Here is a 72,089-nt window from a genome sequence, read left to right as displayed (position 1 = left end):
GAAGGGGAAGACATACAAACATAACACAGAGATAGAGATCTCTTATTTTTAAAATTTTGAAAAAAGCTATCTAATGTTCTACGGTTTGAGATCGATTGATCGATGGATCAATAGATCATTTACATTATCTCTTTTTTTAAAAATTATCTCTCATTTTTCTTCAACAGGGAGTTGAAGAAAAGGAGTGACTAGCACAGGCATCCAAATCTACACATTTTTTCCCCCAATCTGCACATTTATTTTGGATCTTTAATAGTGCAGCTTATGAGCATGCCTCCCCATTGTGTCACCAATAGGTTGGCATTTGGGGATGATCAGACCCACGCATGCTCTTCCTGAAACGGTGTTTAAAAGCACTTTTTGATCCCAAAATTGAATATGTTCTTCTCTTAGGGGTAAGACTTACAAAACTGCTGCATGTCACAGATAGCAGTGATACCTCTTCTAGGTCTCCAGTCACCTGGAGACACTCCAGGGATGGAAAGGGGAGTGACTTTTATCTTCTGGGTCTGTGAACCCTTATAACCTGGCTTGTAAATGGATGCTGTTTTGTCCACCAAAGGAATTTAACTCCTTAAATATATATTGCTAAGTCAAAGAAGATAGTCTCAAAGGCTAGTGTTATTAAAGGAAGGTGGCTTTGCCTGAAATAATCTTTCATTTATTTTGTTACTAACATGTCCCACTCTCTTTCTGATATAAATATTTTTATTTGTTTACTCTTCTATTAGTTAAACAGGATGCTTCCTAATTCATAAGTGATTTAGTAAAGCCAATAAGATTTTTAAATTTACTTGGTTGAAAATGGTTTTTAACACTACATACTGTTTGACTCCAACTAAATAAAATTCTGGTAAAGGGAAACAACAGACACTAAAATGATTAGTAGTTATCAGTGGAGTTTGGAGGTCAGGTGTTATGATGAATACATGGAGCACAAGATTTTTTGGAGGGTGTGGGGGTGAAACCATGGTATATGATCATAATGGTGGATACATAACAGGTATTTATCACCATCCATAGAAATATACAATCAAAAAGTGAACTTTAATGTAAACTATGAACTTTATTTAATAATAATGTATCGACTTTGGTTCTTTAATTCTTGTATATGTACCACACTAATGCTATATGTTAATAAATAGGGAAACTGTTTTGAGGAGAAGAGATATATTTGACCTCTCTGTATTATCTTTCAGTATTTTTGTAAACCCAAAGCAGTTCTAGATAATAGATTAATAAGTTTTTTTAAAATGTAGTCAGACTGATCCTTATTTTTTCACTATTAATATGGAAATCCTGTCAATTATAAAACATAGTAGGATGTTCTTTTGATTGTCAAAGGAGGTAAGCTTAATTCAAGAGCGCTAACATTTTGTAACTTCTGTACTCACTGCTAATGGAGAAGAAAGAAGGTTAAGATCACAATTTTTCCTGCTATTTTACTTCAATCAGTAAGTGAGTCCTTATCATTTAGAAGATTTTGTAAGGCTAACTGTGTTTTGACCTTTGTTAGTTGTCATCATCAAATAATTTAGAAGTGTTTGTAACATCCCTGCAAGCAATTGCTTGCAAGTGGAACTTAAGAGAGATGACAGAAGGCAAAACGTGTTAAGTTTACCTTCTACTATTTCCTGAGTTTTCAGATGAAAGGATATTTTTGGCAAACAATAAAAAAGCCTCACAGATTCTTGTTTAAAAATAATAAAAATATTTAGTGAAGCAAAGCAACAGGCTTAAAAGTACAATCCACAGAACATTTTGCATGATTTAAAAAATACATTTTATTTACTGAAATAGCTAAAAAATAAAACAGCTACATAAAACCAAATAATATAAACTCTAATTTTTAAGCCATGGTTACTCTTGCTCTATCTTCATTTTCTATCTTGAAAAGCTCCACTTCATGGAAACCACTTGTTCTTTACTGGATAGGGCTGGACATTAATGTCCTCTATAACTAGCAATGTTAAGGGAACTAATGTTCCCTTATTTCTTGTTTTTCTTGAAGACACTAGTTTCTTTCATTCAGTAAATGTGTACTTAATGCCTAGTCACTCAGAGAGATATTCAGTCTTGCAAGAGATAAGGAAGGACTTTCAACACAGTTGTAAACTAGTAAAAATTGCTAGAAATGATAACTAATCAAGTTTATAACTAACTGGGTTAGAGGTAGTAATGGGGAAGGAGGATTGGGTACAAGGGAGAATTTTCTTCATATATTAGGTGCAGAGACATGAAAAAATAAAAGGTGGAGGGTTCATCTCTCTACCAAACCTAGAGAGGTTTTTTTCTCATTGTTCTCTCTAAATTCCAATCAGTGTTTAACTTTATCAGGAAAGATCTCACAGTGCCATTAAACAAGTGATTAGCATCTGAGAGTGAGATTTCTAAACAATAATATAAAGGTGAGTGATGTTTATATTCTTTCCTTAGCTGTCATCTGTTTTTGATTTCTAGGACCGCTTAAGAGTTAAAGGCAAAAATTTGAAATGGAATGTTTTCCAATTGGCTTGTTAAAACACAAGGAGATACTACAAAGTCTGCTTTGACAAGATTCAGCAACTAACTGAGGTCTCTTGATTCAGAATCCTTGCTCCCTTCATGCTTCCTCCTTGTCATTTTCTTCTCTCCTCTCATTCCTCCAGCAAGTTTATTCTTTTGAATTTAAACCTCATCCATTTTATTATTCATCAATCAGTGAGTAAGGGACTCTCCCTTTCCAAGTTCTCTTGTGTTATACTCCAAACACTGCTCCTCATCTTCCTTTTCACTTGTTTTCCACCCCTTTCCCAAACCGATTACTACTAGCAAATATAGCAATTTAATTATGAGCCAAGAATGAAAAATAATACCACAGGGTCTCTAGATCTCTGTATGAACGATTGTGTAGCTAAATGCACTCACATGTATGTGTCTATCTCTGTATCACTTTATTGCATCATGGCTTTCAGAAAGCCAAGCCCCATGGATTAGTCTCCTCCTACTTCTAGCATTAAGAATAAAAGCTCCAAGAAACACTCCAAATGCAGATGTGGTTCTCATATTTTTTGCAGGTTAAAATCTGAGTGAAGATTTGAGGAAAACTATACTACATCACCCAATTTCTTTCACAGGATCAACTGCACAGGTAGTATTTTTATTATTATTATTAATATTAATATTTCAATTTCAGCTATTGGAAATAAATAATGCAAATTGCATATCACAAAACTGTTAAAAAAGGAAATATAGAGGATAAAGTATCATACTTTATTAACTTAATGTAAAGTATTTAAAGTTTTAAAATCATATGTCAACATCTTGCATTTATAGTGTTTTGCTATTTAAAGTGTTTCAACATAAAACTACAGTGTCATAATCACCCTGTAAGTCCTGCAAGGTGGACATGTGCTCTATTTTATTGATGAGGAAACAAAGCAAGAGGGTAGAAATAGCTAGAGTGGAAAATGACTTTTTTTCTTTTTTTTTAATTTTTTTTAAAGATTTATTTATTTATTCAAGCACTGGGTACAGTCAAAAGCGGGGAAGGTTGAGAGAATTCACCAGAGCCAGAGCGGGGAGCAGAACAGACAGACTGATGAAATACACTGCTGAGGGGAGCAGCAGGCGGCAGGAGAGGTCTGACATGCCATGTGGGACCCTCGCCTGGCAGCCGGGGATCAAACTGGCGCTGCAGAGGCTGCAGGCAGCTTCGCAGCGCAGTGCTCAACCTCTGTGCCACCGGGTGTTTACTACTGTGAAATAGGTCAGAAGTCTGTTACTACCAGGGGTCTTGCAAATATTGCTACTTTAAGTGAGAGACATCAGATACATACAACAGAAATCCATGTATCTGCTGTACCACTGACACGCAAATCATTAGCAGTATAATAGTTATTTAGTCTAGGAGTCCTTCATACAAGCTAGAGATACCAGAGAGATTTGTTCTAACAATTAAATTTACGGAATATCTTTGAGTACCTACCATGATGTAGTGTTGAGACTTGCAATAGAATGAGGTATAAAAGCAAGGTATTCCTTGCTATCAATCACTTTACCCAAATGCAGGCAAGTCTGAAATGACGAGGACTAAGTAAGCACCGTGCATTCATACTCATCATCCTAGCATTTAACACTGTTCCTGGGAAGGAGATAGGTACTCCCACAGTATTGCTGGATGAAAGGCAAATTTGGGGATATGAGAGAAGAGGATAGGAAAAGGGAAAAAGAAAAAAGAGGAAGGAAAGGTGAAACAAAAAAGAAAAAATAGTCTGGATTCAATTCAACAGATGAATCACAGTTTTAACTATTTTGTTGGTGTTTCTGGATAGCAGGAACCTAGTACTCAGTTATAATGAAACTGAAAAATTCCAATGGAAATATTTCTTTTGAAGAAAAGGAGAGCAACTACAGGGTGATTCCAAGTATTTTGATATGAAATAACTTGCCAAGAGAAGTTGAAAAACAAAGAAGCTTTATCATATTGCAATTAGTTTACTGAGACCAAAATTGACCATTGATAATGGAGGGACTTCCAGAAGCTTGCTAACTGTCTAATTGTAAATCAATTGTTCCCATATGACTGTCAGCAAGTTTTGGCAAGCTTGGCAGGACACCAAGAAAGTTGTTCAAATAAATAAGAAAATCAATAGGCTGAACAAGTAGTAACTTTCATGACATTTTTCTAGTGAGAGATCTATTATCTCAGAGTGAGCTGACGGTTTTGGGAGCAAACTGACTTCTTATCAAAATGTCATAATTTGGATAAGATTACATCTGCCATACCTGACAGGGAAATTTTGAAAGAACTGAGTTTGCCTTGAAGGACTGGGATTCTTTTCCTTTTAAATAATCCATAGTTAATACTGTTCTGTGGTTTCTAAAGCCCTTCTCTGGTTAAAAATAAATAAATAAAAGTAAAATTATTTCATTGTGCCTCTCTGTCAATGTGCAATCTGAGACCAAAACGAAATGAATGTCACACCGGTTGGGCTAGAGAACTTTAGTGATGCAAAAAATGGGGAAAAAAATCACACTAGACATTTTCAGATTATTAACTATAAGTTTCTCCAGATAATTATGTTTGTGAAATACATTCTAGGGGATTTTTGACAGAAAATATTTGTACTGCTTTGAACAGAGATATTTGCATGTAATGTATACTGTTACTATGATTGAAGAGTGTCCGATTTCTCTATATTATCATATGGACTTGGAATAAGAGTAATATAAAATCATACAAATTAAGTATTTATAATTGAATAGACTTTTTTTAAGATTTATTTTATTTATGCAAGAGCTGGGGTACAGGTCAGAGGCACCAGAGGGTGAGCGAATTCACCAGAGACAGAGCAGGGAGCAGAACAGGTAGACTGATTGAAGACACTGCTGAGGGGAGCAACGGGTGAGGCAGGAGAGGTCAGCTGTGCCATGTGGGTTTCTCCCTGGCCGGCCGGGAATTGAACCTGCGCTGCAGGGGCTGCAGACAGCTTCTCAGTGCAGCACTCTACCAGCTGTGCCACTGGGGAGGCCCTGAATAGACTTTTTAATGCTCAATAACTACTTTACTAATCAAATGAGTGAGAAAAGTACAGGTAACAACAGACATCACAGAGGAATCTTCTGTATCCTCAAGAACCTGTGGCTTAGATTTATCTATTCCAATGTCATTAATTTCATCTTTTAAATCTACTTACCAAGCATTTAAATTCATTGAATGAAACATATTCAGTAACTAAAGAAACTCTGACTTTGATATCTGGCAATAGGTAGCAAACATTGCTATTGACCTTTATAGTTATTTAATATATCATAAATAAGCAAACTGGTTATTTGCCAAAATACTATATTTCAAAACTTCCTAGTTTTTTTTGTATGCCTGATAAATTTTGACATAAAAATTGAAGACTTTGTTGTTTTCCTTCATCATGAAACTTATTATATATTAATATGGTAATATAAATGTTTTACACATTTTTGCAAAGTTTTGAACAATTTACTTTGTAGTTATTTATACTCTTATACTTTTATAGGTTAGATTTATCTCCTTAATAGGGTTAGAAACTCTTAGTGCATCACGATTTGTTATACACTTCTTTTCTATGATTTTATTCTATTTACATAACACCTAAGAGAAGCTCAATATACAGAGCTGTTATTAATGTTAAAACATTTTAAAGTACACACAAAGTGGAAAATATGTTTTTTTTCAGTGTGCCACTCTAATGGATTCTTCCAAGTTTGATTATGGTGAAAACTTTGGCAGAATTCAGGGAATTCTAATATATAAAGACTTTCTAAAATATTGGGATGATGTGGAGACATTCCAAGCAAGGCCAGATGACCTTGTCATTGCTACGTATCCCAAATCCGGTAAGTCTCCTTGTTAACTCAGAGCTGCTTTTCACCTAGAAATGACATACTCACTTTGAAGGTAAATATTAAACTGTTCACTTTTTCTATACTCTTTATCCATATTAAATAATGACTGATGTAGTAATTTTGATAAAGATATAGAAAAATGGGGTACTATACCTCTATTATGAGATTGTCATATGTACCTATAATTTAAATAGCATATTGACCCTGTGGACAATTTAAAAAATTATGTAGCATAGATAGATAAAGAAATACAACTAAAATTTAAAATGAATAACTGTGTTTACCTTACATCATTATTGTCTTTATTGTAAGTAAAAGCAATTTTCACAGATTTAACAACAATCTATTTTTTAGTTAACCAGATCTTCTATATTAATTTAATCACCAAACTCTAATTTTAAAGTAACCTCTTTCCCTGAGATGAGCTCAACTTATTAATCATAGTTATGAAGACTTACAATAATAGATATTTAGAAAGGTCTGATCCAGACTTGTCTATCTGGTTATTCCACTTAGCACTTAAATATGTAAAATACTAACTATATTTTTAAATACACTAACTCTAACACTGTTTTTCACCTTCTCTTCACTGTCTGGATGAATGTCAACATGATACCAGTCATATGAAGAAGAAACCAGAGAGCTTGTCGACATTCACTTCCTCTTGCTTCTTCATCTCCCATATCCAATCAATGAAAAGTTTGTCTCACAGTCAGTCTTCATGGGTCTCTTGATTTCCCTTCATATTGATCTCCCACTCCATTCTTTTCTTTCTGCTGTCACTGGAGGAATTCTTCCAAAACACAACTCTGATCATCTTAGTGTCTTGCTTAATATATGTAAATATATTCCCCCAAATTTTAATATTCTTTTTAGTGTACACTACAAGATATTTAATACACCCAAAATTTCATCCATAGTTTGTATCATCTACCCATTTTCTTTAGATAGACTTTTAATTTGGGCTTATGATAAATTTCTAGTTATTTTCTTCACTATACTATTAAATATGTGACCTTTGATAAAACAAAATTGACAGTTCCTCTGCCAGCTAGAACACTTTCATACCTTACACAACTAGTGAATATATGCTAATAATTTGTTAAGGTTAAGATTATTATCATGTCCTCTTGAAGGTTTTTTGTTATTGAAACATCACAGTAACAGCAGCACCTTAGTTAAATGTTCCCGTTTTACAATTCTTTATTATTATTATTTTTTAAAGATTTATTTATTTATACAAGAACCTGGGTACAGGCCAGATGTGGGGGAGGGTGAGAGGATTCACCAGAGACAGAGCGGGGAACAGAACAGGCAGACTGATGAAACACACTGCCGAGGAGAGCAGTGGGCAAGACAGGAGAGGTCTGCTGTGACATGTGGGTTGCTCCACAGCAGGCAGGGATTGAACTGCAGAGGCTGCGAACAGCCTCACAGCACTGTGCTCAACCACCTGCACCACCAGGGAGGTCTAATTCTTTAAATTCTTATGACTACTTATAACCTTAAGAAAAATAAATGTTATAATTATGTAACATTGTTTCTTATTAAGGGTCTTTGCCCATTGTAGGGGGAGGTCCAAATTTATTATTTTCTATGTCTTCTGAACTGGTACACAACTTGAGGTATAAGAAAGTTTTTAGTAAAGTTTGTGGTTGAAAGCATGCTTGAATGGATTATCAAGACTCCTTATTTTTTAGATGTAAGATCAACATTTATATTTATATATTAAATTTAAGTCCAATTTAGATCCAAAATTTTGTGAACCTGTAAAATGTCACAAATTTTAAAAATACATGAACATTTTAAATTAATTTCACTGAGATAACATGACTAATAATACTGTATATGATTTAGGGCAATAGGCTCAAACCTATTCAGATCTGTGTTACCATGCCACCAAAATATCCAGAGTCCTCCATTGGGTCCCATAATCATGGAAAAATTTGGATTCTAATCATAGTTGTGTCATACTACAATTACTATCTTTATTTACTTAGTATATTTTAGGGTACTATGAGATTAAAAACTAGAAGACATATTACTTGAGTTCAGTGGCTATTTTGAAGCCTTTCAAATAATACTACATTAGTACCCTCCCACACTCCTGTGATCAGCCCTGCATGGTCAGTGGGAGACTTGGCTTTGTTTAATTTTTACAGGTACAACTTGGATTAGTGAAATTGTAGACATGATCTATAAAGAGGGTGATGTGGAAAAGTGCAAAGATGCCATTTTTAATCGAGTACCTTACCTGGAATGCAGAAAAGATGATATGCTAAATGGTAACGTTAAAGTTGATTTTTAAAACTATATACATATATTTTAAGTTGTAGATATAGATGGTGCAGGAAAAAAGGATTGTAAGCAAGGGTAGTATGGATATTATGTCATCTACATAGAAAGCATGTAAATGGAAATTTAAGCTTGTCAGAATTGATGCTATAGCAGGGATCTGTAATAGGGTCATTAGGGATAACTGATGAGTCTCCAGCATAGCTAGGAATATGTGAGCATTTATCTTTCTGTTGACTGAATGTGATAATATTTTAATCATTAGGTAAATATTCATAAATTTTTCAAGGATATGTGCAAAAATATACAAATACTTCTGATGTTATGAAAAATTAGAAACAGCATGTTAGTCAACAAAATATTAAGTGACATTAACACTGTGAAATCAATAAAAATTTTAGAAAGCCATTTGTTTCTTGATATTGCAGTTTCAATATGCTATATTTAGAAAAAAGGTAATTATGAGATAATAAAAATCACATCTGTGTATGGATGACTGAGTTTAAACATATAGATATATTTATATGAAAGGTTACTTAACAAAATGTTAGCAGTGATTTTTCCAAAGTGGTGAAATTTATTTTTATCTCATTTTGCTCTATAATTTCAGCTATCTAAACTTCTTTTGAGCATTTATTATTACAGTACAATTTAAAATCTTAAAGTTATTTCTGTTTTAAAATATCTATAAAATCCAAATAAACATTTATTGTTTTGAAATTGTCTAACCTTTAATTTTTTAAAAATCAGGAGTAAAACAATTAAATCAGATGGCATCTCCTAGGATAGTGAAGACTCATTTGTTACCTGAACTTCTTCCAGTATCATTTTGGGAAAAGAACTGTAAGGTAATAAAACTCAGCTATTCTTAGAAATTCATCTAACTCAAAGATTTTAGAATGATCAAGTCAGTAACATCTGTCCAGCAACATTTACTCCGTCTCAGGTCCTTCTGATTCTGTTTAGATTCTTCAGTAATAAATTAGGGATAATAAACTATTGGTCAATTTATATCAATGGAACTTGTGATACTACAATAAGATGTTGTATGTGAAAATGACATAAAAATGAAAAGTGAAAAATAGCATTACAATGAACAACACTAAAAAAGATGCTGCTCCTTCAGATTATTAAAGGAGTTTTCTTATAATTTTACATATTTTTTTGCAATGTTATGCATTATGGTTATATTTGAAAACATACAGGCTTTATTTTTAAATTTTGATGAGATTGTGTTTGAAAAAATTCTGCCATTTAATATATGATTTTGTCCTGTTAGATGATCTATATTTGCCGGAATGCCAAGGATGTGGCTGTCTCTTATTATTACTTCTTTCTAATGGTACCCGTTCATCCAAATCCTGGAACTTTTTCAGAATTTGTGGAGAAATTTATGGAAGGCCATGGTAAGAAGAGCTTCTTTACTTTGAAATCTTGAGGTAAATAATACAAAACAAATGGCATCTCTGAGCAAAATTTTCTGTTCGGTTATCTTCCTTGATCCTTAGTTAAGCACAGGAGTTAGAGAAGCCTTTGAATTAGACAGCAAGCATACAGCAGGGTTCCAGATGTAGACACAAAAGGACAGCATCTGGACATTGCAGTTCAATGCCTCAAAACAAGCAGAAGAGTGTTGGAGGACTGGAGATCACATGTTTTGTTTTCTCTCTCTCTCTAAGACTGAGATTCGGTGTCCAATTCTCTTTCTTGTATCTTTTTGTTTGAAAACTATTTCACAGAATATCATTACAGCTCCTTGAATTAAGCAAAATGGAATAGAAAAGAGAGAATACCTATTTGTTTCCAAAGGAAATTTTGGGTCAGAATTCACAAAGACATTCAAATATCTACAAAATTCTTACTCATTCTAACTACTACACAGTTTGACTGTTTGAAATAAATTTATCATAGCCATAGAAGATAGTGAGCAGAAATTTGGGGAAGTTTTGCCTTTTTATTTAACTCCAGAATAAAACTGAGTAAATAGATTTGAGGGAGAAAGTATTTGGGAAAGACGCATATCAAGCAAAGAAGGCCATTATGACCCTATAATAATAATTGTAAAGATAAATGATTGACTCAACAAAAGTAGGCCACATGTGCTGCTTGTTCCACACTTTGAAAACAATTTTGCTAAAACATGGCCTACAACATAAGCCTCAAGTTGACTAAGACCCTCATTATAAGGCAGTGAAAGATAATGTTGTACCACTACAAAAGGATTAATTAAGATCACTATATAACATTATATATAACTCATTATATAATTATATAGCATTCTCTATAAAGAAAAATGCCAGATAGAGTTGAAGCCAGAAAATGTATGTAGTGACTTAATACAAAGCAGAATATTTTAACTCATCATTACTTTATTCTGTCAGCTTTTTATTGGGTGAAACACATGTATATGTATGAAAGAAGATAAAGAAAGATAAAGGAAAGACAACATTTGTTTATATCACATCAGTCCCCAAATCTCAAAGTGTTGTAGAATGAGAATAACAACAAAGGTTTCTAAGAAATCACCACTTATCATCTAAACTGCAAGTAAAATTATACAAATTACATAAAGTTATATATATATATAAATTATATACATGAAATTGTATTTTAAAAGTATATAATTACTAGCTTCAGTTGGCAAATCTAGTTTATAAATAGTAAATTTGAGACCTGTACTGAATTCTGATTATTAAGAATGTTGATAGTTCCACTATCTTACTTCCTTTTACTGGACACACACACACACATACACAGACACAAACCAGTTTAAAAAATTCTCTCATAAGTTCTGAATCAAATTTATGGGAGGGATACTTCAGTATTCTCTGTATCATAAACCATGTCCTACCATTAAAATTGAGAATATTTCTTTATGTAGATTATTCAACATAGTTTGCCTTTCTTGCTGCAGAGAAATTTGCATAAGAAGTGCAGCTGAACTCTAATTTTTATTCCACAATCATTTGTTTGTATTTATATGTTGCTACTATTGTTTGAACACTTATTTTCAAGTTGTATAAAGATGATACTATGTCCTTATATTGTTTTTATCTCTAATTTTAGTTCCTTATGGTTCCTGGTATAAACATACACAATCTTGGTGGGAAAAGAGAAATAATTCACAATTGCTTTTTCTCTTCTATGAAGACATGAAAGAGGTGAGAAACTGGAAACGTATGTCAACTTATTCCATTATAAAATGTTAGCATTTGAGAGTTCTTTAATATAAAAATTTGCCTCCAAAAGCTACAACAATCAGCACAGATTTTAAAAATGATCTAAAAAATGAAAATCTTCTCTAAATCAATACATTAAAACCCAAATCTCAAATAATTAGTAAAGGTAAAACTTGAAAGAATATGAGTTCATATCACAAAACAAAACAACACATCCACACATATACAAGAAGGATCAACTGGCCTCCAAATATATAAATATTGAAATAATTGACAAGGACTAAATATTAATGATACTTAATTTTTTAAAGAACTAATGGAAGACATTAGTTATTTCACAAAATTATTAGAGGTTGTTAAAACTAACAAGCCAGAGATGAAAAAAAGCAAAAATAAATTATTATTTCTAAAATAATAAAAATTAGAAAGTTAAGACATTTTAAATTATAGCTACAACATGATTAAATAGTGAAATAGTGAAGTAGAAGATAGAGCAGAGGGAATTACATTAAATGTACAACTGTGAGATAAATAGAATACTTGCAAAATACTCTATCCTTGTAAGATAGAGTGATCAGTTCCTACAATTCAACTCAAATGTCCAGAAGAAAAAAAAGAGTAAAGAGAATAGTGGAACAGTAATATGCAAATGTATGGTGACTTTGAAATAGCCTCAGAATTTATTTTTTTCTCTAACTTCTTTAGTAAACAGTGTAATTCAAAACAGAAATCAGGGCTTCCCTGGTGGCATAGGGGTTAAATGCAGCACTATCAAGCTATTACCAGTCTCTACAGCAAGTTTGATCCCAACCCTGGCAGGGAGCAACCCACATGGCCCAGCAGACCTCTCCTGCCTCGCAAGCTGCTCCTCTCAGCAGTTTTTCAGTAGATCTGCCTGTTCTGCTCCTCAATCTCTGGTGAATCCTCTCACCCCTCACACCTCTGGCTTATACCCCAGTTCTTATATGCATAAATAAATAAATCTTAAAAACAAAACAAAACAAAAATCACTATGAGATGCCATTCCACACCCACTTGACTAACAACAATTAAAAAGTCTTACATTGGGCCTCCCCGGTGGCGCAGCGGTTGAGCGCTGGGTTGCGAAGCTGCCCGCGGCCTCTGAGGCGCCAGTTCGATCCCCGGCTGCTCCCCGGCCACCGGAGGAGGGTCCCACATGGCGCGCAGACCTCTCCTGCCGCCCGCTGCTCCCCTCAGCAGTGTGCTTCGGTCCCTCTGCCTGCTCTGCTCCCCGCTCTGGCTCTGGTGAATTCTCTCACCCTCCCGCGCTTCTGACTGTACCCAGTACATGTATAAAAAGAAAGAAAGAAAGAAAGAAAGAAAGAAAGAAAGAAAGAAAGAAAGAAAGAAAGAAGAAAGAAAGAAAGAAAGAAAGAAAGATAAAGAAAGAAAGAAAGAAAGAAAGAAAGAAAGAAAGAAAGAAAGAAAGAAAGAAAGAAAGAAAGAAAGAAAGAAAGAAAGAAAGAAAGAAAGAAAGAAAGAAAGAAAGAAAGAAAGAAAGAAAGAAAGAAAGAAAGAAAGAAAGAAAGAAAGAAAGAAAGAAAGAAAGAAAGAAAGAAAGAAAGAAAGAAAGAAAGAAAACATGCCTCTATATAAAAAAAAAAAAAAGTCTTACATTAACAAATGTCATTCTGGTTGTGGGTTAATGAGAAATCACACAGTATTGATTGGAATGTAAACAGATACAAACACTATGGAAACAACTTGTTATCTAAAAAGAATAAACATATACATAACTTAAGACCCAGAAAACCACTAGTGGGTAATACATATTCATGAAAATTCTGGATTCTGTACATTGGGTAATATTTTTTGAGCATGAACTGTACATCAAAGACAGAAATAGGGTCTCCCCTGGTGGCGCAGCAGTTGAGCACTGGGTTGCGAGGCTGCCTGCAGCCTGTGCAGCACCAGTTCGATCCCGGCCACCGGCAAGGGTCCATTACCTAATTTATTGTTCTAACGATCTTTGAAGTATCTTTATATATATATAAGAGATTTATATATATATATATATATATCTGGGATATATATATATATATATGGGATATATATATATATCTCCTTTTTTGGTGAGGAAAATTATGTTTAGAGAAGTTAAGAACATACCTCTTCCCCAAGAGGTATTTTTCCTAGATAGAAGTCTAATTCCAGTATCACTGGGAAAAAGGGTTTTATTTCTTTTTCTCTTTTTAAAAATCAAAATAACAACTTATTCAATTTTAGCCATTGAGACCTAAAAATATTTTTTTTCTCCCTAGGATGTTAGAAAAGAGGTGATAAAATTGATAAAATTTCTTGGAAAGACACCATCAGAGACACTGGTGGACAAGATTATACAACATACAACATTCCAGGAGATGAAGAAGAACCCATTTACTAATTACACATTACTACCAGGAGAATTATTCAATCAAAAAGTGCATTCCTTCATGAGAAAGGGTGAGAACGTTATTTACCTCTGTTGCTATAAGAAGTCATAAGTTGAAAGTAGATGGTCATAGGGAAATATCTATCGAGGTCTATTCATGCTTGTAGACCCAGCGTACCTGCTCGAAAGGTGCTTCACATTTGAGCACTCTTTTTATTGAGTGATTATTCTGCACAAGCATAAAACACTACTACTACTACTACTACTACTACTACTACTACTACTATTAAATTTCTATTTCTTGGTGGTTATTTTATATATGCAACATATTATATTAAGAATATCCATAGACACAGCAGCAGGAGAATCAGCATTAACATCACATGTTACTAGCTATCATTTACCTAGCCTATATGCCTTGGTGCTGTCTCATGAACATCATATATAAATGCATATAATATATATAAATGCATATTTAAATTCTAACCAAAAGCTAGGAGAAAACTTCTATTTCTGTCTCATTTTGAGGTGAAGAAACAAACTTAGAAAAATTAAACATCTTTTTATTGGCCAGGTGGCAAACATTTTTCAAGACTGAAAGGTAAATATCCAAACTCATCAGATTGTATGCATTAAATATGTTCAGTTCTTTGTATATCAATTGTGCTTCAACAAACCTGTTTTTTTAAAAAAAAACACAACTATGCGGCAAAGTAGGAAATCAAATAAAAATGTTTAGAAAAAAAAATCAAAATACAATGACATGAAATGTTGGTAGGATGAGGTTTGGCCTGATGAGATATAATCAGTTTATAAGTCCAAAGGCATTTAGAATATGCAGAGTAATGAGACATCTGGTCTTACTGATAGTTGAGGTAAAATCTGTGGTTTTTTCAGCAATGGAATAAAGTAAGGATCAGGGAATTTTTTAAGTAATAGGAATAACTATCTTGCCATTTGGCAAAAAGTGGGATCCTATGTAAAGAGGCTTAACATACAGATTATATTTTGATTATTTCTTCCTAAATTTTCTCAGTATCCTTTTTCAGTATAATCACGTATATTTTTGAAGAAAACAAAACACTGAGTTTATAATAATTACCATGCTTATTAAGGGCTGTTTATTGTTACTCTCGCTGACCCTACCCAATTCTCACTCAAACACTTTCCTGCTTATTTCTTTGGCTTTTCAGGACATTGCACTGGGACAGTTTAGCACTCTTTGAACTAGGGGCAAATGAATTATTAACTAATTTAAAATACAAGGATGATGTCCTTCTGTCAGAGAAAGGAAAAGAGAGGGTCTGCTGAGTTCTTGTAATAACCCAGGTGGGAAATGCTGAGGAACTTCGCCAGTAGTGGTAACTGCAGTGTGATGAGTCAATGGATATGTGAAAGCCTGATTATGAATAAAAATCTAAACATTGTGGTTGAGTGACAGCTTCCAAGCTTATACCTTGGAGAGTAAGTTTTGCCATTAACCAGATTATGGAAAAATACGGTGAAATAAATAGTACAATGAAAACTTTAAAATATAGAAATCAAAGCCATTTTACATAAAGTGGAAGAAAATCTGGAAGGAAATAGCAGCTTACAGTTACTTTGTTTTGTTTTCTAAAAAAATATGTGTATATTAGATAGAAAATGAATTTATTTTTGAACTAGTTGAACTTTAGACATTTCTCTGGAATCCCAGGGGCAATATCATGCTGCAGTAGAACACTAAGATAAGTCTTGATTTGAGTGTTATCAGCTTCAGATGATATTTCATATTTTGGAAACAAGTGAAACATGGATCTTATTTCAGGAACTACAACATTTGAGAAGAAATTGAAAAAAACCAGGTTAAGCAGCTTAAGAGGGAAGAGTCAGAGAGCAAAATTTCCTGTTTTTTTTTTTTAAAGTTCTTTGCAAGTTCAAATATAAGATTATGTTATACATATGGTACATTTTTTACATCTATATCATATATGATATGTATTTATTCCTACCATTGAGAATCACAAGAATACTACCATTGAGAATCACAAGTATTAGGTGTTAATGATAAATATTAGCAAACTGTAACTTTGTTTTGAAGACATAATATTTATTACTTTTTTTTTTGTTACAGGGATTTCGGGAGACTGGAAGAATCACTTTACAGTAGCCCTAAATGAGAAGTTTGATGTGCACTATGAACAGCAAATGAAGGGGTCTACATTGAAATTAAGAACTGAGATCTAAGAAGGTTCCCTATACACATCTGAGATTTGTTCAGTCGTCACTTTTCTTACTTGAAGATTTGTAGAAAGAGTCAGGTGAAGGATCACACACATTCATATGATATTGAGATCTGTGTATTAAAAAAAAGCAAAAGGAATTTTTCCCTATCATCTTTTTAATTTTGCTCCCCTTTTCCTTGATTTGTTAAAAAAAATTACACAAAACTAATCAATAAGAATAATGTAAGACACACATAAGTTCGAGTTGTCAGGGTTTATTAAAAATAACCAAGCATAGCAAATTCTTGAATTTTGTGATTGCTTTTTAAATAGCACATTTAGTATATACACATATATCTTATGCATACAAATGGAGAAAGAACTAAAAATACATCCATTTGGGGGCATAATTTTACCTGTTATTTTCTTCTGATTTTCTTATACCTTATGTAAAATGACTTAATTTGTAATTTCCCTTAATCTAAAGTAAATTTTTGGCCATAATGGCCATAATGGCACCTGATTTCCAGGTGCTTAGAAATAATCTCAATGATTATTTATGCAGCTTGAATATCTTCAGCTAATTTGAAATATGTATGCTTTTATGTCCTATAAGCAATAAAATGAACATAAAGTTTACAAATTAAAGTTTTATTATTTATTTATTTATTAAGATTATTTATTTATATGAGCACTGGGTACAGTCAGAAGTGCAGGAGGGTGAGAGAATTCACCAGAGCCAGAGCAGGGAGCAGAATAGGCAGAAGGACCGAAGTACACCGCTGAGGGGAGCAGCGGGCGGCAGGAGAGGTCTGCGTGCCATGTGGGACACTCACCCAGTGGCTGGGGATCGATCTAGTGCTGCAGAGGCTGCTGGTGGCTTCGCAGCCCAGCGCTCAACTGCTGTGCCACTGGGGAGGCCCCAAATTAAAGTTTTAATTATTTTTTTATTCATTTTTAATAAATTCATTTAATAAATTTTTAATTCATTTTTTTATTGATGCACCATTGGATTACAAAACTGTGTATGATTTAGAACTATAGGATCACACCCTTAAGTGTACATTACCACACCACACCCACCACCAAAGCCCTGATAATCTCCCAGCTAATCTCCCAGCGTAGTCTATTGCATCCTCCTCCCACTTTGTCCTTCTCTCTTTCCCTCCCCATTTTGGAAAGAATGTGATATTTGCTATCAAAACAAGGTAAAACAAAATCGGACAGAACTTTTTTTTTTTTAATTTAAAATTGCTTTGGCTAATGTTTCCTACAGTATTTGTTTTTTCCTGACTTTTCTCAGTATTACAGTGATCATAAATCAATGCTTCCTTTCTCTAAATCAGAAGACGCACAAGATCACAAAATATATTTTTAAAAGTTGTGTTATTTTATTCTGAGGTAACTTTGGTTTACGACCATGTCATGATGTCAGGGTATAGGTTCATATCTCTTCAAATGTATGTTAACATATCACACCTACCACTAAAGCACTCATAATTCATCACAGGCGTTGGTCTCTGGCCCCTTCATGTCCCACCCTTAAGGTGCCCCCGTGTGGTAGCCTCAATTCTACCCCTAAATTTCAAGGGTTTGTTTTTTGTTGTTAGTTATTGTTGCCTTTTCCTTTGTTTTATTTCTTTCTGAAAAGAGAGGTCTGCTGCTCCATGTGGGTAAACTTCCTGGCTGACTAGGGAATCGAACTCTTGCCGCTGTAGCTGGTGATAGCTTGATAGCGCTGTGTCTTTAACCCCTGTGCCAGGGAGGCTGGAAAAGATAAGATCTTATTGTTTAACCCACTTAATTGTTGGTAGCCCCAGCAAACTCACGGACATCATATTTCACTTTCTTCCTAGAATGGGAAAGCCATGGGTAAATAGGAAGGCATGAGAACTATAAAGTGGTTATGGTAACAATATCTATTTCAGAGTGTTATTAAAACAAACAAATAAGTTAAAGCACATGCCATGTGCCTAGTAAAGTGCCCGGGACATAGTACTCAATACATCTTCCCTGTTCTTACCATTCTTTTCTCCTTGAGCAAACAGCATTCTTGAAAGCAAAATCAGAAGATGTTACATGCATTGATATTGTAATGATCTTGACTGATCCAGATGGTATATGCATTGATACTGTAATTATCTTGACTGATGGAAAAATGGGACCAATTATTGTAGAGGGATTAAGTTATGGATTGATATAAGTTATCAATAAAATCTACCACTTTTTTAAGAAGACAAACAAACAAGCAAGGGCAGATAAAAACATGGCCTTGGAGAGATGCTACCTAAATCAAAATGACAGATAGTTCTAATAAGATGCCTCTGAGAAGTGGCATAAATATGGGCACCAAAGATGAGCCAATTGTCATGTCAATGGACTCCATGTTGGTGGCCATGGTCCTGAAGTCTTCTCCTGTGTTTGACGAGGCACCAGAGACTCTTGCCCAGAGAAGTGATGTCCATTCCTCTTATTTGCAGATGCATGGACTCCTGGAACTCGGGCTGCATCCTGCCCACTCGGTATTGCCAGTCTCCTGAACTGTATGAAAAGGTTCTTTGCTAAGGGGCTTATTACTTTCCTCTCCTTTTACACATTTGTTCTATTTTCTTTAGTCCTTAAATTTGAACTAGGTTTTTCTCCTTATAGCTGAAAGGAAACTGATACAGTTTTTCAAGTAGATAATAACACAGACATTTGGAAGTAACAAAACATTAAAACATTTTAGCTGGTATGTTAAAGGATGATAATATAAAATAATTACATTTTCATATTTTGTGGAATGAGAGGTTGCAACTACACATTCTATTATTTTACCAATTAATAAACTCACAGATTTAAGTAATTCGACTTCATTCCTGAAGTCAGGCAGGGGAACACGAGGAGGGAAAGACTAGGACCACAGTATAAGTTTAAAAGGGGGCTTTATTGCGTTCCCGGGCGAACTTCACGGACCCAAGGTAGGGGTGGGGGAAGCCTCGCCTATTGTCAGGGGAAGGCAGGTTTTTATAGGATGGGAAGAGGGAAACTGGGCTTGCAGGTAAGGTGGAACAGTTGTTTTCTGATGGTATCAGCAGGTCCTCTTTCTGGCCCCTAAGTGGGCTTCCTACCAGATGCATTTTTCGCCCTAGTAACTCTGGTTCCCTCCAGGCCTTTCTGTTCCCTTTTAGCTTCTACACAGAGAACATGCTCTTGCGTCTCTAACTTGCCCAAACAGATGTAGAAATACATGAAATAACCTTTAAATGAAGTTTCTAATTGAAGCACTGGAGCCATAAAGCAGCAACTGTGTTGTACTGGCTTTTACGCTTGAAATCAGAAGCAAAGTAAAAGTGAAAGCAAGGAGTTTCTGCATAATGATCTGATCGCAGTTACATGAACTAAGCTTAATATATTTTTATTGGTTCCTGTTACATTATATACCACCACATGTGACAACAAGAAGCTTTCCCTTCAGCCTGTAATACCTAAAGTTCCAGCAGGCTTTTTACAGCTTGATAATTAACCCAATACAGCTTTATAGACTTCTGCTTTTTCTCTCCTGCTGAAGACAGACTAACGTGACTGACTGACTGAACAACATACAAAGTGAAACTTCCATTAACTAACTTCTGCAGAAATAAAATCTGAACCTTGGAAGACAGCACCTGGTAAGTGAATTCTTTGTCATTAAGATCTCCATATTTTATATAAACCTAAATTCAATGTTGAAGAAGTTAAAGAAGAATGAAAACATTAAATTTTCAAGTATGGATGTTTTATCATGAAAAGAGAAGTATTTGGCAATTGTTATGTCTAGACTCCTATTGCAAAGTCAAAGGATTATCTTTCATATTTAAAATTGTTTTGCACCCCTGGTGGTGCAAGGGGTTAAGCACAGCATAGCACTATGAAGCCATCGTAGCTGGAGTTCAAACCCCGGCTGGCAAGGGAGCTACCCAGGCGCAGCAGACCTCTCCTGCCTTGCCCACTGCTCCCCTCAGCAGTGTATTTCAGTCAATCTACTTGTGAGATCATTAATTGCTTAATTTAGTAAGGAAATATTTACCATTATATTTTTACAAAAATCTAAGAACTTAATGCATTTAATCCAAATATCTCAAGTTAATTAAATTCTGGTAGTTCACATGAATTCTATTTAGGTTAATGCCTATGATTACCAATATAAGATTTTCTCAAAGATAAATGTTTCATAGTTATTCTTTTTAAAAAATATATTTTCCTCAGACACATTAAAATTTATATATTTGAAATTTCTAAGCCAATATACTGAAAATGTGACAATTATGTGTTTAATTTTAATGGTTTATAGATTTATTAGCTATAAACATGAATACTAAAAAAGCTATACTAGACTTGATTGATTTATCTATTTAGACTTGAAAATCATTGCATACCCCAGTTAAAATAAGGTTAATATAGTTGAAACCTTAGACTAGCATAAGAGATTTTGACTACTCAATTGTGTTAGGTGACTCATTTAGTGTTTCATAATATCCTTAGTGTTTAAAGGGTGTTTTTCAATAACAATCAGATTCCTTGTTTTCCCTAAAATGTTAGAAAATCTGTATTTTTGTTCATTGCATATTAAAGAAACTTCCTGTTATGTTCTGAAACTTGACAGAAATAACTGAGAGTTTGAAATTGTTTTCAAAATGAATAGGAAGGAGCTTTCAAAACAACCTTTATAAATTTCAAAATACTTTCAAAGACTGTTGAACCTGGAACTGATTTCAAAGGTAATAGAAAACAAGTTTCAAAAGTAACAAATTTGCAGTACACTTTCAAGGACCTGTGGCTAAGTAGATCCTAAGATGTTCCAGTCTAAGGAATGCAAGTGGGATATAGCAGCCAGCCATCAACTTCAATGAAGAAATGAAAGACATTGACCTTTTTATCCTAACTTCAAAAAAACTCACACTATAGAAGTTATAGATGGGCAAGGAAGAAAAACATTTTGAAGAATAATGTACTCATTGGTTTAAAAACCAAAAATGAATACATATATTTATATTTGTAGATGTGTTTCTGTATTATTAGTTATTATTATATTTCTATCTTTATTGTTAATACTTTATTGATCTGAACTTTGTGTTAAGCATTATTCTAAGCACTTTACTCATTTAATTCTCATAACTATCCAATACAAGGGAACATAAAACAATTGCCATTTTATAAATGAGCTCTTTATAACAAAGAAAGTATACATAAATCATTCAAAAAAAATCACATTTGAAAGCTTCTTTTGAAAGCTTGGCCTCAACCCATATCAACTCCATAAATAATTACTTCCCCAACTAGCTACCCTTTCCTACTTTCGATTTTACAAAATAGGAAACTTTTGTCAATCTATTTTTTTTTCTTCTTTGAATGATATATTTATTGAGGCAATGTTGATTTACATCATAGTATATCTTAGGGGTATAGGTTTGCACCTCTACAAATGTATGTTATTTCAGCACACCCACCACCAAAGCCCCAGTAATTGTCCATTGAATCTTTGCTTCCATCTTATCACATCCCTCTTCTGTAGCCTTAGTCACAGTCCAAGATGTTCTTCCCTCTTCTGTTTTTGTCCCTCCTCCTCTCTCCCCACTTCTCCCTCCCCTCCTAGATACCTCAGATCTATGGTCAGTTTTAAAGATTTGTCTTCATCTGATCTTTGGTTTCTCTATATTCCACAGGTAAGGGAAACCATTTGGTATTTGTTCTTCTCATTCTAACTTACTTCACTTTGTATAATCCCTTCCAGTTCTATCCATGTTGCCATAAATAACATGAGTTTATCTCTTGTTTTTTTTATGGCAGAGTAGTATTCCATTCTGTATATAAACCACATCTTGATGCATTCATCTATTTTGAGGCATTTAGATTGCTTGCATATCTTGGCTGTTGTAAATTGTGTTGCAGTAAACACAGGAGCGCCAGTTTTCTTACCACCAGTATTCTCTGAAGGATAATGACTATTTCTCTGCAGAAGAAATGCTGATCTATTTAAAACTTCACATGAGGGCCTCCCCGGTGGCACAGCAGTTGAGCGCTGGGTTGAGAAGCTGCCCGCTTGCAGCGCCGGTTCGATCCCCGGCTGCTCCCCGGCCACCGGAGGCGGGTCCCACATGGCGCGCAGACCTCTCCTGCCGCCCGCTGCTCCCCTCAGCAGTGTACTTCGGTCCTTCTGCCTGCTCTGCTCCCCGCTCTGGCTCTGGTGAATTCTCTCACTCTCCCCCGCTTCTGACTGTACCCAGTGCTTGTATGTATAAATAAATAAATAAATATTAAAAAAAAAAAAACTTCACATGAAATCATATAGCACTATGGTGACAAGAAAATAAAATCATTACAGAAAGAAATATGAACAAATAAGTAAACAACAAGCAAACAAAAACCACATATACAAACACACACAAACATAAATATATTTTTAATACTGATGCATGTTTCTTATGCTATTCTTAACATGTATTTCATTTAAGTTTACAAATAATCAAAATCTATTATAAAGCAGAGTTGTTTATGTGTCAGAAACTGAGCTGATGATCTCACCAATCTCTTTCTTCCATTGTTATACTACTGGAGAACTGTTTTCCGGATTTTATTAGACCCCAGGGATTCCAAATGAAGAAGAGTATAATTACCTCTTTATCATCATATGCCAGCAATAAAAAGTGCTGACAACAAAAGCTTGCTGACTAGCAAATAACATCCCTATTTCCTATGTACAATTAGTTTCCTGAGGATATCAAAGAATCCCTCAAAGAGGGATACCGTAAAAGAGAATATATGTAACCTTATACTATCTGTTTGAGATGGAAGAGTATTTTTTTAATGCAATTTTCCCCACTTAAAGCCTAAAGTTCTAAAGCACTTATAGGATTAATGGCTTACTCAAGACTGATTAGAAGGCATAGATGACATTTAAAACTTAGACCCATTATATCCTTTTGCATGGGACTCAATGAAAGTTGGAGAATATTTTCCTATGTGAAAGTAGATGTACCTGTTTTATGATTTGAAAGCCTTGAAATTTAAAAAGCATATAAGCCTTGCATTATAATAGTTTACATGCTGATAATATGATAATAATGTAAAAATTATATTAACAATTTTTATGTTAGAAAATATGGTACATCTATACATACATGTAAATTATTTCATTAGTGAGATTGACACATTGATAATGGTGAAAATGACACATTTATTCTATAAAATAGGTATGCTCTGCTAAGATGAAAAATTTTATACTTCAGAAAAAGGGCTTACTTATCTGAAGCTATTTATTTATTTACATATGTATTATTTTTTTGATTGAACTTAATTTTCTTACATTGTTGATCATTTTTGTACCATATTTGATTTTTCCCCTTGGGTACAGTCCCCATAAATCTCCTACCACCCCATCATCTATGAACTATCACAATAGTCCCTTGGGCTCTTCCCTCCCCTATGTTGACCCTTCTCCTCCTCACTGCTGTATGCCTCAAATCTGTAGTTCACCTGCAAATTTTGTCTTTTTTTTTTTGACCCTTTATCAGTTTCCCTATATTCCTCCTATAAGTGAAAGAATCTGATATTTTCTTTTTCCTTCCGACATATTTCACTGAGCATAACCCCTTCCGGCTCCTTCCATGTTGCTGCAAATGGCATGAATTTATCTTTTTCAATTGCTGAATAGTATTCCATTGTGTGTATATATATATATATATATATATATATATATATATATATCACATCTTCTTGATCCATTCATCTGTTTTTGAGCATTTAGGTGGTTGCCATATCTTAGCTATTGTAAATAGTGCTACAATAAACAGAGGAGTGTAGGTTTCCTTTTGAGTTAATGTTTTTGTGTCCTTTGCGTATATTCCTAGGAGTGAAATTGCCTGGTAATATGATAAATCCATTTTTAGTAATTTGAGGATCCTTCACACAGCTTTCCATGCTTGGAAAATTTGCATTTCCACCAATAAGAAGGTTCCTTTTCCTCTACATCCTCACTAGCATTTGTTGCCAATTTTTTTTTAATATGGGCCATTCTCATCAGTGTGTGGTATCTTATTGTGGTTTTGATTTACACTTCCCTCATTATAAGTGATATTGCCACCACATGTTGTGGAGTAGCCTCTTGTCCCTGGTCACAGCCTCCAAGAATACCTTAAAAACTGAAATGTGGACCTTGTCTGTGTCCCTTCTGGTACAGTTGGCCTGGAATTTGATGTCCTAGAGGTGTTCCAGTTTTGCCTGAATCTATGGGACTCTCAGTTCAGCATTCCACTGATTAGCCATTTTGTACACTTTTCATATATTTTTTTATTTTTTAAAGATTTATTTATTTATGCATACAAGAACTGGGGTACAGACCAGAAGTACAGGGGGGTGAAAGGATTCACCAGAGACAGAGTGGGAAGCAAACAGGCAGACTGAATGAAATACACTGCTGATGGGAGCAGCAGGTGAGACAGGAGAGGTCTGCTATGCCATGTGGGTCACTCCCTGGCCACCCGGGGATGTCAAACTCATGTTGCAGAGGCTGCAGATAGCTTCACAGCTCTGTGTTTAAGCCCTTGCACCATCAGGGAGGCCCCTCTCTTTATATTTTAGACAGGTAAAGCATGGCTTAAAATACGAGTAAGTATCTCAGGGTTATACTGATCATTTGTGGAAGAGTTGAACTCTTCAGATTCCTAATACCACTCTTCACAAACTGTGCTCTCTTAGAATGGTCCCACAAATACTGCATTTCTATCATTAAAATATTTTAGTTTTTATATATTATATATATGTCATGTTTAAGTCAAGGATTTATTGAATGTGAAAATAATAATTTCTAGAAGAATGATGTATTGATTACAATAAATTTAATATTCATTTCTTATGTTTAAGAGACATCATGTATCTAGGTACAATCTAGGTACAATATCTCATTTTTTTTTTAAGATTTATTTATTTATTTATACAAGCACAGGGTACAGTCAGAAGTGCGGGAGGGTGAGAGAATTCACCAGAGCCTGAGGAGGGAACAGAACAGGCAGACCGACGAAATACGCTGCTGAGGGGAACAGTGGGTATGGCAGGAGAGGTCTGCGCACCATGTGGGACCTTCGCCGGCAGCCGCGGATCGATCTGGCGCTGCAGAGGCTGCGGGCAGCTTCACAGCCCAGTGATCAACCGCTGCGCCACCAGGGGAGGCCCATAGCTCATTATTTTAACTTACTAATGGATATGAAAGTCAATAGTTTTGTTCAGGTTAACATGGACTAGCATTGACTTTATCAGCATGAAGAATATTAAATTGTTTCCAAGGGCTTATAATTATCCTCCAGAGGAAATTATATTTCAGGGAACATTTTCATAAATGTAAACAAGAGGCCTAAGGGAAGAAATCATTGTCTTTCAACATTTCATGAGCTTTCATCAACTCAATTTCTTTCATGTCGTATGTTATACACAGCTCAAGGGTATAGTTATTGTAATGATTTTTTGGCTCTAATTCTTAATTTGAAGATATTCATTTAAAGCTCTCAGGAGTTTAAAGGTAAGTCAAATTTGACTATGTTTCTTTCATTAATTCTTTTTTTTAAAGGAGTCATGAAATCATGTAATATTTGAATCAGATCCAGGAAATATTAAAATACACTGAGGTTATTAATCTTCTATGTATGATCTATAATAACCAAATATTGGCAAAACAAAGTTAAAAGACTATATAAGTCTTTAATTTCATTAATCAGCTTTCATAAGTTTAACAAGGTGAAAATGTATAAGTTTTCTTTTTAGAATTAATGTGAAATAAAAATTTATAAATAACTCATTTATATAGTAAAATGAGTATTGAACAAATATAAATATTAAAATAAATCAATTATACAGTTTTTCTAAGTCATTCCATATACCTTTAGCAGATTATATGGCTATGTATTTATAAGGTACTGTAGTCCTTTGTATTGATATATCTCTTCAATGCTTGTACTTAGAAGGAAGTATAGAATAGCAATTAAGATTGCTGGCCCTATATTTCAGACTATCTGGGTTCAAACCCAAGGCCTCATAAGTCACTTATACTTTCTCTATATTAATTTTCCTCTTGGTAAAAGCAGGATAATAGGACTTTATTTGGAGAATTTTTTTAATTTAAAAAGAGAATTACATAGCCCTATACATGTACTGAAAGCAGGTATATGTGGGTTTTTTGGTGTGTATTTGAATAATGAATTAGAATGAAAATTATTTGTTGACTGGGTCTATGACCTACTGATACTTCTCAGATATCTCAAAGTTCTAGCAACTATAGTTAACAGTAAGGTAAAATTATTCACTTCCTTATTATTTCACCTAGATTAGAGAATTTTCATTTTATTTCAATACACAGTTATTAACTTCAATAAAGTTTAGGTTTGGAATTACAAAGTCAAATGTGTATTTAAATCCTGGGACAAGGTATCTAAACTCTAATCAGGAAAGCAGACATTATAAACAGGTAATAATAGCACACTGAAATATATGAAATATTAATATTTTCAAGTTATGAAAATGGACAAGAAAGAATAATTTTGACTTTCGGTTACCAAGAAGAATTTTTAGAGGATGTAAAATCTGTTCAAGTTTTGAGGAACAAATAAGAGTTTTCCTCTTTTGAAACATTATCAAAGATTCTATTTTATGATATTTATATTCATTCGGGTTTAGAATATAAACATTTTTATCTTCAAGAATTGATATTTGTTAGGATAATCTCTTACAAAAATGAGCAATGTTTTTGTATATATCAATATCACTCATATGGGAACTTTAGTAACTATTGACATAATATATGAAAAATATACTTAGAATACTATAATAAAGTAAATACCCTGATCAGTTTTTCTAATATGTAAATATGCACATTGATGTATGTAATTTCATATAATGTACTGGGATGTGATATCTTGAAAATCACCTGATACATTTGAATATATTTCATCTGTTTGGTTTACATCTTTCGTTATTTTAATGTAGAAATAAACTAATTTTTGTTAGTCAATCCACGATTCAGTATCCAAAAATATGCGCAAATTCATGGAAAGATAGATTTGGAATATTTCAATAAAATTCTTATCGGTACTTATTTCTCTGTAGTATGTCTATTGTAGTTTATCTAACTTCACATTGACTCTAAACTTCATAAGAGTAGATATTTTTGTCTGAGAGTGTTCCCATACTATCCATAATATGTTTGATTTACTGTAGTAAAAAAAATAGTAAAACACCAGAATATCAAGGACTTGACATAATTAAGAATATTAATAATTATTTTTTGTCGTGACAGTCTTAAGAAGGGTAGGTAGACAACCTTAATCTTGCATCTAGGTGTCTAAATACATGGACTCTTCATGCTCAATGGCATTGGAAGAGAGGGCTGGAAGTTAGAGGAAGGGTTCTCCATTATCCATAGACCAACAGCAGAACTCAGTCATATGCCCCAATCAAACTGCCAGCAGACTGAAAAATAGCCTTTGTGCTCAGAAAGAGGTAGAAGTGTGTGACTGTATCGCATTTTCTCTGATCTAGCTGCTGCCCTATTACCAATGCCTGAAATAGTGTTTGGTACCTATTAGTTCCCAGAAATACTATAGGAATTGGTTATTTGGGAAGCTAGAGGAACAATGCTTGACTGTGAATGTTTTAAACTTTAGTTTTTTATGTTTTCTTTTCAAGGCAGATGTCCATGAAAATCAGAAAATATTAATAGGAAATTATGCAATACCAATGTAATTGAATCATAGTCCAATGCTATCATAAATTTATATTTGCACTGTTATGAACAAAAGAATCAACTTAGTAATATCTATTGGTACTAAATTTTTATGGTATCTATAAATCCTAGGAATTTTAATTGTATATCTCCCCTAGTTCCCTCCCCTCCCCCCAATAATACACAGGACCATCCCAGAACCAGTAGTAAGTCACCGTCGTCTATTATTAAGACAGAATGTGGTACATATATACCATGGAATATTACTCAGCATTCAAAAAAGATAAACACATGCAATTTGCAGCAACATGGATGGCACTGGAAGGGATCATGCTCAGCGAAATAAGCCAAAAAGAAAAAGAAAAATACTGGATGGTCTCACTCATAGCAGGAATCTAGAAAACTTAAATAAGGGACCAGGAAAATGAATATAAGAAAGTGAAAATCAAAATCAACAAAAAACTATGAACCAGAGACACTTTTTGGGGGGTGGGGGGCGGGAGGGGAAGGATTGGGGTCAGAATGGGGCGTTTGCAATTGTATGGGGGAATATAAAAATAAAATTTAATATTTAAAAAAAAAATAAAATAAAAAAAATGTCAGATAAAAAAAAAAAAAAAAAAAAAAAAGACAGAACTGCTACTGGAACTTTATATAAGCATGGGTCAGTAGACATTCCTGTTCTGGTGGAGACTACATGAAACCTGATATACCCTAGCAGTTATGCAGAAATACCCTGAAATCTCTAGTTTCCTACCACATAATTTTGCAATATATTTGCAAGCTCCTCCTCATTGCTGGCACTTAGTCATCCAGACATTATTTGTCCCTCCTATCATAGGGTCTTTAAAATGTTTTTTCCTGATTAGAAGATTCTCCTCTTTTCTGAATTAACTCTTGCTCCTTTCTCAGCAGAAACATTTCTAAGCATTTTGATTATATCAGTTTCCCTCTACGGTTATACCTTTGCTTCATAGCACTTATCACCATTGAAAATTCAAATGAATTGGGGCCCCCCTCGTGGCACAAGAGATTAAGTCTTAGCACAACAAAGCTATGGGCAGCCACTGCAGCACTACTTTTATCCCAGGCCAGGGAGCTACCCACATGGCGGAGCAGACCTCTCCTGACTCATCAGCTGCTCCCCTCAGCAGTGTAGTTTAGTCAGTCCTCCTGTTCCACTTCCTACTCTGTTTCTGGTGAATCCTCCCATCACCTGCTCACCTGCATCCTCTGGCCTACACCCTAGCTCTTATATGCATAAAAAATAAAATAAATTTGAAAAAAGAAAGAAAATTCCAATGTATTAATATGACCATTTGATCAGTTTCAGTTTCTATCGTTCTCACTCACTCCTGAGCACTGTGAAGATAACCACAAGACTTTTTCCTCATCATTAGATTCTTCAATGTACAGTGTCTACTAGATATTAAATAGTAGTATTAAAAATATTTTTGAACTAATAGTACAGAACATGACTGGGTAGACTGTTGCTATTTTACCTACTGAAAGGCTAACATTTGTTCAAGGTTTATATTTATATAATTTACATTTATTTTGGGCAAAGTAAGATACTGGTAATCTGGAAAGCGTTACTAGATTGAATAAATATCTAAAGAATTTCCAGGAATATTTTCCCAGGAAAAATACATAAATTTCTTCTAGAAATCTTTCATCAGCATATGTATTTGATATAAGTAGTTATAGAGAGTGAAGAGTCTATAAATCATAGAATGAATTGCAGAATCGGGTAGGGACATGAGGAAATTTGAGAAAGCATGGCAACATCTTACTGAGCTTTTAAATATTTATTTTAGAAGTACTGATTACACACTATGTGGCAAGAGCTTCAAACACTTCTTATTTTGATAATTTTTAATGGATTAGAGAAAAGTAAACTAAAATCTTGATTTGGAGTGCAGATACCTCAGCTTTTTTTATGCCAGTCTACCAACTGTGTCTTGTGAAAAAAAACAAGCTATCAGTAACTAGAAAGAAACAAAATAAGGCAAATGGAAAACTGAGGAACAATCTGTTAGGAAAAAAAAGGACAATGGACAACCTATGAGAAATATTAAGTGGTGGCACAAACTGGAAAAGTAATCAGATTGTGAATTAAAGTTTAAAAGCATTAAAATTATTTTTTCCTGATGGCTACTACTCCCAAAATCTTATTTTGGTGGAGGAGGGATTAAAGGAGCTTGGGAAAAATAAAGTATTTTAGGACTGCTGCATAAATTTGTAAACTATGTATTACTGAAACAGTCTATAGCAGTCCTTTAAGCAAGGTCAAAGGACAGTGACAAGGTCACTCTCTGTGTGGGTTCTCACCTGTGCCCACAATCGCAAGAGTCAGCCTCAGGGAACAACAATAGGTTTTATTTAACAAACAGGGGAAACAAAGAGTTTCTAAGGCCACAAGTGGCCAACTACCTCACCACAGACAGTATCCGCCATGTCCAGAAGTTCCCCCCCAAAAAAAAGACAGAATGCAAAATGGTGCTGTCTCATCATTGAGAAACTAGAGCTGGCGGCACACCAGCAAGCAGTGGGCCAGGATCCAACTCACAGTGGCAGCTGGAGGTGCGCCCAGTTAGGTGCGCTGAGATGATACCACCGCAGCCTTTAGCAACAGTGTGGTGCTCAATCCTGGCTAGCCCTGGGGCTGACCATCAAGCCTAGTCCACTGAGGTGGGCCTCTGTGTAGTGCAGCTGTTGGTTCTATTAGCCAAAGCTAGTGTACCTCTCTCCGTAAGGGGCCTCAATAGAGAATCAAGATGAGCCTCATCTGGTCTTGTGAAGACACTGTGCCAGGAAAAACATTGTCTTTGGAAAAAGCAGCATTTTGGAAAAGCTGCCTCCCAACAAATCAGTGACTCTAAAACACATATCAACATCAAGATATGTGACATTATTAAAGTTCCCAGTTCCCAGAAGATAAGGCTCTAAATAGATAAGGTAAATTTTAACAGCCCCCCTTTTTTTCCTCAAATGCATGCATAGCATCAAATAAATATGAAAGTGCTACTTGTAACCTTCTTGGGACTGTATATAATTCTCATTTCTAAATGCCAGAAATCAGGCAGCTTTCCCTGATACTTAAAGGCTGCGTCCAGGCTTGACTACACAATATAGTTTCTTTAATAAACTCACTTAATTTTGATTGTCTCTCTTTATTTAAACCTGCAGTTCAAATTCCACTGTAGTGAATTGTCAGTATTGTGGTCAAGAGAATTTCTCCTCACTCCAGAGTCCAGTCACTTTACAACATATCCCAGAAATCTTTGCATAAGGAAATGCTGTATGAAGCAGTTCACAAGTGTAAAGTTTTGGTGCTATTTAATATATAAATAGCATATGAAATAAAGTGTGCAAAATCTCATTTTTTTTCATACCTTCACTGATTCTTAATGTGTAGTACTGTGATTTCATGCTCCTGGTGTAAGGGTTAGAAAAGGACTCACACACTCCCAGTGGAACACAGCTGCATTTCCACAGCCGACAGCCCACACTGACTTCAAGTGCACAGGAATCTTTCTCCTTTATTGTACTCATTTGATAAAATTGGAGTGAAGGTGGAGAGAATATATCTTTCTATGGACATCGTGTTAACAAGATTTAATGCTGCTTAACTATTTGTAAGTTTTTTTTTAACCTATAGACTGGATATTCTCTGGACAAAAATTTGGTTATATAAAATAATCAAATAACTCAATTTCTACATTGTTAAGCACTTTTTAAGGCTTGTGCAGATTTGTCATTGCCCTCAAATTCCTCAAGATTAAAAATACACAACACTTAAAAGGGGGGACTATAATGGGGGTTAATTGGTTTAATTGCTCTCAAATATTAAAGAGATATTAAAAGCACAGAACAGTAGTAGCAACAACCTGAGTGGAGCGCTAGGGTCAGCAGGAAACTAAAAACACAGAGCTAAATCCTTACCCTGGACTACCATTAAACAGAGCCTTTTCTAATTGTTTTAGATAAAGTAACGGACTATTTGGTCCTATAGCTACTATTAGTGAAATATGCTTACTTCTTTTGATCTTTGGCCCTTGCTTTAAAAAAAAAAAAATATTTGGGCCTCTCCGGTGGCGCAGCGGTTGAGCGCTGGCTTGCGAAGCTGCCCGAAGCCTCTGCAGCGCCAGTTCGATCCCCGGCTGCTCCCCGGCCACTGAGGAGGGTCCCACATGGCACGCAGACCTCTCCTGCCGCCCGCTGCTCCCCTCAGCAGTGTACTTCGGTCCTTCTGCCTGCTCTGCTCCCCGCTCTGGCTCTGGTGAATTCTCTCACCCTCCCGCGCTTCTGACTGTACCCAGTGCTTGTATAAATAAATAAATAAATAAATAAATAAATAAATAAATAAATCTTTAAAAAAAAAAAGATTTATTTTATTTATTTATGCATACCAGAACTGGAGTACAAGCCAGAGGTGCTGGGAGTGAGAGGATTCACCAGAGACAGAGTGGGGAGCAGAACAGGCAGACTGACTGAAATACACTGCTGAGGGGAGAAGCGGGCAAGACAGGAGAGGTCTGCTGTGCCATGTGGGTTAGCTCCCTGCCTGGGGATCGAACTTATGCTACAGTGACTACTGATCGTTTCATAGCACTGAGACTTAACCCCTTGTGCCATCAGGAAGGACCTAGCTTTATTCTGGTGCTTCTTGAAATTATATTCTTGAAAGATACTAAGGACCCCCCCCCAGTATCATGGTTTCCCAGCAGTGGCATAGTCATTTATCAATTTAATAAATTAATCATTTAATTTTAAATTTGATGCTACTAAAACAATAACTTTTTAACATTCTCTACTTTGCTTAAAATCTAGTCTCAAAAATGGAAAACATGGAGGACTGGAATAGGCGGGAATTGGTGGATATTCAAGGGATCCCCCTCTTCTGGGGTATGGCTGAGGAGTGGTCCCAGATAGAGACTTTTGAGGCCCGACCAGATGACCTTCTGATCGCCACCTACCCCAAATCAGGTAACATTTCTTTTACTTTCCTTTTACAATTGAAATGACATTTCATTATCACTTTATATGTTTCAGGTTCGCATCATCTAAACTCTACATTAATTTCACTAAAAATCTAATTCTACCCTTTATCTTTGGACTTATTTGTAATCACTCATTAGTTATTGATCCATAGGTATAACTATTCTCACTGATATTCAGATCACTAGTCAAGAGAACACTGTAGCAGTTACTAGGACAGATTTTTTTCTCAAATTATATAAAAATTACCTATTTTTATCTATTCTGAAAGACTGCAATTACATAGGAACTATACCTCAGGGAAAATTATTGCTATGGTCTTGTTTATTTTTAAAATTCAAATAAAAATTTTTCAAACTGCATATGTAAATGACTTGGGTACATTAAAATCTATAAAATAGATTTATACAACTAAAGAGTTCATATTTAAATATTTCTTAAAATTTTAACATTTTAGACATATTTATACATTTTTAAAAACTTTTTGAAAACATTAATATTTTAAAATACTTTATATGTTTAGGATATTTTGTTACAAATTTGAACAACTACTGACCTCAGTATGTGATCTCAGAAAGGAGATTTTAAGGGCTTCCCTGGTGGCGCAGGGGGTTGAGTGCAGCTGTGGAGCTGGCCATGGCCTCTGCAGTGCAGGTTCCATCCCCGCCAGCTTTGGAGCAACCCACATGGTGAGCAGACCTCTCCTGACTTGCCCGCTGCTCCCCTCAGCAGTGTATTTTGCCAGCCTGCCTGTTCTGTTCCCTGCTCTGTCTCTGGTGAATCCTCTCACCCTCCTGTGCATCTGGCCTGTGCCCCGATTCTTGTATAATAAAATAAATCTTTAAAAAAAAAAAGATTTTAAGATGACTTGATAAGAATCAATACCTTTTATTTCTCCAAATTCTTTTATGATAGTCTAACCCAGTGATAAATGTACACAGAGCTATAAAACAGATCACACCTTCTAGCTTTTTATGCCATTAATTTTTGAGCCCACAACCAACTAGCTGTTCTAATTACTAAAGATCTAAAGTAAGCTTCCCTTTATATTCCTCATTTCCTAAAAACATTGAGGAAAAGACATTTTTAAGAACTATACTGACTACTAATATTTTTAGATTACAAATGATAAAACTGCTTCTAAGGAATTAATATAAAGGTATATCCATGTGCAAGCCATTCTTCAAAAATATTTCTGTGTGGAAACAGTAATTCCAAAGAGCACCTGCACCCCTATGTTTATAGCTGCACTATTTACAATAGCTAAGCTATGGAAACAACCCAAATGCCCAAAAATAGATGACTGGATCAAGAAGATGTGGTACATATACACATTGGAATATTACTCAGCAATCAAAAAAGATAAACACATGCAGTTTGCAGCAACATGGATGGAGCTAGAAGGGATCATGTTCAGCGAAATAAGTCAGAAAGAAAAAGAAAAATACCGGATGGTCTCACTCATAGCAGGAATTTATAAAACCTAAATAAGAGACCAAGAAAAAGACTAATCAATGCAAAGTAATAATCAAAATCAACAAGCAACTATAAACCAGAGACACACTATCGGGGGGGGGGGGATTAGGGAAGGTGGGGAGAGGAAGAACAAGAGTCAAAATAAGGGGGGGGTGCAATTGTATGGGGAATATAACCATAATGAAAATGCATACATTGTACAAAGATGAAAAATGATGTAAGAATTATATATATATTTTTTTAAAGATTTATTTATTTATTTATACAAGGCACTGGGTATAGTCAGAAGCACGGAAGGATGAGAGAATTCACTAGAGCCAGAGCAGGGAACAGAACAGGCAGACTGATGAAATACACTGCTGAGGGGAGCAGCGGGTGGCAGGAGAGGTCTGTCATACCATGTGGGACCCTCACCGATGGCCAGGACTTGAACCGGCGCTGCAGAGGCTGCAGGCAGCTTCTTAGCCCAGTGCTCAACCGCTGCACCACCAGGGGGGGCATGATGAAAGAATTATATAAAATAAAATATTTTAAAAAATATTTCTGTGTGCATAGATTAATTACTTTATTTAATTTTTTTTTATTTTCCACCCATGATTATTCAAGTTCGCAACAATCATAGACATTTGGTAAAAAGGAAAGGAATGGGAACGGTTATTTTCTTCTCTGTTATAACTACTCTTCTGAAGCAATGCCCTGATAACCTGTCTCTTATCACTGGGGGCCATAGACAATTGACCATATTCTCATATACTATGGATAAATTACTGAAAAGACTGGTGAAATATATTATCATAAAGTTCAAGGTAACTTAATCCTCCTTGTTCAATCAGGATCTGTTGTCTTTGGTTTGTGAGTCGTGCACTGGTCACCACAGCTGCAATGAAATTATTCCTTTCTGCACTGCTCCACCAAATGTTGAACTGTTTCAACTAAGTGCTCTTCAATCCCAAAAGGAAATAATCTCCATAATAGTAATAGAAAATTTTCAAATTGCTGGTCAGACACATTGAAATTGCCTGCTCCCCCCCCAAACCGTCCCACCCACCACATTATATTTCTTTACTACGCCAGGTTTGATTTCCTTTTCAAATCTTTTGTAATTATATTTTTCAGATTTTATACACACTCCCCACATATGCAGATGTCTAAGTTAGTTAAAGATTTCTCTAGGAAATGGGAGGAAAAAGAAAGGGGATGTAAATGAAGAAATAATTTTGTTTTTGATAATTACACAATTTCTCTACCTCTATTAACACTCCCATACTCTTTTGACAGGAAAGTTTAGATATCCATCCATTTTATTTTTCTCTCCAGGAACAACCTGGGTCAGTGAAATACTGGATTTGATCTATAACAATGGGGATACAGAGAAATGTAAGCGAGATGCCATATACAACCGAGTGCCCTTCATGGAGATGATAATCCCAGGAGTCTGTAATGGTATATCTTATTAATGTTCAGTTTCACTGTAGGAGTAAATTTCTCTAATTTTTTTGTGGATTTTGGAGGCATCATGAAAAAATGATACTGTCTGTACTTGGACTGTTGAATCTTAAGTATCTATAACAGAAAAGTATTTGTGCCAATAATCATATATAACTTATGATTGTATATTAAGGATTGTATAGACACTTATGAAGCTAATAAACCCGGTTATTTGTAGGCAACAAAACAAGCTTAAAGTAACCAGAATTGATTATTGTTTATCTCATACTAAATTTCAGAAGTACATGAATTCATATCAACATAGAGCCATTTTAGGTATGTTTAGAAAGTCTTATATCACATTGTAATAAATTTTATGGTTCCATATTTATAATGCAGTTTAATTTTTGTGCTTGTAGGTGTTAAGGATTTGGAAGTCATGCAGTCTCCTCGATTAGTGAAAACACACTTACCTGTTCAACTTCTTCCTTCTTCATTTTGGAAAAATAATTGTAAGGTACAGATTTTTTCTAAAAATTTCTTATTTATGTTATAAATTATTTTACTATTTATGCAGAAATTAAGATAAGAGATTGTAATGTCTGATAAATCATTCTGGAAATAATATTTTGGACCCTATAGCCAAATGTCAAAATAACACCAGTGACTCCACTGCCCTCGGTAAAAATTGCACACAGTGCCCAAACATTTAGAAACTATCAGATTTTCTATTTCCTAAGATACAATGTCATTATGTCTAAATTCTTTCACCAATTGTCTGAAAATAATAGATGTTTAGATAATCCTAGGAGCTGCTTCTTCATGAATTTAGTACAAATATTATTTAGAAATATGGATTTAAAACAATATATTATGGATTATGAATTATATATAATTTTATAGATAAATTATTTTAGTCTTTTAAAAATAATCATTTTAATTCAAGCATAAAACTTATAAAAAGTAGTGCATAAATCCTAAATATACAGCTTGATGAATTTTCACAAAGAAACCATACCCATGAAGTCAGCATCAAATAAACATTACCCGTAACCCCAAAGTTTGTCTTTCTCTTTTTCCCTTTCATAATAATGTCTCCAAAGTTGGTCTTAATTTTAAAGTGATTAGTGAATCAGTTTTTTTCTTTTTTAAAAGATTTATTTATTTATGCAAGAACTGGGTACTAACCAGAGGTGTGGGAGGGTGAGAGAATTCACCAGAGACAGAGCTGGGAGCAGAACAGGCAGACAGACCGAAGACACTGCTGAGGGGAGTAGCGAGCGAGGCCGGAGAGATCTGCCACCATATGTGGGTCTCTCCCTGACTGGCCGGGAATCGAACCCGTGCTGCAGAGGCTGCGGGCAGCTTCACAGCACTGCGCTCAACCCGCTGCACCACCGGGTAAGCCCTCAGTTTTTTTCTTTATGAGCACAATATTTTGTAATTTTTTGGAAACATCTTTCACAAAGCCATGAAGGTTTTCTTTCTGTTTACATATATTGGCTTCGTTGATTCAGTTATCCAATATCTAAGAATTTATCTAATATATATAACATAAGTAGTGATTTATTTTTAAAAATTTCTATGTAATAGTAATCCCCCCTCTGTCTTTCCCTCTTCTCTAACAGCCTGATATAAATACACTCATTTTTCCCATGAATATTTATTGCTAGTAAATGAATGTAACCTTATAAAATTCATTTAACAATCTATTAACTTTTTTTGTAATTACCATTCATATTTCTGTACTCAAGCTCATGCTGTCAGTAAACAAAATAGATACTTACTTCCTTTTTCTTAATCTGGATGTCTTTTTTTACTACTTTTCTTTGCCTTATTGAGCTAGCTATAACCTCTAATACAGTTCCCAATAGGAGTATTTGGAGCATATGGTTTTGTCTTGCTCTTGCTTGTAGGGCTAATACATGATTATTGAGTATTTCACTGCTAAGTATAATGATCTTTTTAATAAATGTCCTTTATCTATTGAGGAAATTACATTTTATTACTACTTCGTTATGATTTTACCCAAGGTGCTTGGCTTTTATCTCTTTTTTTTCTAAGACCTAACTTGTGGTTTTCTATTTTTCTGCTAATATGGTTACATCAATTTTCAAGTGATAAAACAATCGTAAATAACTTGTACTTAGTTGTAATGTAATGTCTTTTATATGTTGTTGGATCCAATTTGCTTTTTTATTTTATTTTTTAAATTGTGTTTGATCATGAGAGGTATTGGTCTAGCGTTCTCAATTTTATCATAAGTCTTTGTCATTATGATATAGTCCTTTTAGCCTTAAGGTAATGTTAGCCACATAAAATGAATTTGGAGATATTTTACTCTTCAATTTTCTGAAAGTGATTAGAATTGGTATTACTTAATTATTAAATATTTTGTTCATCTCACTAGTAAAACCAGCTAGCATGGGATTTTCTTTACCTTAAAGGATTTTAACTGCAAATTCAATGTATTTAATCAAAATAACATAACACTATTTTTGTGATATACTTTTCCTTGATTTTTTTTTTTTTTTTGGTATTTTATGTCACAAGAGATGTTCTTTTTCTAGGCTAAAGAGAAAGCAAGGGTATGATAAATGGAAAATCTTTGCATTAAAACAATATGTACTTGTGAATATCCTATGTAAGGATAAAGATATAAATAGTCAGATCATGAAATGGAGAAGAGTAAATGAGCAGCTGGTCAAGGTAAGCAAGTGTTTGTAAATGTTAAATAGAAACAAAGTGATGGTTTTGCATATCTCCCAACAGGTCGTTTATGTAGCAAGGAACGCTAAGGATGTGGTGGTGTCTTACTATTATTTCTACCAGATGGCAAAATTACATCCACTTCCCGGCACCTGGGAGGAGTTCCTGGAAAAATTCATAAATGGAAAGGGTGGGTGCAACTCTTTTATCCTGGAGTCCTATAAGGGAAAGCCTTTTTGCAAAAAGAATAAAGCCCAATGTAAATCTTGTATTTATTATAAACCTAGTATGTGTCCATTCCTCTACTAAAGCATTAGGAATTTTGTAGAAGAAGCAGATTACATAGTCATCTCTTCCTTTTAGAGATTTTTGTGGAATGTGTGACACATATTTTACAGTCGTCATTTTTAATAAGTGCTCAGTGACTACTGCCATGTGATTTCCTATCTTACTGTTCATGCCATTGTTTTGATTTTATAAATATTTCTTGAATTTTTCTCTACTGTGCCTTTTTTCTCTCTGAGCTACCACCAGAACCACCTTTAGCATTCATAGTTTTACCAACAGTGCCTTCAAGGCAATCTAGATTTTTTTCTCTAACATTCATCTCACAGCTCATCCAGACTCTACCTATTACTTAGTTCATAAGTCACTTCCGGGCCTCCCTGGTGGTGCAGGGGTTTGAGCACAGCGGTGTGAGGCTGTCCACTGCATTTTGTGGTGCCAATTTGGCCCCGACTGGCTGGGGAGCAACCCACATGGCGCAGCAGGCCTCTCCTGTCTCGCCTGCTGCTCCCCTCAGCAGTCTGTATCGGTATATCTGCCTGTTCTGCTCCCCGCTCTCTCTGGTGAATCTTTTCACTCCCCACGACCCTGGCCTGTACCCCACTTCTTAAAAAAAATTCAAAAGTCACTTCCTTACTTTTAGGTATTGTTAACAGCAACACCCACTTAATACTACCAAAATCTATATTTGTTTGCTAGGACTGTCAAACCCATTCCATAAAGTAGGTTCTTTCCTCAACATTTTTTTTTTTATTTTCTCATGTTATATTGCTAGAAATCTGAGTTCAATTGTGTCCAGAGTGGGTGTCTTCTGACACCTTTCTCCTTGTTTTTCAGATGACCATCTTCACATGTGTCTTTACATGGTCTCCCCTCAGTGGTGCCTGTCTTGTAATTCCTCTTCTCATAAAAACATAGTGGATCAGGGCCCACTGTCAGTGGCTGTATTTCAATTTAATTACCTCTTTAAAGGCCCCAACTCATATTTCTATCATATTCTGAAGTACTAAGGATTAGGATTTCAGGAAAAAATTTTTGGTGGAGGATACAATTTATCTCATAACTGAACTGTTTCATTATTTCTTAATATGCTGTATATTCAGTGAGAATAGGGATTACTGATATACTTTTTTTAATCCAGTGTCCCCTCTTTCTTGAACTAATAAGCAATTGATGTGTATATATTGATGATAACAACTTGGAATAATATTTACTAATTATTTACTTCATGTAAATTAATTCAAGATTAATTTTGTAAACAATCTTTCAATTTAGTGGCTTTTGGTTCATGGTATGACCATGTGAAGGGCTGGTGGGAGAAAAGGAAAGATTATCGCATTTTGTTCTTATTCTATGAAGACATGAAAGAAGTAAGTGGTAATTACAATTTTTTTTATTTCAAGGAAACCTAAGGTTCATCTTCGTATCACATATTCTTTTCCTCTTGATCTATAAATATGATTAACCTGCTAGCCTATTAATTTTGCCTTGGGAATTGATCTTTCACTCAATTCACTTCTTTCTGCCACTGTTGCTTCCTTTTAGTTCAAGCAAATATGGCGACTTACTGGACTAACTCATTTTGCTTCTCTTTGCATCCACTCAGAGAAAATGATCTTGAAATATAAATCAGTGTGTGTGCACCTCTTTCTTTAAATCTCTCTGTGGTGACTGTTGTGATGTGAAATATAAAATCATTAAGGTGATTTATAGAGTTCAGCAGTATTTATTTTTATTTTTCATTTATTTTTCATTTATTCACTTAATAGTTTATTTATTTTCTTACTGTAGGGTAAATGGTTTTTCAGGCTTTTCTGCCCTCCCTCCATTAGGATTGCCCTGCCTGATGGGGTACCTGCAGTTGTTATATTGTTGTAAGCTGTCTTGTTTATTTCTGTGGGCCATGGAAGGAATATTGAGGTAGTAATGGAGAGCAACAAAAGCAGGAGAGAAGCAGGAGAAGCCCAGAGTGAAGACTTGCCAGGGGCTTGGAGGCCAAGTGGTCTCCTGGCCCCCTGACACCCTGCCTGCCATGTACCTGTTTGCCATAATACATGTAAAGCTCAATAAAAGCCTGAGAAAGCCACCGAGGGCTCCAGGACTCCTTTACGGGTCTGGTCTGCTCCGATCATAGATAACCTGCACTGTGGCCATCCTGATCCTACACTTAACATTGCTTTTTTTTTTTTTTTTTTTTGACATTATTTGATTTCTTCCCTCAGCTGTCATCCTCATAGTTCTCCCCAAACCATAGCCCCTGTGATCTCTTACCATAGTCCTTTGCTTTTCCCTCTAATTTGACCCCAGTGACTTCCCCTCCCCTGCTGTATGTCTCATATCTATGGTTAGCTGGCAAGTTTTATCTTTTTATTGACTCTTTGTTCAGTTTTTCTTAATTCTGCATGTAAGTAAAGCCATTCAATATTTATCTTTTGTCCTTCTGACTTATTTCACTTAGTATAATCTCTTCCAACTCCATCCATGTTGCTGCAAATGGCATGAGTTTATTATTTTTTTTAATCACAGTTCAGCTGTGTTTAGTCTCTGTCTCTCTCCAACCTAGTCTAATATCATCTGGTCCTACTCACTAAATGAGCATATTTGGAATATTTTCTCCCACTGTTTTCAAATTAACATCTTATCTTTTATGTCTTAATTAAATACTGCTTATCCCTGGAGAGCTTTCCTAACTGTATTTTCAAATAATATAACCTCGTTATTATCTATTAAAGACACTTTTGCTACTATTATTCTTTTTATAGTATCTATCACCACTTCTAAGTATTTATGTACTTTTTTTTCTCTTCTCTACTATAATAAAACTACTTGGATGTAGAAAATAAATTTATCTTGTCAGTTGTTGTGGCTAGTTATTTGTTAACAGCCATTCTAACGACTGTGAAGGAATATCTCATTGCTGTTTTTGATTGCATTTCCCTGATGATTAGTGATATTGAGCACATTTTCATGTACCTTTGGTTTCAGTTCCACTATTGATTTTTTTTTAATTGGATTGTTAGTTTCTTTGACTATTGATACTTTATATATGTTGGATATTAAAACTTTTTTTTAAGATTTATTTATTCATACAAGAGATGGGGGTACAAGCCAGAGATGCAGCGGTGAGAGGATTCACCAGAGACAGAGTGAGGAACAGAACAGGCAGATTGACCAAAGTACACTGCTGAAGGGAGCAGCGGGTGAAGCAGGAGAGGTCCGCTAAGCCATGTGGGTTTCGAACTGGGGATCGAACTCGTGCTGGGGATCGAACTTCTGCTGCAGAGGCTATGGATAGCTTTACAGTGCAGTGCTTAACCCCCTGTGCCACCAGGGAGGCCCAATATTAAAACTTCTTAAGTATATGATTTGCAAATATTTTCTCCCAATGAATGGGTTGCCTTTTCATTCTTGTTAGTTTTCTTTATTGTGCAGAAACTTTTTTGTTTACTATAGTCTCTCTTGTTCATTTTTGTTTTTTTATACATTTGCTTTTGGAGGGAGAGCCAAAAAATAATGTCCAAGATCAATGTCAGGGAATTTAATACTGTGCTTTATTCTAGGAGTTTTGTGATTTCAGTTGTCATGTTGTAGTCTTTAACCCATTTTAATTTGGGCTATGTTGTAAGGTAGTGATTTGGCTTCAAACTTTTGCATGTGGCTATTCAGTTTTCTGAATACCATTCATTGAAGTTTGTCTTCATTATATGTCTTTGGCTTTTGGCTTCTTCATTATAACTTAATTGCCAACATATATGTGGGTTTATTTTGGGCTCTAGGCTCTGTTTCATTTTTCTATGTGTTTTAATGCCACCACCATACTGTTTTAATCACTATAGCTTTGTAGTATGCTTTGAAATTAGGGAGATTGATATCCCTAGTTTTTTTTTTCTTCTTTTCAAGTTTGCTTGGGCTAAAGAGTCTTTTGTGGTTTTATATAAATCTTAAGATTGTGTCTTCTATTTTGTGGAATTTTGATAGCAATTTCATTGAGTCTATAGCTGACTTAACAATATTAATTATTCCAATTTTGAGCATGGAATATCTTTCCATGTATTTGTGTCTCCTTTAATTAATTTGAAATTTAATTCTTATTTTCAATGCATACATTTTTTTAAACTATTGGGTGAAATGTGTTCCTAGAAATGATACAATTATAAAAGTGATTAATTCCTTAATTTCCCTTTTTAATAGTTTATTATCAGTGTATTGAAGCAATTGATATTTTAAAAAAATTGTGTGCTGAAAATTTACTGAACATTTTTATTAGCACTAGCAGTTTTTTGGTGGCTCCTTTAGGTTTTACTATATATAATATCATGTTGTGTACAAAAACAAAAAAATACTTCTATTGTGATTTGTATAGCTTTTATTTCTACTTTTTGTCTACTTGCTCTCCATAGGTCTTCTAATACTATGTTACATAAAAGTAATCCTTTATCTTTATAATTTCTTTAGAACCCAAAACGTGAAATTCAGAAACTATTAAAGTTTCTAGAGAAAGATCTGCCAGAGGAAACCATGAATAAAATAGTTTATCACACCTCTTTTGATGTGATGAAGAAGAATCCTAGTGCTAATTATACCACAACACCAGAATGGGATATGGATCATTCTGTGTCTCCCTTCATGAGAAAGGGTAAGAACATCATATATAGTTTCTATTCTGTTTGCCAGCTACATCATGGACACTGTGGGTGTGTAGATAAGAGTGGTATTATAGAAAATGGAAAGACATATGCTGGAGAGAGAAAAATTTAGAAAAAAATAATCTTAGAGGAAATAATTTGTGACCAAGAAAGTCATTATTGATACAAATTTAGCATATAAGATAGGTGTTTTTATGAGAAATGTTTGCTCAAGAATCTATGTAACAATAAGCACAAGACTTGGCAACCACTACTGTATCAAAGAATGTCCTTTATTTGTCTGAATTATCTAGATATTCTTCATATTAGAAGTTTTGCTGTGGTTGGTAGTTAGTTTAAGTGATCTTAGATATACTGATCTAATGGGGAAAGTGTCAACTTTTGAGGCTATTGTTATTGTAAATTGTTGCATCTTCAGCATTGAACTCAACCTATCGCTAGCATCCTACATGAAATATTCCTTTAATAAATCTTTGTTGTATGAATTGTACAAGTTCATGTATGTGAGGGAGATAAGCAAGCAAGAGAATGTATAGGAAAGAGAGAGATTCTTTTAGTTATATATGTATTATTCTGCTTTGCCATAAAATAACCCAATAACCTCAATCTCTGTGACTTAATAGTGCAAGGTTACTTTTTACTTGATTTTGAAGGATGTTAGCCACTGGTGACTGACAGTTTTGCTTAATTGTTTTTAACTCTGATCAATTTTGCTGGTCTCTCATGGGCCCAGGTACTTCTATCTTCTTTTTCTGAAACAGTGAAAAAACTGCCTATTTGTTGAATATTTGCAATATCATTGTAGAGATAAAAAGCTAGAGAGGTGGTAGAAACTTTTGAGGTTTTTTGAAATTTCTATTTAGATGGGTTTGTATTTTGCACAGTACAAATTCAAAGCATATAAAAAATGCAAGCCTAAAATTAATGAGGCTATTGCTGGATCGTATGGAAGCTCTATCTTTAGTAGGTCAAGAAATCTCCACACAGCTCTCCATAGTGATTGGACCAGTATGTACTCCCACCAGCAATGCAGGAGAGTTCCTTTTTCTCCACACCCTCGCCAACATTTGTTGTTGCTAGTTTTTTTTAATATGTGCCATTCTCACTGCTGTAAGATGGTATCTCCTTGTAAGTTTTGATTTGCATTTCCCTGATTACAAGTGATGTTGAACATTTTTTCATATGTCTGTTGGCCATTTGCATTTCCTCTTTAAAGAAGTTTCTTTCTAGTTCTTCTGCCCATTTTTTTCTGGATTATTTTCTTTGTTTTGTTGAGTCTCATCAGCTCTTAGGTATTTACCCAAATGACACAGAAACATTAATTCCAAAGGTCATTGGCATTTCTATGTTTATAGCAGCACTATTTACAATAGCTAAACTATGGAAACAACCCAAATGCCCAAAAATGGATGACTGGATCAAGAAGAGGTGGTACATATACACAATGGAATATTACTCAGCAATCAAAAAAACACATACAGTTTGCAGCAATATGGATGGAGCTAGAAGGGATCATGCTTAGCGAAATAAGTCAGAAAGAAAAAGAAAAATACTGGATGATCTCATTCATAGCAGGAATTTAGAAAACCTAAATAAGGGACCAGGAAAAAGACTAATTAATACAAAGTAAAAATCAAAATCAACAAGCAACTATAAACCAGAGACACACCATGGTGGGGTGGGGGGAGAAGGAAGGGGAGAGGAAGGACTAGGGTCAAAATAAGGGGGGTGCAATTGTATGGGGAATATAACCAAAATGATAATGCATACATAGTGCAAAAATGAAAAATGATGTAAGAATTATATAAAATAAAATATTAAAAAAATTAATGAGGCAAGAGGAAATCACTCATCATATAACAACAGTCAGTGATGTATAATCTTACAGGGAAGAAGAGAGTAAATAATTATTTTTTTAAAAAAATATTTATTTATACAAGAACTGGGGTACAGACCAGATGCGCCAGGAGGCTGATTGGATTCACCAGAGGCAGAACAGGGAACAGAACAGGCAGACTGATGAAATACTCTGCTGAGGGGAGCAGCAAGCGAGACAGGAGAAGTCTGCTTACGGTGTGGGTTGCTCTGAGGCCAGCGGGGATCGAACCGTGCTGCAGAGGCTGTGGACAGCTTCACAGCACTGCCCTCAACTGCCTGCACCACCAGGGAGGCCCGAGAGTAAATAATTCTTAATACAATTTGAGATAGTTTTGGAGATAATGATATTTTGGTGAGAGACAATAAAGGCACCATTAAGGGTATATTTAATTATAATGTGTCTGTGTATTTTAGATTTTTTTTTTTTTTAGAATGTTAGGAAATATGCCATGGATAAGTCTTGCTAGGAATATGTGGATCTCAACCAGGTGTGAATTTTCTGCCCAGGGCATGTTTGCCTACATATGGAGACAGTTTTGATGGTCATGACTTGGGATTTCTAGTACATAGGGGCATCTAATGTGTGGAGGTCAAGGATTCTCTTAAATATCCTACCATGCACAGGACAATTGATTTTCTGCTTTCAAAAACCAACAGCAGAAACATAAATGAATAAATAAAATACCAAAGTTGAGAGATCCTGAGACAGATTAGAAAGTTATTTTGGCATGTTTTCCTCCCAATGTTCCTTAAGTACTGGGCTACCAAATATGTCTTCTGGGTTACCCAGTGAGATAGTCTAGGAAAATGACACAGTTTTTTTTTTTGTTTGTTTTGTTTTGTTTTTAGTCAGATAGTCATTGCAAATGATATGTCTGTATCCTTCCTTCTACTTTTAGATAGGTTAGCTATTTTGGACTTTGGATAATCTTATAATAAAAACATATATTTAATTTCTTGGACTCAGGGATTTACAAGTCTTATTATTTATTTATTTATTTTTTTTTTGTGGCACCCTCGCTGGTGCCTGGGGAACGAACTGGCGCTGCAGAGGATGGCGGCCAGCCTCGTAGCCCAGCGCTCAACCGCTGTGCCACCAGGGGAGGCCCTAAGTCTTATGTCATAATAGAACATTTTTCAGAAATCACCACTTGAAGTGAGAAAATAGTTTTTTTTTAAAGATTTATTTATTTATTCATTCATTTATTTATTTATTTATACAAGCACTGGGTACAGTCAGAAGTGGAGGAGGGTGAGAGAATTCACCAGAGCCAGAGCAGGGAGCAGAACAGGCAGACTGACGAAATACACTGCTGAGGGGAGCAGTGGGCGTGGCAGGAGAGGTCTGTGCTCCATGTGGGACCCTCACTGGTAGCTGGGAATTGAACCGGCTCTGCAGAGGCTGCGGGCAGCTTAGCAGCCCAGCACTCAACCACTGCGCCACCAGGGGAGGCCTGAGAAAATATAATTTTAAATTGACTTAAAAATTATCTTTATCATTGTTAGCAAGGCTCTTGAAACCAAAGAATAAAGATTTTGAGACACTGGTTTTTCTCCTGTGACATTTCTTAAAGCTATTTAAGGGATTATTTCTTAAACATAAGATACTGGAAAAATTCATAGCAATTATAATAAACTAAGAATGTTAAGGATTCCAGGAAAGATAGTAGTAAAAGGTGAGGACTAGAATTATGGAATAGATATGACATTGTAAGTTAAGATTTCAAAAGAAATGTGTACTGATTCATAGGGAAACTGATTGTAGAAGGATGTTTTAAAATTGTGTTGGGCTTTCCCTAGTGGTGCAGCAGATAAGTGCTGGGCTACGAAGCTGCCTGCAGCCTCTGCAGTGCGGATTCAATCCCCACTCGCTGGGGAGGGTCCCACATGGTGTGACAGACCTCTCCTGCCGCCCGCTGCTCCCCTCAGCAGTGTACTTCAGTCCCTCTGCCTGTTCTGTTCCCCACTCTGGCTCTGGTGAATTCTCTCACCCTCCCGCACTTCTAACTGTACCCAGTGCTTGTATAAATAAATAAATAACTCTTAAAAAAAATAAAATAAAATTGTCTCATATTTATCTTTTCACTTTTCAGGTGTTTCAGGAGACTGGAAGAATCATTTCACTATAGCCCAGTATGAGCAATTTGAAGCAGATTATCAGAAGAAAATGAAAGGGTCTACACTGCACTTCCGTGCAGAGATCTAAGAAATATTCACTCTTCGTCCATGAAATGGCACTTAGAAGGAAAAAAGTCTTCAAAAAATGTAGTGAAAGAAAATTCTGTATGTGTGTTTCCTGATTTTCTAATAATAGTTGTTGGCAATAAGCTTTCTAGGAATTTCAAAGTGTGCAAAAGAAAAGTCAGTGCTATCTGTGGTTTTAATTGCTTTCCACAGTGTTTTTTTACTATTCTCAAAGTTTAAAATCCATAATTTTACCTGTTTTATTTTTAAAAATCAAGTCCTTGGTCATTGGACTTGCCAAGGAAGTTATTTAAGGGAGTCTTGAAGATGAATGGATTAGAACCAAAATATCTTCCTAAAAAACTTTAATTTCTCTTTGTTATATGCTTGGAATGATACCAGTGTAATTTAAGATCAATGACATTTTTGTGCAAGGAGTTATGAGAAATGTATTGTCCTAGAATAATTTTCTTTTAGATAAATTGTTAATCATAATCTTTTTAGTATTATATCTTAATACTAATGATCCAAAACAGCATCAAGAAGTTAATCAATAAATATATAGTACCAAAGTATCATCCACATCATTATGCTTTAGCTATTCTCAGAGAGAAAAAACAATAAGAAATTATCATAAAATCAAACTAATCAAAATTTTAAATACCTCCTATGTATAAATAATATGCTTTAAGAATAACAAAGAATAAAACATAGATCTTAAATTTAAAGAACTAGAGTAGAATTAGGAATGAAAAGAAAGTATAGAGAAATATCTGTAAGAACATAAGAAGCCACAATACTAATACCTGTTATATTAACAGTTTGCTATGTATCAATTACTATCTATGTAATTTACATGGCTTTACTTCAACTTGTCTTCATTCAATGCTTTAAGGTAAGTATTCTAACTTTTTCCAATTTTACTAATCAGTAAACTAGCAGACAGTGTAATTATATACCTATCTACATGTAAAATTATCAGCAAAACCACAGAGAAAGGTTGATTTCTGATCTTTTTTCTTTTGAATGATCTCAGTTATTCACCCTTCGCCATGTAGCTTCACTGGCAGTGGTCCTGCGTAGGTGTCTTTCTTTAAGCTGAAAACCTGTCATTACAGATTAATCATACCTTGTGACTCCTAGAATATTCAGATGTTTTTATATTTACAAAGTTCACTGATAATCTTTCTTGATATGGAAAATAACATGTTACCACACTTCATTTTTGTGAAAATTTGATCTTCTAAATATCAGCTCCAAATCATTCAAAACACTTAAGTTTTGAGTACAATTCGATATTACACAAGCATGTGTTTCTTTCTAAGTTACACAAATATATGTTGCTCAGATTTATTATGCACATTGTGAAATGAATGTAAATAGAAAAGGAGATGTAGAATAAATAATACATACTGCATTATTAAGTATATAATACAGCATTTACTCTCATTAAAACATTTTTATAGAGATACTAGGAATCAGAAAATGTTAGTGAAATGCCTTTAGGGTTTCTAAAAGTTGAAGTTAAACATTTTTGATTTGGACTTAAGTATGTAATAGCAAATTTGTTTAATACTTGTCTGTGGTGATTACAAAGGTACAAAACATAGTACTGAAATTAATGGTCTAAATCAAAAAATATAAATTCTCCTGTGCTTACTAAATCATATATTAATTTAGCCTTTCCACCATGTAGGACGAAAGAGTTCGGTTGAAACCTGGTAATAAATTTGTGATTTATACAACATGAGGTGTTCTACAGTTTGCAATTCTGTTTCCAGCAAAAGCCTAAAACTTATGGAAAATCTTTGGAATAATTTTAAATAAACTGAAAAGAATGCCTCCCAATTTAGAGTGTGCTGAGAAGTTCTTCTAAATGCTGTGTTTGTGTCATTTTCGCCAATAAAAATCTTACAATTATAAAATTATTTTTTAATTTTTCAAAATTCGCTTCTTTTATATATCATTTTATTTCCTTATTTTTAATTGAGGTAATGTTGGATATCCTCATCAAGTATTACCACTATAGTGGTAATACTTGTACCCACAAACAAGTGTACCCGCAAACAAGTCACCACTGAACCACTACCATACAATTCACTTGTTTAGTTCACTTTTGACTCATGTTTCAGAAAGTCTTTACAATTCTAACTTATTATGTACATCAACATTCTCTGAAATTATACAACTTGTAGTCCTATTTTGTCATAGAAAGTCAGTCATTAAAGAATGTCTTTGAAGTGAAATAAAATTATATTTTTTTCATTTCTACAATTCATTAAATCTCTTCCGTGATATAATGGGAAAACCTCTGTATGTTGAATGATTTTATGAATATTCTCCATCTCTTTAACAAGTAAATTCATTTATATGTTAAGCCTTATTTTTATAAAATTAATTCTGTATATGACATCCTATCATCTGTAAACTGCAAACTGATGTGGTTATTGTGTACTGCAATGCACACAATATATATAAGACAAAACAAAAAATTTGAGGGTCACACTGTCAACTCTTCTGTCTTCCAAAAATTTCTTTTTCCTCAAAATATTTGTGGCACTGCCATATATGACCCATGGTCATCCAACATGTGGACCAGGGAGGATGCCAGTGTGATCCTGCAAATATTATAAGAGTAAAGCTCTTTTGTACACTCACTCCATACTTTCATATTCCCCCACAGACCAAGAAAGTGCCTCTTGGCACTGAGTTTTACCAACTTGGGGGAGGGCTGGCTTGAGTAAAATGAAGCTATTCCTCTTACCCTCTTGAATGGGTTCAATTTCTGTTATTTATTTATTTTTAAAGATGTATTTATTTATTTATGCAAGAACTGGGGTATAGGCCAGATGCACGGGAGAGTGAGAGGATTCACCAGAGACAGAGCGGGGAACAGAACTGGCAGACTTTTTTTTTTAAGATTTATTTATTTATACAAGAGCCGGGTACAGGCCAGATGCACGGGAGGGTGAGAGGATTCACTAGATCAGAGCAGGGAACAGAACGGGCAGACTGACTGAAATACACTGCTGAAGGGGGCAGTGGGTGAGACAGGAGAGGTCTGCGACGCCAAGTGGGTTTCTCGCCAGCCAACCATGATAGAACCTGTGTCGCAGAGGCTGCGGACAGCTTCACAGTGCAGCGCTCAACGGCCTGTACCTCCAGGGAAGCCCTGATATTTATTTTTGTACCAATAGCAGGCTGGAACTTGTGTGCCATACTTTCAAACTTCCAAAAAGTCACGGTTATGCATGGACGATTATCAAAATCATTGTTCTTTGTGGGGAAGACGGTAGAAAATGCCTCTGTGGCCATTTTGCTAACACCGTTTTCCCTATGTCAGCTTTTCAAATGTTATCTTTGTTCTTGACAATGTACAGTGTCACTGTGTTGGCCCCAAAGTCTCTTTTGCAGACAATCTCAAAGTGTGTTCATTGTTTATTCTTCCCAAAAGAAGCTGTAAGCAAATCCTTAAGTAAAACCAGATGGTAGGTCATTGCTTCCTCTTTCTCAAATATTTTCCTCTTTCTCATCATATTTTCTAGTTGGCACTGGCACTTCATTGTACAGATAGCCCACAATAGCATTTGTTAGAAAAAGTGGACATTGTGAAAATAGGGTAAAGAACTACCAAAGTAACTGTGTAATTGTGAAATTATGCTTTCTTATTGCCTCATTCAGATGTTTGGAAGTCATGCCATCTAAAATGTTGTTTAGGTAATTACTGTCATATCTCTGAATCCTGTGATGAGCTAGTAAGTAAGTGCTTCATATGATGGCACTTGTGAAATTAGGTCTCTGATTATTCTTGGTTTTAAAAGACTGTTTTCTGATATGATTTTATCAGTAACTGAAAATTCCTGTTTTTAATATTCTGTGTCTTAAGGAAAGTTGGGTCAAATATTTGTTTTTAGTACTTTGACATTTCAATTATGGTTGTGGAATAGCAAGTACAGAAAATTAATACAGGTTTTCCTTGTGGTAGTCTTCTAATGGTTTCACATTTTTCAATTTTATGCAAACCATAATTAAATAAGTTATCTACATTTTTTATCATAACTTGGTTTAGTATAACTTGGTTAAAAAGATTAGGATCCAGGAAGTGACAAAGGTCAAACACTCAGAGTGTTCTAGAAGGAAAAAGATTATATTCAAGCTCTAGAATTGAGACTGAGTTTTTCTTAGGCCAATATATACTGTTTGCTCTACTCTATTACTTACACCTTTTCTTCATTAGCAAAATAGAAGCAAATGTCCTACCTATTTTAGAAATTCTGTTTTTTGCATCAAATTTTAAATTTTAGAGTACCACATTTAAAATGTGGAGTTGCAAAAATGATTTGGACTAATACACTATGTATCTTAATAATGTAATAATGTCAATTATATATTTTTCATTGTCATTGATTATTTAACTGTTTATGTAACATGAAAAATAAAAATAAGATGTTTATTCTTCCTGTACAGCAACATAGAACTTTGAAATGAGAACACTGTCCTTTAGTTATTTGACAATAAAAAATTTCAGAACCAAATAGTGGCCAACTCAAAATGCTTTTTGTGCAATGGCTTAATAAAATCTAGCATTATATAATAATTGAATGAAAATTCCTATTTATATGTGTGAAAATGCCAGGAAGTTGTTTGATTAAAAGGCCTTATTTTGATATTGGGCCACAATGCGTGCTTTTGTTCTCAAGGCAACCTTGATAATGATCCAGGACAAAACTCTATATTTGTTCCTTTTGGCAGGTAAGAAGGATTATCATATATATCACAGAGTTTTATTACTAAAAAAAATGATCCTTCTTTCTTTCTTTTCTTTCCTTTCTAAAAGCACTGGGTACAGTCAGAAGCGCGGGAGGGTGAAAGAATTCACCAGGGCCAGAGCGGGGAACAGAACAGGCAGACTGATGATACACTGCTGAGGGGAGCAGCGGGTGGCAGGAGAGGTCTGCGTGCCATGTGGGACCCTCACCTGGTGGCCAGGGATCGAACCAGCGCTGCAGAGGCTGAGGGTAGCTTTACAACCCAGTGCTCAACCGCTGCGCCAACAGGGAGGCCCAGGATTTTGTTCTTTTTTCTTGACCTTGATAGGTACACATCAGAGAGTTTTAAAAAGAAAGCATCCTTATAGATATCAAAAGCTATTTTTAAACTTCTTTTAATTCATATTTATTTCCTATTTTGATTAAATCTTAGATTTTGAAGTGTCTCACTTTTCTGCACATTATAGATACATTTAATAGTTGCAAATGTTTTACATAAAATAGAAAAAATGCACGCAAGTAACGTAATTGCTTTTCACCAACTCATACATTTAGAAAGTATTGAAAGTTATCCTATAATATAAATAACTGATAACTGTTTTTCTAATATAAGTCATCACAACAAACCCATCAGATGATCCCAAAGTTTCAATCAATACTCTTTATAACCATCATTTCCATTATCCAATAAAGAGTTATTATTGTATTTTTAACATACCAAACTATTACGCATGCTGTGCTTGCTTTCAGGATGTTTTGTGTTTTTCTTTTTTTAACAATATCATTAAAGAATCAACAAAAAGTCAAAAGCTAAAGAAAATACGCACATTATGAAATGGAAGGGAGGACATTAATCTCATTCAATAATAGTGTGGAAGTTATAAACACAGTTTGTTCTCATAATGATAACAGTGATTTTGCCTTCAGTAAGTATACACACCCTGGATTTACCATAACAAACCTTATTTCAAATATTTTCCTTTCTTTTCCTCAGATACATTCAGGTAATTTTTAGACCATGTTGTTGGTATTTTGGTTCAGAATGCACTGACATTGTCCTTGCAATTCTTGATTTAATTAGTATAGTCTTTCATAAATTCAGTAATCATGCAATATTACACAATACTGTACATGTACACACACAAATACACAAGTAAAGCAATGATAGTAAATTATTGGAGTTTTTATTGTCTATTTATAAAAAAACCCAAAGGAAGCTAGCCAAAATTTGCACTACCAGTAAATTCACAATACCTTATTTAGGATGAAAACACTTAGATAATTTAAAATGTAAATTGAATTTTTAATTTTTGAGCTCCTTTTTATTGTTATCCTTTATTGCATTAACTTTGATTATAACATTGTATATGGCTTAGGGAATAGCTTCACTCCTCCTCAGATGTTGTTGCTACACCACAGCCACCATCAAAACACCCAGTAGTTCTTTGCTATGGACTATGGTGTCCCCCTTTTGTTCTCACTCCTACCCTTCCTCCCCCTCTAGTAGCCTCAATTCTGCAGTCCTACTTCTGAGGTTTGCTTTGGTTTGGTCACTTCCTTTGTTTTATTTATCTGTATTCTATATAAGTGAACTCACTCAGTGTTTGTATTTCTCCTTCTGACTGAAGAGTTCTTAAGGAATGATTAAAAGAGATGGTTTCTCTAAAATGTGCTTTCGCATATTTGGTGTCAATGAACATGTGGATCTACAAGCCTATCCAATGCTAACCAATTGTAGAAACAGGCCAAAAGTGCAGAAAACATGGCTCCTGTAAAGCTTAAAATGAACAAACCAAGGAGAATTGTGGGATGGCACAGTGACTTAAATTTTCTTAGTCATAATTTAATCCCTGTGGAATTCTAAGGCTATTTATTTCAGCTGGAAGAAACAGTACATGTTATCTATTGATATCACTTTTTGTCACTATAAGGAAAGAGGGGGGAAGTTTCTCTAGTATTTTTTGAATTAAAACTTTCCAAACAGGGCCTCCCCGGTGGTGCAGCGGTTGAGCACTGGGTTGGGAAGCTGCCTGCAGCCTCTGCAGCACCGGTTCGATCCCCGTCCGCGGGGCGAGGGTCCCACATGGCGCGCAGACCTCTCCTGCCGCCTGCTGCTCCCCTCAGCAGTGTACTTCATCAGTCTGCCTGTTCTGCTCTCCCCTCTGGCTCTGGTGAATTCTCTCACCCTCCTGTGCTTCTAACTGTACACAGTGCTTGCACAAATAAATAAATAAATAAATAAATAAATAAATAAATATTAAAAAAAAATTTTTTCTAAACAATTGAACTCTCATTGCTCTCTGTATGTGAAAATTTGGAACCTAGAAAGGTGTGGGGAGAATTATTAGAATCAAAGCAACAATGATATATAGATCAGACTATATTAAATGTTAAACAGTAGCGATGAAAGAAATATTTAAAAATAATTTTAAAGAATTACTGATAGAGAAGGAGAGAGAGAGAAATAAAGAGACAGAGAGAGAAAAGGAGAGGGAAAGGAAGAATGAAAGCCAGAAAATCCCATTCTTTACGCATACGTTCTGCCACAGGACGACTGCGTCAGAGGTAGGATGGAGAAACATGCTTTCCATTACTTTCAGTTCATTTTCTTTCTTAGAGGGATAGAAGCATCATTTCTTGAAATCAGCATTTTAATGTCTAAATCTTTTTGTAAGTATACAATTGTATGTAATACTTTGACGTCTTCCTATTAGCAGGGCCTGTGTTTGTATTTTTCAAAGTGGAAAATATCTAAGACTACTATGCTGAAGAAAATGGAAAAATATTTTTCCATTTTCTATATCAAACAAGTATTTTAAAATAAACACCTATATATAAAATAAGAGTATATAATTATAACAGATAGATTAGGAGCAATCCCTGAAAAACTGGAAACATTATCATGGGCAGATGTACATTTATAGGGCAATTTAAGAATCAGTGAAATGTATTTTATGCACAAACTTAACATAATGACATCTATACATAGAAAATACTATATATACACATACAAATGTGTATAAATATATGCACGTATATAGTTATGTGTCTATAAATACATGTATATATGTATATATATAAATTATATACACATGTATCTACGTATTCTCATTGCAGTATCACAGTTTCACTACCTAAAGACCTCTGTGCTCCATCTGTTCATCCTTTCTTTCCCCCAACCTCCCTAATCTACTGATTTTTTTTATTGCCTTCTTAGTTTTTCCTTTTTCAGAGGGTTCTATATTTGGGAAAAAAAAAACATTGTATATAGTTTTTCTGGATTATATCCCTTGACATAAACACTTAAAGTTCCCCCATGTCTCTTCATGACTTGCATCCCACTTTTCACCGTGCTGGAAAAAAATATTCCATTGTCTGCAGTTTATTGATACATTTATCTACAAAAAGATATCTTGGTTGTTTGCAACTTTTGGCAATTATGAATAAAATTCTGCAGACTTCCTTGTGCATTTTTGTGTGTGTGTGGACATAAGTTTTCAAATCTTCTGGGTAAATACTGAGAAATGCAAATGCTGGGTCAGATGCTAGAGGGATGTTTACTTTAAGTAACTGCCACAATGTCTTCCAGAATGGCTGTATGATTTTATTTTCTTATCAAAATGATTTAGAGTTCCTGCTGTTATGCACCTGCCCAGCATTTGATAGTAGTCAGTGTTCCAGATTTTGGTCATTTTAATATGTGAGTAATTTTACTGTTTTAATATGCATTTACTTGATAATATATGATATGGAACATCATTTCATATTGTTATTTCCATCTTGTTGAAGTATGCTTGCTAAATTTTCTTATAGTGAAGTTGTATTGGTGGTAAAGCTCATAACTTTTGTTCAAATATATAAAATATATTTAATTTGTCTTTGCTCTAAACAAATAACTTCATTACGTGCAATTTCACAGAATTTTCTCACAGTAATTTAATATGTTATTCTAAAATTGTTTCCTTTGAAATATATTCACAGCCAAATTATTATTCCTTTCTATTTATTATTTTTAAATATTTATTTATATATGCATACAAAAGCTGGAGTACAGGCCAGAGACATGGGGGTGGGAGTAAGAGGATTCACCAGAGACAGAGTGGGGAACAGGACAGGCAGACTGACTGAAACACACTGCTGAGGGGAATGTCTTAATAAAATTATTTCCATGATTGTTTCTATTCTTTCTTTTTGAACCTTCAATTACACATACTAAAATTTCTCATTTTATTTTATATTTTTTACATTTATTGCTCTTCTTATTCATATCGTTATTTTAGTCCTTTAGAAACGTTTAGGTCTTTAAGTTTTACTCTTTTGCTTATTTACCCATCTGTAGAATTTTTTATTTTTTAAAGATTTATTTATTTATTTATACAAACATTGGGTACTGTCAGAAGCGTGGGAGGGTGAGAGAATTCAGCAGAGCCAGAGCAGGGAGCAGAACAGGCAGAAGGAACTAAGTACACTGCTGAGGGTAGCAGCAGGAGGCAGGAGAGGTCTGCGCGCCATGTGGGACCATCGCTGGTAGCCGGGAATCGTATTGGCGCTGCAGACGCTGCAGGCAGCTTCGCAGCCCAGCGCTCAACCACTGTGCCGCCAGGGGAGGCCCAATCTGTAGAATTTTTTAATTCAATATTTTCATCTTTAAGGTTTTGCTTTGGTGTTTTCTTATAGCTGAATTGTTGTTTTGATTTTTTTTTAATTCTATTTCTTAGACTCTTGCATAAGCAGTTTAATTTCTCTCTAATACTACAACTGGTGTATTAGAAAGTATATAAACAAACATAACCACCATGTTTGTTTCTAAAATCTTTATTTTATAGTAAAACACTTCCTCCTGTGTTATGCGATTTTATTGTGAGGTAATAACTGTGTGAACTTTATAATTTCTTTCAGAGAATATTTGCTTATGTTTCTATGGCATCAGTGTTCATAAAAATCTGGAGTAATTTTACTACTGTTTTGGTATTTGGGATCATATTTTAGACCTATTTAAGCAGAACATATTTAATCATACACTCATATGTTAGGGACCAATTGTTACAAATACTTGTGTCAGCTTATAATTAATATTATCAACTAAGAGCCTTATCAGGGAGAGGCTGGTTTCCCTGATTTCATTAGCTCTCCAATATTTGTAGTAATGAATTCAATCTAATAATGGAGAAATTTTCTCAATGTTATGTTTGCCTGTTTAATTGAATTTTGGGCTTTCATTTTTCCCCTCTGATTTATAAGAACTGCTGATGACTGGAAGTTACACCCAAATAGCACAAAATAAAATTTTTATGAGTATTTTATAAAGAATTAAAGCAAAAAGGATTCCAAAATTTAGAAGTGAAATTTGAAATAGCACCGACTTTAGCATTGTGGAGCTTACTGATGGATTGTGGTGGATTTTCTCTTTTCCTCCAAGCAACATTATCAAAAATGTGCCCACGAAACCAGACACCATTAGTATTCACCTGGGGCAAAATTGGGAAAGGAAGAGAAGCATTTTTATATTAAGCAAATGCTAATTATAAATTATCTGTAATAGTCATGAATTCATATATTCTGCTTCATTCTCAGCTCACAGACATTTCTTATTTAAGACAATGTCAAGATAAAATAACATCTGTGTCTATATGAGCTTGAAAAAATTTGTGCTTATATCCTCTTGTTAGATACCTGCTGAAGATTATGACCAGAGGCCTAATAAAACAAAAGCATAGGTTAATTTGACAACCCACAGTATACTTTTCTTTGGGAAGCAAATAAATTCTTTGTAGAGCAGAAGTTACAATTTCTACATCTGTGTCTGTAGTATAAGCATTTATACTGAAGACATGATGATAGCTTCAAAATTCCTGACAGCAAATTTGGCAGGATTGAATGTAAACAGGGTGGAAGCAATGGAGTCTACGGATACTTGGAGTATGTGAGTTTTAGGGGTTAGGGTATTGTAAGAAAGGAAAATATTAAGAAAACCAGAGAAGAGGAAAGATGCAGACATACATTGATGTTGTTTTTGGCAAGCATGTAGTTGCATAAGTAGACAACCTGATGATACTGTCTAAGACAATGAAATGGAAAACTCAAACATAAATTCTAGGGACTGTCCTCTATAGAAAAGCATGTTTAGCACAGTTGAGGGGGAAGCTAGTTATGGATGTTTGTTCTGACTCTACTGTAAAGACTCTACTGTAATAGATACAATTCTTTATAAGCACAACCAAATCTGGCTTGTTAAAATTCAATTAAATTGCCTATTCTAGGGCCTCCCGGGTGGCGTAGGCGCTTGAGTGCCGCACTGTGAAGCTGTTTGCAGCCTCTGCAGCGTGGGGGCAATCCCCGCAGGCTGGCGAAAATCCCACATGGCGCAGCAGACCTCTCCTGTCTCACCCACTGCTCCCCTCAGAAGTGTGTTTGGTCAGTCTGCCTGTTCTGTTCCCGGCTCTGTCTCTGGTGAATCCTCTCACCCTCCTGCGCATCCAACCTGTACCCCAGCACTTGTATAAATAAAAAATGAAAAAAAAAATTAAAAAAAATGCCCTATTCTACCCATTGTCCATAAACCATATCTATTATTCTAATTCTAGTCTATTCTGCTATTGAATTAAAATGTGAATGCAGGAATAATGATTATAATAATTCACATTTATATAGCGATATAGGATAACAATGAAATACAGCAAGAGTATATATGTGGCTTTCCCAGTGTGCATCAGATGTGGATTTGAATCTAAGGAAGTCTGTGTTCTGTAAAGTCCAATATCACCCTGACCAAGTCAAATAGTTGTAACTTAGAAAATTCACACTGGAGAAATTAAGGAATATTTTCCAAGCTATATTGATAGCAGTGTCAGAAGTGAGGCTAGAAGTTCCTCAGTTCTAACCTTCAACGCTAAGTTTCTAAAATAATTGTCAGAAAGTGCTAGAGACCAGAATGTGAAGGGGATTTAAAAACAAAGTTGTGACAAAGTAAAACTCAATTAGCTACATCCTGGGCAAAGGATACAGGAATAGTGTGCATGGAGTAGGAATACCAATTGTAATACACCGTTCTATGCTTTCTATACCTTCAAACCTTATGGATTTGTCATTTAGTCAACCTGGCTCAGAAAGTATAGTTCTTCAGGAAAAGCTGAAAATGCTGCCAAGAACAGTAAATGCACAAGCCACCAATATTTACAAAAGTCTGATTCACCATTGCATTGCATCTGATTCGTGACTGGGTAGAATAGGGCAACTTAAATGAATTTTTAACAAGCCAGATTCAGTTGTGCTTATAAAGAATTTCGTCTATAACAGTAGAGTCTTTATCTCCCCAGAATGAACATCCATAACTAGCTTTCCCTGTGTTTATTTCCTGGTTAAGTTTCTTTATTAGTTTATGAATATGTTAAGATAGTTATATGGTGTACATTCAATCAACTATGTCAATTGAAATATTATGTGACAGTTAATATAAATTAACCCAAGAATCAACTCTTTGTTTACAAATATATAAAATCAAAAGTGTCTCAAAGAATGAGTTCAAAAAGGTTATACTTAATTACCTGTAGTGACTAAGTAATAATAAAGTCTGTTCTACTGGTCTTATTGTGTCAATGGAAAGTTCAATAGCTATATACTATGACCTTAATTTTACTAAAATGAAAATGAAATATCATTTTTTTGTTATTTTCTGGCTTTATTTATTTTTCTCTCAAGTTTTATTTATTGGTACTCAGTTACTGTACTGGGAGTACAACTTCATTCCTCAATGTGCATACTTGTCTCATCCATCCACCACCCAGTATAAAAAGGTGATAAGATTGTGGCAGTGGATATGTTTATATTTTTAAAAAAGAAAAAGATGCATTTTATTTGATGCAAGTAAAAGAAATACATTCATTTGTTTTGTAATTCAAATAATCTTAAAATAATCATTTTAGGCAAGTCACTCTTTGATGTGTTTACTTTATCCATCTATGAAAGCGGAAATATTTGAAAGCATTAAGAATGTGATTTCTAAAACAGTAAATGACTGTAATTATCTGCATAGCAATTTTCATAAAAATCTAGAAGTCAGGTGTCAAAATTTAGCACAATCTCTTCTAAATATTTCTTCATATTTTGAATTATAATTTATAGGTTTCTTTAAAAAAATGGTTGCATGATATTTTGACATATTGTTTGTTTGCAATGTTTGGCAATTTATTCAAAGCTTCGCTAAACATCCTTGTGCATTTTTATATGTGTATGGACATAAGTTTTCATCCCCTCTGGGTAAATATCAAGGTGTGCAAATGTTGGATCACATGCTAAAAAGATGTTTAAGTAACTTCCACAATGTCTTTCCAAAAATGGCTGTATCTTTTGCTTTATAGTTTCCTGCTGTTACACACCTCATCAGCATTTGATATAGTCAGTGATGAGGTTTTGGTCATTTTAAAAGGTGAGTGCTTTTATTGTTTTAGTTTTCATTTATCTGATAATATAAGATGTGAAACATCATTTCATATAGTTATTTGTCATTTGTAGATCTTCTATAGTGAGGTTTATATTAAGGTCTTTTACCCATTTGTTTTTATTTAAAATGACAAGTTTATCAGAAAAAGGAGAAAAGGAAAACAGAGACACCTACATAATCATAGATGAGCAGGAAAACTGCCTAGCCATTTTTAATTGGAGTTTTTGTATACTTATTTTTGAGTTTTTAGCATTCCTCACATGTTTTAAAGAATTATCCTTTATAAATATTTTTTTTTGCAAATATTTCTTTCAGCTTGTGACTTGTAGTTTTCATTCTTCCAACAGTATGTTTCAAAGAGCAATAGTATTTTCATTTTAATGAGGTTTAATCACCAATTTTCTTTTTCATGAATCATGCTGTTGGTCTTATATCTAAAAAGTTGCACTATACTGGGGGTGATGTCAATTTTTCTGTATTATTTTCTAGGAATTTTATGGCTTGGGATTTTACATTTACGTTTGTGATCTATACTGAGATTATTTTTGTGGATGAAGTGTGCAAAGTGTGTGTCTTGTACCTTATAATTTTAGAATGATCATAAACTTTTGGTGAGTTGAAATTTATATCACTATTTAATGACCTACCTTTCCTAGAAATGATAGGTGTCTTCAAGTCTGTTTCACTGGTCTTATTGTATCTAATAATTTTTTCTTATTAGTTTTATGCAGGTATATCTTTAACATGCTTTTACTTTTAGTCTTACTTTTCCTTTATGTTATAAATATAATTAATTTATTATATATTTATTAATTTATTATACTTATATTTAGAAACTTTTATTGCATTTATACCTTCAGTATTTCAAGAATCAGTTCAAAAAGTTTATACTTAATTACCTTTAGTGACCAGGTAATCATAAAGCAAACATCACTACAAATCCTTATTTATAGCACAAAAATAAAAATACTTTTCTTAGCCACATTCAACCTATGAAACCCAGAACTTAATCTATAACTTTGTCTTTTGTTTTTAAATCTTACTTTTTTCCAAATTATTTTTCCCAAGGTAAAGTAGATTTACACCTTTGTTCTGTTCTAAGGTTTACAACTTCTACAAATGCATCCTTTCATAGATTGTCCCTCACTTGTGGCCTACCAATTTTGACTTTCTTACTGATCCATCTAAACATGGGAAGGTATTAATTTTAAAACAGATTCATGAAGAGAGGAAAATTTTCAGAGAAAAAATTTGGGATGGATTTTCATTTAGATTGTATGTGGGAGCAGCACATGATGGTCCTACAAAGCTCTCCTCTCTGTTCTATGTTTTGTTTTCTGCTAGCAAAGGAGAGAGATGACAAAGGAGAGAGAGAGAGAGAGAAAAAAAAAAACAACTAAACCCAGTTTATCGTCTATGCATTTTTATAGTGCTTAAAATGGTATTAATATTACCATAGGATTCAGAAAACTAGTTATTTTCTTATAAAAGACTTTACTGATTTTTTCTGACACAATATTCTATATTTTAGATTGTCAATTCAATCCTTTTTTTTAGAATTACAGATACATTTGGGCTTACTTTTGCCATTGATTTTGTGTTTTACATTTTTCCTTGCTTTATTACACTCTTCGGCAGTTATGAAAGTAAATGTTCCTATAGCACCCAAGATTACAACTTTGGTGCTGAGACATTCTCTGTTTATTTTCCTGTAAACTCACTTATGAATAATGAGAAAGAAACAAGAGTCCATACTCACACCCACAAACCCATGGACCTTGTCTTGACTAGCCAGACAAGCCTTTATTTCTTAAACAAGAAGAGAATATGTTTGGCTGGTAGCAGTTGTATATGAGAATTTACTTACATGTTCTTTTGATTTCACTTGTATTTACTCAATAAATACAAGTGGGAGAGCCTGCATATGAGCTCAAGTTTATCTTCCAGATACTGATATTCACTGATATTCACCAATAAATTCACTGAATTTATCACCGTACTTTGGTCTCATTAAAGGGTCATTGGGATTGGGTCAAATTAATAATTAGAGAAAAAATAATTGTGAGATTAATAACAAATAATATTTAGTAAGCACCACTGAGTCAATAAACTTAATCCATTTCCTATATTAAGGACTAAAATCTCCTATTAATATATCACATAATTCTGATTGTTAACGTAAGTCTAAAAAGCTTTTGTTCATCAAAACATTTACCAAGTGCATTCCAAGGTCAGGATCATTGTTAGACTCTATCACCAGCAAGTACAGTTGTGCTGCTGTGCATTCTACAATTTCAGGTGGTACCGTTCATATTTCAGGACACACACTGTTGTCTTCATGTGGGATTTTTAAATCAATTAGTTTTTGAAGGATAAGCCCCATATTTTTTTTTCTTCAGAGGTCTGTGAATTATTGTTGTTCCTTTGTTCTTGAAGATATCTAAGGAAAGAAGATCTATAGTACCTCAATACTTTTTTTAAGTATTTTTATTTTTTTCTCATTGTCAAAAATTTTATTTCTTGGAATTATTTATCCAATAATTTCCCTCCACTGTCACCATCCTTCTTCCTGCTTAATGATGACTAAGGTGTAATATTCAGATGAGGAAATTTTCAATTGGAAGAGGGAAGTCAGGGAAAAACTTTCTGATGATACCTATTAGCATAATCCACCTTTAGAGAAGGAAGTAGATTCAGTTCCATCCTAATCCCTAACTTCTCAGGTAGATTTATGATAACACAGTGAATTTCAAGGATATGACTCTTAGCATTATATTATTACAGGAGGAAAAAATGGCTTTGTCCTCAAGAATTTACAGGGAAACAAGTAGTTGCAAAAAATAAACACTGGTTTCTCCTTTGAAATCCTTTATTCATAAGAATGATAACTGAGAAAAAACATACATGCAGAACCCACTGGAATAAGAACAAGGAAATCTGACTGATTTAAAATATGGTGGAACTTAACTCCTCTAGCATCATCACCACCCTTTTCCCGATGATGTAGTTTATTATTTAGACTTAGCTATTGTTTTCTTAATCTCAAGTTGTTTCATGAACTATGAATGTATGGTTGACCCATTTTTCCAGTTTGTGACTGACTCAGCTTATACCTTACTATCCCCACAAAATTATTCAAAGCGCATCATTTATTATCCAAAATGTCAAACCCTATTTTTAATTAAGCACTTGATTTTGTAACTTTATTTTTAAAATTTTTTTTTGTAACTTTAGATTGACATCAACACTTCTCAAAGCTAATATTGAAGATCCTCTAATAAAAGATGAAAGTAAATGTGACACTAGGAGTGGGTAGAATAAGAAGACAAATTTTAGGGACAGAATCTAATCCACTTCTTCATATAATATAATTTCATCAAAATATTGCTTTGCCATAAAATCTATGTAAGAATTTCATTTTGCATCAGAATAAATACTCAAAAAGAACCAGCTTTAAAATGACAAATGTAAAGAGAGAAATGTCTTTAATCTGTTTCAATTAATTGGAGAAGTGCCACTGAATTGTGATGTGACTCATTGCATTGATTCTATTACAGAAAGTTGGCTGTACTGAATTCAAGAAAAATACTATACAATACAAAACACAACAAAACAAAACAAAAACAAGCAGACAGTTATAAACCAGAGACATCTTGCAAGGGAAGAGGAGGGGGAGGGATAGGAAGGATGTAGGGAGGGAGAAGCACAGGGGACTGAGGTGATGGTGCACGGGTGCACTGGTGAAGGAAACTCTATGGGGACTACACCTGAGGGGGGGAGGGGAAAGCAAACATTGTTCAAAAATGAACAATGATGTAATATATACAAATAATAAATAAAAAAAGGAACAATACCCAATTAGAACTTCCAAACAATTTAATTTTTGCTATTTGCCATTGCTGCTATTATAATATTTTGAGAATCCAGGCCATTACTGATGTATTATAAAAATTATTAAGTTATTATTTTTCATGAATTTGGAGATCATGACAACACCAAAATATAAATGTTCAGGTGGTGCATAGTTAACAGGGGAGGTTTGTCAGGCATAGTTTAGTGATGGTGTGGAAATGTTGTTCATGGGTCAGTCTTCATTTTCTTTAGAAAGAGTCATCATAATTTCTTTTTGTGGTGAGAATTTAGTTGATAATAACATTCTCTACTTTATTTGACATGGTACATTTAATTCCAAACTTCTCATAATTTACACAACCAGTTTTCTTTAGACTTTTAATTTATTTTGTTTTGTGATTTTCCCATGCCACAAGCCAAGTAAAATATACAAATAAGCATTTGTGTTTGCAGGATAGCAGTAGAGATCTTATTCTTAAAAACAAAAAGTTCAATAGCACACTTTCAAATTAATTTATTATTTCAGAGATTTTTTTTTCTTTGCTGGAACATTATTTTTCTTCACAAAGAAACTGACAATTCAATTCAAATAAGGAAACTTTTGAATACTCAAATTCACATCTGCATAGTACAGTGTGATCAGTATTTTTCTCATAAAAAACAGAATTTAGGCCATCCTACCAAAAGCAATTTACAGATTCAATGCAAATCAAATAAAAATCTCAATGACATTCCTCAAAGAAATAGAACAAATATTCAAAGTATTGAATGAAAATTTTCTTCAGTATTTTTTCCTGTCATATATTTCATACAACAAATTGAACAAGTTGACCCACCTTTGCAGCTCTGATGCTATGCCACTGTACTGAGCCTCATTATTTTTCTCCCTATGGATCCCATGATGCATGAACTCATTTTATAAGATAATTTTAAAGTTCATTTCAACTTTAATATTTTGAAATCAGGGCCTCCCCAGTGGTGCAGCAGGTTGAGCACAGCGCTGTGAAACTGTCCGCAGCCTCTACAGCGTGGGTTCGATTCCTGGCTGGCCAGGGAGATTCCCACATGGCTCAGCTGACCTGCCTATCTCGCCTGCTGCTCCCCTCAGCAGTGTTTCCAGGCCTCTGCCTGTTCTACTCCCCACTCTGCCTCTGGTGAATCCTCTTACCCTCCCATGTCTCTGGCCTGTACCCCAGTTCTTCTATAAACAAATAAATCTCGAAAAAAAAATTTGAAATCAAAACATTTTTGATTTCAAGCAAAATTTTAAAATATTTTTGTTAGAATTTTCTTTTTTCCGATATTGATCCATGACTAAAGTGAAAAAAATACAAGTGATTTCTCCTTTAAGGTTTGCATAATTGAATTTTGTATGTTACTGCTAGAATGATCATATCTATGTATTATGATAGTGCCTATATTATTAATACCTGTATTAAATATTAGTCATAGTATTATTTATAGTATTACATAGTATTTGTAGTATGAGTATGCTATATAATATATTTATGGTATTACATAGTACTTATAGTATGAGTATGCTATATAACAGATGTATTTATAGTATTATTTATAATAATAACATCTATATATTACTTAGGATTTCTCAAAACAGTTGTCAAGGTTTCAGCTCATTTGTTTCTTTATAATTTGAGAACTATATTTTTTTTAATTTTTTTTAAAGATTTTATTTGTTTTTATACAAGAACCAGGGTATAGGCCAAATGTGCAGGAGGGTGAGAATATTCACCAGAGACAGAGCGGGGAGCAGAACAAGCAGACTGACGAAACACACTGCTGAGGGGAGCAGCGAGCGAGACAGGAGAGGTCTGCTTCGCCATGTGGGATTCTCCCCTGCCAGCCAGGATCGAACCCATGTTGCAGAGGCAGAGGACAGCTTCATAGTGCGGCGCTCAACTGTGTGCGGCGCTCAACTGCCTGCACCACCAGGGAGGCCCCAAGAACTATATATTTAATAAGAAAATTAAGACTAATCAAATGCTTTGAAAATGTATAATGGCTGGAATGTAACCTAAGTATATCATTTGTGTTAACTCATTTAATAATCACACCAACTATATAGAGAAAGTAAAACCTTACTGCATTGTTGATGGAAACATAAAATATTGAAAACAGTTTGGTGGGTCCTCAAAAACTTAGAAATATAATTACCATGTGATCTAGTAATTTACGTTGTGGTATTTATATAAAAAAGTGAAAGAAGAGTCTCAAATACAAATTTTCTTATCATATTCATAGCAACATTATCCACAATACCAAAAGATAAATGCAAACTGTCCAAGGATAACCTGAGAAACAAGTTTATATATACACACAAAGGGAGTTTATTCAGTCTTAACAAGGAATTTTGGCATGTGTACTGATATAAATGGACCTTGAGAACACTATGTTAAATGAAATAAGGTAGTCACAAAAAGGCAAATATTGTATGATTGCACTTATATGAACTACCAAGAGTAGTGATTTCAAATGGAATTGGAGAATTGTTTTGTAAGGGTTATGCAGTTTCAGTTTTGCAAAATGAAACATTTCTAGAGACTGGTTGCACTACAGTGTGAATATACTTAAAATTACTGAATTTTGCACTTAAAAATAGCTAAGATGGCAAAGTTATGCACAATTTCCCATATTAAAAAAAATGTATAAAGAAGATGCTATTATTCATCCTAATGGAGCAATGGATACATGGATAGGTTAGAGTTCAACTCCAATTCACCACGTTGATAAATTATGGAGTTTGACTTTTATAGTCCAGGGACCTTGTTCTATCGTCCTCCTTCTTGACCTTTAGACCTTGCCTCTACTTTCAGTGTGCCTACTGTAGTTTTCCATAACTTCATTAATGGTGGCTTCCCTGATTCTTCTAATACCTACTTCCCTGATAAACTTAACAAAAGCTGAAGTATAATTCCAAAGGTCTCCAAGTTTGCCTGTGCAGGATATCTAGATGATCTTTTATTATCTTGCCCATTCAGTTGGTTTTAAAATAACACTGCCGGTCTCCCCTGTGGCACAGGTAGTTGAGTGCAGCGCTGTGAAGCTGTCTGCAGCCTCTGCAGCATGGGTTCGATCACGTGGCCAGGGAGATCCCACATGGCCCAGCAGACCTCTCCTGACTTGCCCGCTGCTCCCCTCAGCAGTGGCTTCGGTCTGTCTGCCTGTTCTGCTCTCTGCTCTGTCTCTGGTGAATCTTCTCATCCTCTGGTACCTCTGGCCTGTACCCCAGATATTGTATAAATAAATAAACAAGCAAACAAACAAATAAATAAATCTTTAAATTAAAAATAAATAAATAAATAAATAAAATAAAACTGCAAAGTTTATTTCCAAAGATAGATCTGTATATGTAATTGAAAATACAATTTATTAAACTTTTGTTTTTTGATGGTTCACTGTTACAGGTAGGAGAACTGTATTGATCTTGTATTTTTGGTTCTTATCATTTGATTTTATTTATGAAGGTTGGCAGTAATAGAAAGTGATTTGGGAGCCTGTGTTTTTATGTGTCATCAAAATGAAAAATAAAATAGCCTTACTTTTCTGTCACAAAATCATACAAAAATGAACAAAGCATTTTAGAGTTCATCTCAGAAAAATCAGATGTTCTAGGTTCTCGATAAAAGAAATACAGATTGGCATTAATATGCTGGAGAGCAGTACTTTTCAGAATTGTGTGCCTAATGCACTGAGAAGTTTCCCACAACGACAATAAAATACAACTATACCAGGTGCATGTAAACATTTTGTCTCTATATTCTCTCATAAACGTCTACATTTCTCTTAGTATTCTCACAGATTATTCTACCCCTCATGCAAACCAAAACTAAAATGACTCTGGCCAACAAATAAAATTAGGAATCTCTTGGCTAAATCTTTTATTTTATTTATTTATTGTCTTCCATGTTTTTTTCATTATTTTGTACAATATTTGATGCCTCCAGTCATGTGTATTTCCCATTATTCTCCCACCACTGCAGCACCTGTGACCATAACCATAGTACCTTTGCTCCTCCCTCCTCTGTTTTGACCCCTCTCTATCCCTCTTCCCTGATGTATACCTCAGATCTATGGTTTGCCTGCAAGTTTTGTCTTTTTCCAGATCCTTTATTCAGTTACCCCATATTCCCCCTATAAGTGAGACCATCCAATATTTTCCTTTTCTGACTTATTTCACTTAGCAAAATCCCTTCCAGTACCATCTATGTGGTTGCAAATGGCATAAGTTTATCTTTTATGATCCCTGAGTAGTATTCCATTGTGTGCATGTACCACATCTTGTTTCAGTCATCTGTTTTGGGACATTGAGGTTGTTTCCATATCTAAGCTTATGTAAATGGTGCTTCGATCAACATAAGAGTGTAGGCCTCCCTTCAAATTAGCTCTGCTGCCCATTTTTTTTGACTGAGTCATATGCTTTGTTTTTGTTGAGTTGTTAAGCTCTTTGTAGATCTCTGATATTATTCCCTTAGTTGTATGGTGCACAAATATTTTCTCCCATTCCATGGGATGTCTCTTCATTTTGGTTACTATGTCTCTTGCTGTGCAGAAACTTTTTTGTTTGATGTAGTCCAGCTGATTATTATTATTTTTATTATTTTATTATTATTATTTTCCTTCATTTTCTTTGCTTCTGGGAATGAGTATCCAAAGATGTTTCGGAGAGGTATGTCATGGAGTGCTTTTGTTAGCTAAATCTTTTAAAGACACAAACATGTTTTTTAAAAATTGCTTAAGAATATATAAGTAAAATGGAGGTTCTAAAAGAATGTACCGTTTTGTCTGAGCTCTTTGACTGCTCAGGCCAAAACAGCTATAATCGCCAGGGCAATGGTTTGCTTATTGTAGCTGCAGCAAATTTATGACAAGTGCCTTTAACAAAGGATTGAGTCTGGCCGTTAGAACAAAAGAGAGTCTTTTATGGTGGCTGAGGTGATGGTTCATGCCAACCTTCATAAAATAAAATGACATGTCCCAAAAAGGAGGAGTCAATGCAATTCTCCCACCTGCAACAGTGAACCATCAAAAAACAAAAGGAAAACATAAAAGAGACTTATATGGGGATGGAATTAGTGGGGTTGGAGGACAGGAGCCTTTTTGGGGGACAAAATTTCTTCTCCACGTTCATGTTTCTACTCTCTCTGTGTGTATGTGACTTAACATAAGAGAGAGAGAGAGAGAGAGAGAGAGAGAGAGAGAGAGAGAGAGAGAGAGAGAATTGCGAGGTTGCAGAAATAATGAGAATGACAAAGCAAGTACATTCTGAAACCATCACTTCTGTTTTTGTTTCTGTGCCAAAGTTGCTAGCTCATCTTATGTATGCTTGTATGTTTGTATGTTTGCTCTTGCCATGATATTAGAAAAGCGTGTTTCTTCCAGATGAATGCACACACACACACACACACACACACACACTGACTTCCTATCACGAGAAAAATTATTAGAAGACATTCTTAAAGATTGTAGAGAAGACAAGCTTCCAGTCACTGACTCCTGCTTCCTTCCCTGTTCATTTCTCTGGAGCCTTCAGAGCCTTGTGGGAACTTTTAAATCTGGGCAGTCTGCGACTTTGTTTACTACTGGCCACCACCCTGATCCATTTCCTTCTAGTGCTTGATGACTCTGATAGCTGTTAAAACAGCAGGGACTGAATGTGTGTGTATGTATGTGTAGTTAAAACGTTTTTTGATCTCATAACTGCCTGTAAAGTCAATGATTGCCACACTCACATCAAATCCTTGAATTTATTTTTTTCTGGACACAGAGTGAAACTTACAGGACTTCTCTTGTGCCAGCCTCTGGGAACTACCATCGCTGCCAACGTTCCCTTACGGCAGCAGCACCACTGACTGAATATGAAAACTGAAAAGGCCGTTTAATTATAGGTAAACTTTGCTTTTCTAAGTATCTTTTCCTGACGTTCTAGTTTTATATCCCCAGAGCATTGTGTCCACTAATGATTTCCGTTTTGAACACATGCTTGTAATTTTAATGTTTTTGCCGAAATCCAATTTCCCCACAGGAGGAAGTTCAGTATTGTTTATCCTGTGCAGATTGTCAATGATTACTTTCATTTTTCTGGGTTCAGTGCAATTCATCTAAAGCCTGCCAGGATTAGGGTCTTCAGCAAAAATCTGAGCTTCATAAAGGAAAAAGGAATGCACTTGAAGTCTGACTTCTCTGTTCCCATTTTTCTGAGTTCAGTGGAATTCATCTAAAGCCTGCCAGGATTGGGGTCTTCTGGCAAAAATCTGAGCTTCATAAAGGAAAAAGGAATGCACTTGAAGTCTGACTTCTTTGTTCCCATCTTTCCTTCACTCTCACACACAATATTTTAAAAGCACTTTCCAGAATATGACTACATTGTCCACTGCATTTATTTCAGTAGCTGAGTTCATTGTGGACCACATGAAGCTGATTTTGTTAGGGCGGAACAAAAGGAAGAAATTTTTTTTCTCATTAAAAGAATCTCAGTGTTTATGTCAGATGTCCTGGTTAGTTTCTCCTCAGAAGGACATTGTTTTATTTTTTTTTTCTTTTATTCCATTAAGCTTCTTTAAAGTCAATTTTAATCTTTTTAATATTCAACTATGGCTCATTTTAATAAGAGAACTTGTGGTATCATGCAGACTTAACATAATCACCTAAAATTGTCATTTTCTGGTAGGATTTAAAGGATTTTTAGGTTTATTTTTTAAAGTAAATATCATGAAGAAACTATTGTCCAGGTACCTGGCATAATGCCAATTATCTTATGCCACCTTCTTCCCTACAACCAGCTACCCGTTTAAAGTTGTGAACTCATCATCATCCCCTGGTCACAGTGAGGCAATTCTACTTCAGTTTCCTGAATTGGTTGCACCCTCGTTCCTGATGTGACTAGCATGTATTTAGAATCGGTTGCCTTATTTTCATTTTGTTACTCATGTTCATCCTTTTCTAACAACACTTTCGTGGCATGTGAGCTTTCTGTCAGGGGAAAGTTTGTTTTGTGAAAGAAAATTCTTCTTACAAACTGTGAACACTCTGATTTTAATGAGATAAATCACTGATGTTATTTCACTCTAGATTGGGCCCACCCAAGGCAGATTTGCAGTGTGACCAAGTGAACAGAGCTGGGAAAACTGAAGTCCATTTCTAGTTTGCCACTCACTTGTTTGTGTCTTTGAAAAGAATCTCAAATTTTCTTTCCTAATCTCATCTACAAAATAAAATCTTCAGGTGGGTAATGACAGTATATAT

General features: G+C 34.6%; 3 protein-coding genes across 4 annotated transcripts in view; all 3 read left to right on the top strand.

Annotated features, from left to right (window-relative positions):
• Positions 1–6,206: 6,206 nt before the first annotated feature.
• LOC119261101 (sulfotransferase 1E1-like) lies at positions 6,207–16,455 on the top strand. The gene is made up of 7 exons (XM_037530325.1): positions 6,207–6,354; positions 8,526–8,648; positions 9,409–9,506; positions 9,938–10,064; positions 11,725–11,819; positions 14,120–14,300; positions 16,343–16,455. Exons 1-7 carry the CDS (start codon positions 6,207–6,209, stop codon positions 16,453–16,455), a joined length of 885 nt encoding a protein of 294 aa, XP_037386222.1.
• A 3,118-nt stretch (positions 16,456–19,573) lies between these two features.
• On the top strand, positions 19,574–49,712 carry LOC119260475 (sulfotransferase 1 family member D1-like). The gene is made up of 8 exons (XM_037529390.2): positions 19,574–20,083; positions 32,995–33,150; positions 35,956–36,081; positions 36,486–36,583; positions 38,839–38,965; positions 40,336–40,430; positions 43,516–43,696; positions 47,678–49,712. Exons 2-8 carry the CDS (start codon positions 33,003–33,005, stop codon positions 47,788–47,790), a joined length of 888 nt encoding a protein of 295 aa, XP_037385287.1. The 5' UTR covers positions 19,574–20,083; positions 32,995–33,002; the 3' UTR covers positions 47,791–49,712.
• A 20,668-nt stretch (positions 49,713–70,380) lies between these two features.
• SULT1B1 (sulfotransferase family 1B member 1) overlaps positions 70,381–72,089 on the top strand; it is a 20,388-nt gene continuing 18,679 nt past the window's right edge. The window contains exons 1-3 of one of the 2 annotated variants that reach the window (XM_037529718.2): positions 70,381–70,506; positions 70,612–70,732; positions 71,916–72,068. The gene's annotated coding sequence lies outside the window, so the exon portion shown is untranslated. Of the gene's footprint in view, positions 70,507–70,563; positions 70,733–71,915; positions 72,069–72,089 lie in introns of those variants that run through there. The other variant, XM_054687983.1, reaches the window with a different exon arrangement.

The sequence above is a fragment of the Talpa occidentalis genome, unplaced genomic scaffold (assembly GCF_014898055.3).
Source record: "Talpa occidentalis isolate TD23 unplaced genomic scaffold, MPIMG_talOcc4v2.1 talOcc4.6, whole genome shotgun sequence".
NCBI lineage: Eukaryota > Metazoa > Chordata > Mammalia > Eulipotyphla > Talpidae > Talpa > Talpa occidentalis.
This window is presented reverse-complemented; position numbering and strand designations above follow the sequence as displayed.

Excerpts from the sequence above, each read along its gene's own strand:
- LOC119261101 (XM_037530325.1), top strand. The coding sequence starts at position 6,207 with ATGGATTCTTCCAAGTTTGATTATGGTGAAAACTTTGGCAGAATTCAG. Across the intron at positions 8,649-9,408 it reads AAAAGATGATATGCTAAATG|GAGTAAAACAATTAAATCAG; the intron begins GTAACGTTAAAG and ends TTTAAAAATCAG. Across the intron at positions 9,507-9,937 it reads TTTGGGAAAAGAACTGTAAG|ATGATCTATATTTGCCGGAA; the intron begins GTAATAAAACTC and ends TTGTCCTGTTAG.
- LOC119260475 (XM_037529390.2), top strand. The coding sequence starts at position 33,003 with ATGGAAAACATGGAGGACTGGAATAGGCGGGAATTGGTGGATATTCAA. Across the intron at positions 33,151-35,955 it reads CGCCACCTACCCCAAATCAG|GAACAACCTGGGTCAGTGAA; the intron begins GTAACATTTCTT and ends TTTTCTCTCCAG. Across the intron at positions 40,431-43,515 it reads TCTATGAAGACATGAAAGAA|AACCCAAAACGTGAAATTCA; the intron begins GTAAGTGGTAAT and ends TAATTTCTTTAG.